At 35.5% G+C, this 65,982-nt stretch overlaps 8 protein-coding genes across 11 annotated transcripts; 4 read left to right on the forward strand and 4 right to left on the reverse strand.

Moving 5' to 3' along the window:
* The first annotated feature begins 1,309 nt into the window (after positions 1–1,309).
* On the forward strand, positions 1,310–2,752 carry LOC130945706 (protein MAIN-LIKE 2-like). Its single transcript, XM_057874414.1, has 5 exons — positions 1,310–1,524; positions 1,626–1,799; positions 1,890–2,009; positions 2,106–2,193; positions 2,618–2,752. Exons 1-5 carry the CDS (start codon positions 1,310–1,312, stop codon positions 2,750–2,752), a joined length of 732 nt encoding a protein of 243 aa, XP_057730397.1.
* A 2,059-nt stretch (positions 2,753–4,811) lies between these two features.
* Positions 4,812–6,256, reverse strand: LOC130945707 (uncharacterized). Its single transcript, XM_057874415.1, has 2 exons — positions 6,022–6,256; positions 4,812–5,899 (listed from the first exon to the last, which is right to left on the reverse strand). Exons 1-2 carry the CDS (start codon positions 6,254–6,256, stop codon positions 4,812–4,814), a joined length of 1,323 nt encoding a protein of 440 aa, XP_057730398.1.
* Positions 6,257–6,544: 288 nt separating this feature from the next.
* LOC130945709 (uncharacterized) lies at positions 6,545–7,372 on the reverse strand. Its single transcript, XM_057874416.1, has one exon. The coding sequence runs from the start codon at positions 7,370–7,372 to the stop codon at positions 6,545–6,547; it is 828 nt and encodes a 275-aa protein (XP_057730399.1).
* Positions 7,373–9,236: 1,864 nt separating this feature from the next.
* LOC130943931 (DNA repair protein RAD51 homolog 2) lies at positions 9,237–14,411 on the forward strand. Of its 3 annotated transcripts, none has more exons than XM_057872026.1 (14): positions 9,237–9,467; positions 9,910–10,057; positions 10,247–10,360; positions 10,462–10,614; positions 11,222–11,325; positions 11,419–11,482; positions 11,603–11,658; positions 12,184–12,264; positions 12,392–12,451; positions 12,564–12,655; positions 12,727–12,846; positions 13,483–13,626; positions 14,005–14,033; positions 14,122–14,411. In XM_057872026.1, exons 2-14 carry the CDS (start codon positions 9,974–9,976, stop codon positions 14,122–14,124), a joined length of 1,104 nt encoding a protein of 367 aa, XP_057728009.1. In that variant the 5' UTR covers positions 9,237–9,467; positions 9,910–9,973; the 3' UTR covers positions 14,125–14,411. The 3 variants fall into 3 exon arrangements, with proteins under 3 accessions (XP_057728009.1, XP_057728010.1, XP_057728008.1); XM_057872027.1 differs by having other exon boundaries at positions 9,243–9,467; positions 9,939–10,057; XM_057872025.1 differs by lacking the exon at positions 9,237–9,467 and adding an exon at positions 9,600–9,773.
* On the reverse strand, positions 9,250–9,644 carry LOC130943934 (uncharacterized). Its single transcript, XM_057872028.1, has one exon. The coding sequence runs from the start codon at positions 9,478–9,480 to the stop codon at positions 9,250–9,252; it is 231 nt and encodes a 76-aa protein (XP_057728011.1). The 5' UTR covers positions 9,481–9,644.
* Positions 14,412–34,234: 19,823 nt separating the features above from the next.
* LOC130945710 (peroxisomal and mitochondrial division factor 2-like) lies at positions 34,235–34,843 on the forward strand. Its single transcript, XM_057874417.1, has one exon. The coding sequence runs from the start codon at positions 34,235–34,237 to the stop codon at positions 34,841–34,843; it is 609 nt and encodes a 202-aa protein (XP_057730400.1).
* Positions 34,844–39,032: 4,189 nt separating this feature from the next.
* LOC130945711 (uncharacterized) lies at positions 39,033–39,581 on the reverse strand. The gene has a single exon (XM_057874418.1). It carries the CDS (start codon positions 39,579–39,581, stop codon positions 39,033–39,035), a length of 549 nt encoding a protein of 182 aa, XP_057730401.1.
* Positions 39,582–55,835: 16,254 nt separating this feature from the next.
* On the forward strand, positions 55,836–60,020 carry LOC130944573 (ethylene-responsive transcription factor RAP2-7). Of its 2 annotated transcripts, XM_057872940.1 has the most exons (11): positions 55,836–56,050; positions 56,199–56,961; positions 57,161–57,186; positions 57,293–57,323; positions 57,428–57,515; positions 57,611–57,756; positions 57,990–58,034; positions 58,148–58,251; positions 58,361–58,485; positions 58,819–58,932; positions 59,574–60,020. In XM_057872940.1, exons 2-11 carry the CDS (start codon positions 56,441–56,443, stop codon positions 59,850–59,852), a joined length of 1,479 nt encoding a protein of 492 aa, XP_057728923.1. In that variant the 5' UTR covers positions 55,836–56,050; positions 56,199–56,440; the 3' UTR covers positions 59,853–60,020. The 2 variants fall into 2 exon arrangements, with proteins under 2 accessions (XP_057728923.1, XP_057728924.1); XM_057872941.1 differs by lacking the exon at positions 57,990–58,034.
* The last annotated feature ends 5,962 nt before the right edge of the window (positions 60,021–65,982 follow it).

A 65,982-nucleotide genomic window follows, 5' to 3' on the forward strand; every position in this document is an offset into this window, starting at 1 on the left:
AGAGAAAAAGAGAAAAAAAGTATAAATTATATACGATACATGTATGACATCAAGATTCAAGTGTCAAGTTAATGGGTCTCTCATCTTATAAACTTCTCGTTCTTCTTTATTTTCTTTGATGTGAGACTAACTTTATGCACTCCTCACACTTGTAACATTGACAAAGAAAGCACTCAACATGTAGACCACATGTTGCATCACCAACGAATCAGAATGGACACATAGACATCCCGCCCCCACATGCTGAGTTAGCACACTCTCCCCGTGTTAGTAACACGCCCTCAACGTGACACGTGCTAAGTCAGCACTCAGCACACTTCCCATATGTTGAAGCTGCCCAACTAATACGTCCCCTAATATATAAATACACCAAGTACACTTATTTTCATTAAAAACACTAATAATATTTTCAAATTATAAAATAGCCTAATTTGGCAGGATTTTTTTTCATAATAAATTATAAAAAAATATTTATTTTCACCAAACCTAATTTTAAGATTTATTTACAGAAATGCACTTTTTTTTTTGTAATTAGGGCAAGTTCGTCGTATCCCCGATAGGCTATATATTCAGAGTGAGACCATTATCCTTTGTCATTTTCTTTTCAAATTTTTTTCCAAATTTTATTCTGTTACTCCTTTTTGTATTCCAGCATTCGAGAAGTTCGTTATTCACGACATCAGCAGTTTGAGTTTAGTAGTTAATATGTTAGTTTGAGTAATTTTTCTCAGGTTAATTAAAGTCACCTGTTACTTCTTAGTTAGTGGTTGCATGCTAATTATAATTAGAGTTACTCTTTACTGATTTCATGTTATTCAATAGTTGTTTATTATTTTTAACATGTAAATTAGTATAAGCTGTTAGTCTATTCTTAGTTAGTTTAGTTAGAAAAATTGGTTTAATTTGTTAGTCAAATCTTAATAAAATTAAGTTAGAATATAGGGTTAAGTGAGTTATTGGTTAGGGTTGCCTAGGGTTTTAGGAAAGTAAGGTAGATAACTAGTATTTTTAAATACGTTTGTTTACAAATCCTGTTAATCTGAAACAAATGCTGATAAGTATATGTTATTTTGTTTAAATTGAGTGTGGTTAGATGGAGTAGCAGTTATTGGGATATGAGGATACCCTCTACAGATTAGATCAGCCAAGCACATTACTGACAGACTTGATCGAGTGGTACGATAATGTCGTTGTCGTTTATCTCGCTTTAATTAATAAACAGTGAACTTGTGATATTTAGAGTTTACTTTTTTTATTTTATCTTTTCGTTTAGTAGGCGCCTCGAATCTTGCGCACCTGACAGAATTTGATGACGAGGCCACCGGAGGCGATTAGGCCATATCTCATACGAGTTGGGTTTGAGTATGTGGCTTATATGGTTGAGTTCAAGCATGACTGGCTACTTGCCTCAGCGTTGATAGAGAGGTGGAGGCCTGAGTCCCACACCTTTCATTTAGCATGCGGGGAGATGACCATCACGCTGCAAGACGTGGCGTATCAGCTGGGACTCAGGATGGTGACCTCGTGAGCGGGTGCATGGGTAGTTGGGAGCAGCACCATCAGGGACGGACCATCGAGGACTTTTGTTAGTAGTTACTAGGTGTTGTGCTCGGTGCGGATGACAGGCAGTCACAGACAAAGTGGATTGTCAAACTCACGTGGTTCCTTAACACTGTCTGTGGAGAGCTGGAGCAGGACGCCACTGAGGAGTGCCTCCTGAGGTACACGAGAGAGTACATCATGCAGCTGATAGGGGGTATTCTATTTTCAGATGCATCTAACTCTCGAGTGCACATCAGGTAGCTTCCCCTGCTGGAGGACCTCGATGCATGGGGTAGGTTCTCATGGGGATCGGCTGTATTGGCATGAATGTACCCCTAGATGTGCAGTGCCATAGAGCATGGTGCGCGCGACCTTGGTGGTTGCATCAGCCTGCTATTGTCTTGGGCCTACCATCGTATTTCCCTGCTACAGCCCGATGGATTTGATACACGTCCACTGGTTGAGAGGTATTTTTTATTTTTTGCAATAATCCTTTGTTAATTTGTTATATTAAGTGTTTAGTATAACTGAGCTGTGATGTAACTGTTACTGTGGTGTTGTAGGTGGGTTCTGTACCGGCCTGACAATGCTAGGGGCGAGGGCCGCCTTAGGTATTACAAGTGTGTCCTGAATGGAATTGGGATGCTCTACGTAAGCAAAAAATATTTAAGTGTAGCGAGTTTACTTTATATTATGTGTTTTGCATATGAAAATTGAATAATAACACCAACTTGCATCTTGGAAACAGGTTGATTGGACACCGTATGCCAACCCACAGCACATGGTCTAGTTCCGCATGCGGTTGCTGAGGCTGACCACTCGGCGGCGGTTGTCTGCCCGCTGCTATGCTTTGCTATTGTTGAGAGGCATCAGGTGGACTGAGTGATGCGGCAATTTGGTGGCCTGTAACACATTCCGACCAGGCCATTGGACATCGACAGCATGCACGGGATGGACGGTCGATTTGGACAGGGGATGGCACGAGTTATGGGATTAGCGGGCCGACCATCGTCTATACATCCATCATCATATAGACTTGTGTCCTTCACTACCGTATATGACTTGGTACCTACAGTGGGCACACATGGAGTTGTTTGGTCAGGGTGACCAGCACCTAGTGCCGACGGGGGTGGTGCCAGATGACCTGCCTATATACCATCCACCTGTGACCAAATCTACGACCCTCATCCGTATATTGCGCCCACTGTGAGCGTGGCATCTCTTCAAGCCACTTTGTGATTGCCTCATTCTCGCCCCTCGGAAGCCCAAAATAATGAGCGAATTTTCGCTGCGACTTCGAATACGCTGCATTAATCAGAACTTTCTTCAAGTCCTTGTTCTTGAAGTGAGTCATGAAGTTGGCAGCAATGTGTCTCAAACAAAATGCCTGGAAGGCATGAGGTGGTTTTCATAAACTATCATCGGCATTCAATGCACCATCAATTGATTTGTGCCTGTTTAAAATCACTAAGACACCAGGTTGTGAAGTCACATACTGACGCAAATATGATAGAAAGAACGACCATGCCTCATTTGTCTCACCCTCGACAACGGCAAACGCAATAGGCAAAATGTTTGTGTTGTCATCCTGAGCTATGGCCATGAGCAGCGTCCCACCGTATTTACCATATAAGTGTGTGCCATCAAGGAAAATTAGTGACTTGCAATGCTTGAAAGCCTCAATGCATGGTAGAAATGTCCAAAACACCCGATTAAACATGACAGAGTCTGCGAACCCAAGCCAAGGCTAAGTGATAAGTTGCACCCAAATACCTACAAACCAATTCTCAATAAGCATATCGAAAATCGTTCTTGTCTTAATAACATAGAACCACAACGAAGTAATTCTTACTAGGCAAGTACATTTACATAGCGAACAACCAATGAGGAAGCTCGTTGTATGACTCCTCCAAATTCCCATATATGCTAGCAATGACTCTCTATTTTGCCAAACCTTTCTGTAGGATGCCTTGTAATCGAAGTGATTCTCTATACCTCCTTGCAAAACTCTGATGCTTATAGTTGGATCCGCTTTTACCATTGTGAAAATGTGTTGAGAAATCACCTTCGAATCCAACCGATAATGGTCTTGCCCTATCAAAGTTTGCATGCATTTGTGAGGACCAGTGTATCTCCTCCAACAGATGAACATTTGTACAGCGGTTGTGCCAAGACCGTATAAGACGTATGTCCTCGTCGTCACACAGACAATACCTGATTTAAAAGATCATCAGATTTTTCTCACAAGCGTGTTCAAATAAATAAATATACCATTAACAGAGACAACACAACTGTGACATACCTTTTATAAATTAAAATGCCATCTATTTCGGTTGGATATCTGTAGTAGATTTTCTTCACCTTCTTTGTCTCTTGCATCCCCACGGAAAGTAATATCAAATTCTTTAACAACCCTAAGATGTTGATTTCCGCTGTCAGATGGGTAAATATCGGTTGGTTTGATTTAAAAACGATAGAACTTTTTTCATCATACACCATTTCTCCATTGTAATGAATGAATAACCGTGGATTTCTCACCATTGTAAAAAAAAAAAGAAATGAGCAACAACCAAATTGATTGTGGAGAACAAAGTCGGGTGCTCAACTTTGTTCTCTTACTAACATTTAATGTGGAAGCTTTGTCTAAAGTTTGTCGGGGTGTACGGCGAACTCTATAATTTATATAGAATTTGTCGGAGGTGTAGTGAACTTGTCATAATTACTAAAAAAATATTTCTATAAATAAAGCTCAAAAGTAAATTTGGTGAACATAAATATTTTTTATAATTTATTATTGAAAAAAAATCCTAATTTGACATCTTTAAACAAATAACCACAAAATAAATAGTGTATTTTTTTTAGGGGTAATGCTAGGTAAACAAAAAAAATAGCCAGAACTTGCCTTATTTAGCAAGAACTTGCCTTTTTTTTTATGGCTGATTTTGGCTGATTTTCTTTGGATATCAAACATTTCCCCTTTTTTAGTTAGTGTTGTTGTATAAATTGTCGGCTTGCACAGTGACACATGAAATTCAGAAGGAACGGGTCTAGGGTACATGAGAATTTGATAGAATAAATGCTACTTCATACAGTCATACTGTGGTCCTCATCCTCAATGACACTAAAACAAGGATAATTACAGAAAGTCAACCATCATTTAAATAAAGGTGAATTGATTTCAAGATTACTGGTGGTAATAATTCTCTCTTGCCCAACATTTTAGGTTATTCTCCTCCGAGCTGTGGGCAACTCCAACGTGTGTGGCCGGGCTACCGACAAAGCCCACATCTCTTTGGCCGGTTCGGATCTGCCTCGTCCATATTGGTCCGTATCCGAGTGGACCTCATACGACCCTCTCTCGCACGCCTCTTATTGGGGTCAGGGATGACAGTCGACCCGTCATATAGTGGCCAGAAACCCTCTGGAATGGGAGGTGTGAAACCCATCCAATACACACTGAAGACCGAACTAAGACGATACACCTGGTGGACGTAAGGCTCCCAAGTAAGCCCTGAGTAGGCACAGCATGCCAGTGCGTGGGGACACGGGAAATGAAGTGCCTGGAAGTATCCGCAGTCACATGTGTGAGATGCAAGTGAGACTCTGTAGCTACCCAGTGAAAAAGAACCAGTTGGAGTTGTCTCTGCGATGGTGAACTCGGAGTTATCCCTGTCGTACATAGTAACCGTGAAGCACCTAGCCGTCTTCAAGTTGGCCTCTATACACTTCACCAAGTGCGGACTAAATTGTTTTCCGGTTCCCATCTGCGCCTCAGCCTCTCTCCCTTTGCGAACAAATAATTCGGCCAACCTTCCGTATGTTGCCTTCACTAGCGAGCACACAGGAAGGTTTCTGACACCCTTAAGGATAGAGTTCACACACTCAGATATATTCGTCGTCATGTGTCCGAATCTACGCCCCTCATCACAATGCTGTGTCCACAACGAATACTCAATCCGGTTCGCCCAGTGACACATCGTCGGGTATTCGGACCTAAGAATATCAAACCAGTAATGGAACTCGACCTCGGTCTTAGCGTACGCTGCATTCACAAGTAGCCTCCTTGCGTCTTTGCCCTTGAAGGTGAGGGCGAAATTTGTCGCAACATGTCGAATGCAAAATGCCCGGTATGCAGTCGGAGGCAACCAGCCTCCATCAGGAGCCTCAAGCACAGCCTTGATGCCGTTATGCCTGTCCAAGATAACCAGCAGACCCGGCTGCGGTGTCACATGCTCACGCAGGTGGGAGAGAAAGAAGGACCACGACTCAGCATTCTCACCATCGACTAATGCGAATGCAACAGGGAGTATGTTGGAATTTCCGTCCTGTGCAATCGCGACTAGCAAGGTTCCCCATACTTGCCATACAGATGGGTGCCGTCAATACTAACTAGGGGCATGTAATGACGGAATGCCTCGATACACAGTGGAAACGTCCAGAATAGTTTGTGAAAATAAGCTCGAGAATCGTCCAACTGACCACCGACACGAACAGGGCTCGTCCTTAGGACTGCAACAGTACCAGGCATCGTCAACTGGACTCCTAACACCCACCTTGGGAGCTCATTGTACGACTCATCCCAGTCACCATAGATGAGGGCAACAACCTTCTGCTTCACCAACCAGGCCCTCCTGTAAGTCGGCCTAAACCCAAAGTGTGCGGCGGTGGCATTTAGGAGCACCTTGATGCTGACGGATGCATCAGCCCTAACCATTGGCATAATGAATGCCGATATCACATGGTAATCCAAACTCCTGTGGTCGCTGAAAATGGAGGTGGTGAGACAAGTATGCGATCCGTTGTAACGTTTGACCTCCCAAAGTCCCTTGCGTTGTCGGAGACTAAGCCGTATCAACCATGTGCATCCATTGCCGAACTCAGAACACTTGCCCACATACCGGCGATAGTCAGACTCCACGACCTTGTACTGTACTCCTCGATGGATGCTGTAAGTCTTGACACTTAACAGGGCCTCTTCTTTATCCGAAAATTGCTGACTAACCTAAAACTCTGTCAGACCTGCAGACCCTTCAGCATCTCTAGCGTCAAATCCAGCCAGCTGCCCAGGAACCCCCTCCTGCCTCATGGCATCTAGATCCAAAGAGGAAAAATGTGGAGAGTACTGTTGCGTGCCAAAGCTAGAACCACCACCCGCCCCAGCAGGCTCACTTGCTCCAACATCATCGCCACTGTCATCAGCAATCATATCCGGCTCGACATCATCGTCCTCTGGATCATCCAAGAATCCATCTCCAACCCCATCCAGTGCAGCACACTGTAAAGAGGTCCGCAGATATTCCCCTTCTCCGACCTCTTCGCCTACACTGCCGTTGAGATCTACAGCAAACGAATGGGAGGCGACAGGTTGGACGGGTGGCTCGTACGCAGGGACGGAGGAAGATGCAACGGCAGGTCTGGAGCTAGAACCGGCTACCGTGGCTAAAGTGGTGGTATTCCGGTTCGAACCGCCCGAGCTGGACACCGCGTCAACCAACTTTGCCAACAGTTCTGGTGTCCTCACCTCTGGAAACTGCCGGCAACAATGAAACATGACCTGCAAGTCCTCATCACTCCCGATCGGGAAACAATCGTACTTTACGGTTTCCTGGAGCACCGTGATTGGAATTCGATAAAAAAACTTCTTAACCTGTTTCACACCTTCTAGACCAAGTTTCAGCAGTACGGAGCTAACAAGGTCCTCATACCTCGTCGCAGGCCTGACGATAATACAAAGAGGATCCTTATCAGTGAACTTCACACCGGAACGAGTTTTTCTTTTAATGGATCCTCTGTGGTGAACCAACACTATAAAACTCTCCTCACTAGCCATTTTACCCCCCTCTAATGATAGCAACTCACGTTCACACCATATATACACAGGTCTGGTCCTCACTAATTTGAACCAGCCTAGTACAAAATATGGTCTGTGTAATTCGAACCAAACTGGTTCGAATTACTTGAGGAGTGTAATTTAAACCTAATTGGTTCGAATTATCAAGTTAGAATTCGAACCAGATTGGTTCGAATTATGTGACAACAGATTATAATGTGTAATTCGAACCTATTTGGTTCGAATTACATGAAAAGTGAGTTCGAACCATATTGGTTCGAATTCCATAGAAATGCACTTTGGTTGATTGAATCAGATTTTGCTTTGGACTTATTTGTGTCAAATTGTTCTCTCCTTAGTTTGTTTATGTTTTTTATCCTTAAAAAAAATCCTAATTTGGCATCTTTAAACAAATAACCACAAAATAATAGTGTATTTTTTTTTAGTTCGTGTTGTTGTATAAATTGTCGGCTTGCACAGTGACACATGAAATTCAGAAGGAACGGGTGTAGGTTACATGAGAATTTGATAGAATAAATGCTACTTCATACAGTCATACTGTGGTTCTCATCCTCAGTGACACTAAAACAAGGATAATTACAGAAAGTCAACCATCATTTAAATAAAGAAAAGTATGAAGAACCAATAAAATATGAAAAAGTATATGGAACCAACTAATAATTAGATAAGAATGGAACAACATAATTAATTATAATTAGTTTTATTAATTTATAATTTAATTTATTTTTTAAATTATTGTTGATTACGTTCAAAACATGAGGAAAGATACACTAGTAATAGGAGAGAATCACGGAACAGATGCTTTGATCATTCATTAGTTAGTTCCATATAATTAATTATGTTTTATTAATGCATAATACATAAAACATAAAAATCATATCCAAAACCATCTAATTTACAAGAAAAAGAAACATCCGTGTGCCTATCAGTAGTAACATCCGGTTAAAGTTACCGGTGTCTCTGGTTTACCAGTTCATTGATTCTTGACTTATATAAAATTGATTTTCTAGCATTATTGATAAAATATTTATATAATGTGTACAATAATAACGGTGAATTGATTTCAAGATTACTGGTGGTAATAATTCTCTCTTGCCCAACATTTTAGGTTATTCTCTTCTCTTGTCAACTATATATAATTACATGTTAAGTATTCAATATTTTCTTTGTCAAAATTAATCTACAATTATAGACAAAGAAAATATATTCTATATCACCTTCTACATGAAAAGCTTATTATTAGTTGATTAACGCAAGATATATAATGTCCATTCTTATTTTATATTTAATTAAATTTTTCCCCAATAATCAACCTAGTAATAATCAGCCTAGTAATCAATTTTTATTTTCAACCGATGGATTATTCTGTGTCCATATATATATACTAGGTACCGAATTAACTTGCAATTACCAATTGAAGACTAACATACAGAAAATCGAATCATAATAAGATATATCATACCTTCTTAAATTTTCCAAACAATTTTGAAGATTACACTACTGTTTATGTATATCCAAAATTAATCACAACAGCGAGATTATTAGAATAAAGAACCAACAAGAATAGTTTATCCTCTTCGATCATATAACACACAAACTGTAGTAGTACATCATATTTCATATATAAGGTAAAATACATATATGAAGACGTTAAATCTTAAAGGAAAAAAAAAAGGGGTTACAAGGGTAAACTAAACTAGCAGAGTTCCAGCAGGACCTGTTTATATAAAAACTTAACAAGACCATTAATTTATAAAATAAAAGAGAAAACAAAATAAAATTGTGGTTTGCTCAACCAGCAAAAACATTGGTCTAAGCCACAGGTATATGTAGAATGAGATGTTGTAGTAGTGGTCTTAGGAGACATCGTCGTTGTTGCCCTCAGAATTGTAGGCACTTGGTGGTGGGGTAGAAGTAGAGGAAGAAGATGGTGATGTGCCACGGTTTCCAATCATGTTTCGAAGCGATTCCCCCACCATGGACACCGTGGACACCACGGAGCTCGCTAAGCCGTTAAATATTTCGGCTTTGATTTGCCCTCTTTTTGGGGGGAAGCTTGATCTCTTCTTTTCAGGTGTACTTGCCATTTTAATTATTTCTTATAGATCTCACCAAACAATATCGGGTGTAAAATAATTTTTAAGAGGAATATGTGAAAAAAAAATTGAAGATGCAGAAAATAAGGAAGATGGAAGGGAAGAGGGTGGGAATAAGCGAGGGAGAGGATCGGAAGAGAAAGGGGAGGGGTATTTATCTGCATATATTATATTTTTTATTTATTGAATGGGAGAAAATTAGGGGGTGAAACTGTGAAAGTGACACACATACACTTGCATATTATTTTATATATTTTTTCTTATGAGTATGTGGTGAGGTTAAGGTAATTCCTTTCACTTTTCCATGTACACTTTAATTTCTCTTTTTCAATTAATTATAAAGATGTCAATATCAAGTTACATAAGGATATATCTAAACAACAACCATGGTTAAGCTTTTGACGATATATATTTATAAAGAGGCTTGTGGTTTTGGCGGGAAGGAGCAGAGAGAGGCAGAGAGTGAAGGAGTGAAAGATCAAAGATGGCGAACAAGCTCATCAAGCAGATGGGATTGCCAAATTCCATTGCTAACATCTTCACTGCTCGCAACATCATCACCGCCAAGGTTCTCTCTCTCTCTCTCTCTCTCTCTCTCTCTTCAGATTCTGTTTTCGTAGAACAACTAATTTACATCATTCTTTAGTTCTGTTAGCTTCACGCTTCGTTCCCCTTCACTAGAATCGAGGTCCTCCATTTCCTATTCTCCGTTATTATTATTAATTAAATAAGTAACTAATTAATTAATAAATTGCAGGATGCATTGTCTCTGACTGAATTTGAGTTGATGGAACAATTGGACGTTGGGATGGCAGAAGTAAAATCTGCAATGGCACATATCAGTGAAGTTGTTTGTCCGCCTTGTCAAACTGTACTCCTAGCTGCTCATTTTCCCTTTAGATTTCTTTTTTAGTAATTATTTTACACTAATTTTTCTTCAATTTGTTGAAAAACTGGTGGATATTGTGTCAGGCATTGCTTCTGATGGAGCAGCGAGTGCGCGATGAGAGATCGGCCGGTCATCTTCCAACTCGTTTGAGAGGATTGGATGAAGCCTTGTGTGGCGGCCTACCCTTTGGTGTTGTGACAGAGTTGGTTGGTCCTGCTGGAATTGGCAAAACGCAGGTACATTATTAGGGTTTCTAGGGCTTAATTATTTGTTTGTTTACCTGCTTTATCATTGTCAGGATATCCATATCCATAAGTGACTTCACTAGTGTGTATGAATTTATTTATTCTAAATTGTCATTGTTGGATCGGCCAAGACTTTTGTACCAAAAGAAAGAGCTTTCCAGAGTGAGACATGTTTGTTTGCCAAGCTAGGTTATAGCAAATCAGTTAGTTATGGACATATAACTTATATACTGTATAAAAACATAAATACAATCATACAACTCTCTGCATAGTTGTGATTTACCATTATACAGCTCAATTCAATCATTGCCTCAACTCCCACTATCTGTTTAGCTCCTTTCTGTAGCACTTGTACAAGTTGACTGAAGTTTTGTCCATTGGAATTGCTTTCATCATATGAAAGAGCACCTGCATTATATTATAATCTGGTGCCTATTCTAAGTTATAAGAAAAGATGTGTATCGCATGTCCTTTGTTATATTCTTGGGGTTATGCATATGGATATGGGCATCTACATGCTTTCAGCAATTCCTCCGGCTTGTAAAAGTATTGTTTTTCCAGTTATTGTTAATCGGATGGGTGAATTTTATATTTGCAGTTCTGCTTGAAGCTCTCACTGCTGGCATCTTTGCCGGCAAATTGTGGAGGCTTAGATGGGCGTGTCATATATATTGATGTTGAATCCAAATTTAGTTCAAGAAGGTATTTGAAGCACATGAGCTCTGTCTAGCTGCCCTGAATCATATGAATAAAATGCAGAATTCTTTATCTGTGAATTTCATTGTTTTTTTCCAGGTTGATACAGATTGGAATAGAGAATTTTCCTGAAATATTTCTCAAGAAAGGAATGGCACAGGAGGTATGCTGGTTATTTCTTTCTCTCTTTCTTATTTGGACTACGTTTTCATCCCAATTGAACTTGATAATCTCTATGAGCCTGATGAAAATTATCTTTGCTTGAGTTATTGGCTCATTGCAGATGGCTGGTAGAATCGTTATTCTGCGTCCCACATCACTTTCTGAGTTCACTGAGAGGTGTGAATTTCCTTAAGACTTTAGCAAGGATGTTCAATTTTAGGTGCTGGAGTAGTGGATTTAAAGAAAAGAAACATACTGATGATTGTTCATGTACAAAGAAACCTGTGTAGTCTTAAAGAGATTATGCAAGTTTGGAGAAGACTGAACAGTAGAGGAAGGTCACGATGACATAACAAATACAAAGCTCTCATTAAGGACAAAAAACAAAGAAATTTAGACAGGCTTTGTGCATCTAAGTAGTTTTACTATTAGCTTAGACCTCGTTCAGAAGGGTCTGGTGTTCATGATTAACCTTCACGGAAGACTGAAAATTCATCTGATCATTCTGATTGGTCCGTTCATGATTGCACAACAAGGCTTAGTGATCATGAACACACTAATCAAAAGGATCAAAGGTGAAAGCCTGATGCCGTGTGGGTTGATCCACAATATTATTTTTTAGTTATTTTGCAAATTGGTCTGCCATATATTATTGCTCCTGTTAAATTGTTTATGTACTGTGTGATGTGTTGATGCTACCAGTTTGCACCATGTCCAAGTATCACTCCTCCAGAAACAAGTGAAGTTGCTCATAATTGATAGCATGGCTGCCCTTGTTTTAGGGTGAGACTGACTTTTGGACAATAATGTGAACAATGGAATCAAATATTCTCATCAAAATTTTAAGTATATAGTGTTCTCCTCTTCATGGATGTCTCATGCATAGAAATTGGTTGGTTTTTCTATCCAGTGAGCATGATTGTGGAGCTTCTAGACAACAAGCATTGGGTTGGCATGTTTCTTTTATCAAGTAAGAACCATGAACCAAAACGATCTTTCTTGTTACATGTACGATATTATTCTGAAGAGAGATTGTAATGCAATAATTTCTCTGAGGCTGTACTGATTATGCATGTCTCTAGGTCACTTGCAGAATTTTCACGAATTCCAATAGTAGTGACAAATCAAGTAAGATCTCAAATTGGTGATGAACCTCTTACGTTTTCCTTTCAAGGTATGATGGACAAACTATCTTTTGGAGACTTTCAACTCCTATATTGACATATAACTATCCCTTCTAAGCAGCACGAAGCCACTCTATAAAAAAAGAAGATCGTGCTGCATATGATTCTCATCTTGTTGCTGCTCTGGGCATTAACTGGGCTCATGCTGTGACCATCCGTCTTGTACTTGAGGCCAGATCAGGTTAGCTGTGTTTTGTAGATGTGCTCACTTGATTTTCAAAAGCATTTTTCTGTAACAAATGCATGTAGATGGCTCCTCAGCATGAATCAAATTGTTGGGATATGAGTAGGGATAATAAGTTCAAGTTATGGTTATGACTTCCAGATCAATATTCCAACTTTCAAGCATCTATTGTATAATTTTTTGTTTGATGACTTACAATTTCCTATCATTTTAGCCAAAAGAGGAAGAAGTAAGAAATCAATACTGGTTTCTAATCTGGCCTTCTGTTTGTAAAAGAAGAATTTTGTGCATGAATGTTCATTGAATGCTCTATACTCGGTTAAAATTCTCATAAGTTTTCACTAGAAACTTCACACGTGATTTGAACTTGAAAATTACAAAGGTCTGATAAACTTTTAGCAATTAGATGAAAAGGGCAATGAGAGATAGGATTGGAGTACAAGATAACTATATCTTACTCAAAAGTCTGAATGACTGTGATGCATAGCACTAACCTTACTAACACAATATAACCTGGCTCAAGAAACACATGATCGATAATATTCTAACAAAATATGTCAGTCACCATTTGTTTAGTGCAATATGTGATTGTTGTCATACATATTTAAATTCTAGAAGCTCATTTTCTTGCAGGTCAAAGATTTATCAAGTTAGCAAAATCTCCCATTTCTCCTCCCTTGGCTTTCCCTTTTAACATAACTTCATCAGGGTTGGTTCTTCTGGATGATGATGGGATAGAGATGAAAGGATCAGAAATAAACACTATCCACTGCCAAGGTTTGTCATTGAGCTTCCTATTAATCTGTTAGGCCTGCTGAATTCATTTTAAGTGAGTAAAAAATATGAAGTGGAAGTGTGGAACTCAAAAATAAGCTTTATTCCCATGAAAAAAGTTTTCTCGTTCTGGAGGAAGTTTTACATGGATTGATGTGCTGAACATGAGGTCTAAATTGTCTCCCTGCATGTAAAAATAAGATATAGTCATAGGTCAAAGCATTGCTAAGTTAGTTTTCTCAAGATTTAATAATTATGCTGAGTATAGCAATTTTTAAGTTACACTTTTTCCCTAGGATTTAAGTCCTCCTTTATCTGCTTTAATTGATTAAATCTCAAATAATTACTTACCAAAATTCAAATTTTCATGCAAATATGCAGGCCAAAAAGCTTTGTTCAATTCTGAATGGGTAAGGTTCCAAATGATCAGTCGGTTGTATCTTATTGTATGTCATGTCACGTGATTTAGTTATACCTATATCCTTCTTCATTTTTCAGTGAATGTAGACTAGTTGCCTTAACCTGCTCAATTAATCCCTTTCTCCAAGACATTACAAGGTTAGTTTTATTTTTATTTGTTTTTTGTGTTAATTTACAAGGTTTAGTCGATATAAAATTCTTGCTTGTGGTGTATATATTATCGTCTACTCTTTCATACTTGAGGTTATTTTAGTTAATGTTTTTGGTTTGTTTAATTGGGGTGGATAAATGAAATTTATCTTATAGCATTTCGAAATATTTGGAGTTTGTTTTAATTGATAATTTCTAAGAAATGCAATGCAACAAGTTTAATGACTTCAGTTATCAATCTTGGCTCAGCTGAAATCGGATATTGCAGATTTTTATTCTTTACTTAGATTTAGACATGGTTAGTTTTATACTTTTCACAAAGGAATTTGTGATAAACTGACCATCAATGCAACCTTAGGGAATAGGTCTTATAAAATACTGAAAACGTGATTAGATGATTAGCCTGTCAAGTTAACTAGGACTAATGACTTAGGGATCATGTTTAAGTGTGGCTCGCCAAGAAAAAAGAATGGTTGACTTCTTAGATTGCTCGCAGAAACTCTGTTTTTATATAAAGCTGCAAGTAGCATATTCAATGCACCATAATATATAGTTGCTAATGAAGACATGTATATGAAGTTGGTCAAACGTTTCAGACTTATATCGCAATTCTTAAAAGTGATCATTCTAGATTTCTAATATTGTAGCACAGAATATCAAACTTTAAGTTTAACCGAACAAATTTTTATTAAAATATTAAGCTTATGAGTTTACTTTACTCATATTTGAGTTTTTACGCAAGTTAATTCGATCTGAAAAGCTAAGATGATGAACTCGTAAGAATTCAAACTAAGATTATAAACTTGCAAGAAGTTACCTGTCAAGAATTTGGTAATCATGTTAGAAACCAATTTCTTTCTCAATGGAATCAAATTATTTTTAAACAGAAAATATGGACTTTCAACAAGTCTAGTTCTAAAGTATTTACCATAAATATATTTCTTGTAAAAAAAAAAAAAGGAATCCTTTTTATAACATAGTCCATATATTATTTAGCATAGTCTATATGTCGAGTAAATTGAAAATATCCAAACCCAACATTTAGTTAGGGGATATTAAAATGGGATGAAATTGAACAGAAGAAATATTTGTATTGGAAGAAATGTATAAAGTAGAAAATGGTTATAGATATTCAGCTGTAGCAGATGATAAAGGGATTTTAAATGAAACAACCCGCAAGATTATAAAAATTGATAAAACAGCTTTACTTTTTCTGAATACCATGGCATTTAGCACATGGATTGTTATTATTGCGGTTGTTTCCCTATAGCTTAGCTAATAGCTATATGGCGTAATGTGTATGCTTTTTGATGTGTAGGAGTCACTAATCGTTAAGAAAGTAGGGTTCTGTTTTTTACTTCATTACTCAGGTTTCAATATTGAATTGTTAAAAAATTGTTAACATTATCTTTCTTGATATATATTATGAATTTTAATCAAAATTCATTTCCTTTATTTTTAATTACCCCATACTCATATACTAAATTATAAATTCAATAGACCTCAACTTAAGCTTTTAACTTACAATTCTTTTTCGGTATTACTGGAAATTCAATATAAAAGTTTTTCCTTTTTTTATTGGATTAAACATGCTAAATTTAAAATATTAAAAAATGCAATGTTCTGATGTTTCAGTTTATTCTCAATATCTTCATTGCACAAATTCAAATAGTTACTGTTGTAGTTACTTCTTAGGCAGAACATATAATGTATTAGATACGGTCATACAGATACCCTCAAACATGTTAGTGCTACTATCTATCCATCTTAATGTTACCATTTCAGCTAGTATTTAAGTTTTTCGATTCAGAACTGGATATATGCATGATCCAGGATAATATAGTCAGATACTGCCATATGCTTGTTTACCAACTTTCAGTCACCCATTAGTGCTAGCATTTTGCCATTTGGGCAATAGATTATTATTTATTAAGATCAATTGCCATCTGATTTAAGACTGCTAGGTATCAAGTTCCCAAATACACAATCCTAGGGGAAATACCAATATAGTAGTAGTAAACTAGAAGGTGCAGCACGTGATTCTCGATTAGATCAAAGGTCCATATCTACCCTGTACATTGATCTTTGATATCTTAGGAATCGCATATGAATCACGATGCAACTTTTTAAGACTATCTAGTTTGATTCAGAAATTTTAACAAGAATATCTTGGCATGCACTCCATCCAGATTCAGCTTACAAGTAGCTTTTCTTTTCCTAAAGAACCGAGGAAAGGAACGTTTTCAATCTTAATAACACTAAAATATTTGGTACATAGTTTCTTGTCCACATATAAAGAGGACATATAGAATACTACCTAGTAGCTTTGGTTTCTTAATCGAGAGAAAGTGTTTGTGACAACAAGCCAAAGATTCCACTCAATTTTTATTTTTTGCTTCTTGTTATCCGTATAATATAATCACATGATTTCATTTAGACAAATTGGGTGTCCCTTAATAATTTATATGCTCCTATGTCGGTTGCAAAATGTGAATCATCTACCACGCAAAACGACCTGACTTGGTCAGAATTAAAAAAATAGTACAATGATCTCCGAAATAAACATCAGTATAATTAATCTATAGTACTGATGACTCTGCGCTGATGGTTGGGCTGCTTTTGTTTATTTATAAACGTGGCATCTTAATCTCCTCGAAATATTATGTTCTTCAATAGTTTAAAGGGAATACAACCTTGTTCAAATCTCATTATAATATTACTAGTGGCATCACATCTAGTGCCCATGATCAACATTTTAATACTTCTTTATTTCCTCGCCTGATGACGCTTTCTTTAGTTAATTTCGTACTTTGTTAGTTGCCAACGTTTGGTGCATTTCACTTGGCCAGGTTCGTAGAAATACCCCTGCTGCTGAACTTTTTCTGTTTCCCACTTAGCACTTCCCACATCCTTAAATAACAGAAATCGATGTTTTACTTCCGGTCATTTCTGTTTTATTTAGTTCAACATAAAGTTTTACTACCCATTAAGTAGTTTATAGGTCTACCTAGGAACTAAGGATAGAGGAAAAAGAAAAAGAAACACTTTTCTAAATTATTTTACCTGTTACTTTAGATTTATTCCAACAGAGTTACAGAGGATAGACATTTCGTTGAGGTGTGTATTGTGTGTTTGGCTTGGCCAAATTTTAGACACAACACGCATCCGATATTTCTTCGATGTGTATATCTTGTGTCTAATTTATGTTTTTAATAAAATATAAAAATCCTTTTTTGAACTGGGTTGATCAAATCCATATATAATATTGTGTCATTGTGTTTAACTTTATTTTTGTTATATACTTTTTAAATAAGTTTAAAAATAGTATGTATATAATAAAAAGATATTAAAAATATTTTTTAAAAATAAGTTTATATTCTAATATCAATAAAATTTTAAGATATTATATATATCTATAATTATGTTAGATGTATATCAAAATTTAGTTATTAAATCAACTTCTTGTATATAATATATATTGAAATAGAAAAATACAGAATAAAAATAAATTAAATAATACATATACTGATAGTGACTGATTTTTCATGTATGTATAGCATTTTTATATTATCCATTTGTTCAGTGTCTGTGTTTTATAGTCTAAGAGGCTTAAAATCAGAACTTAATTGTGAATGATGTTTACTAAACGATCTTCGTTTAGTTTGTCATTTAATCATATCAAATTTTTTTTTTTAAGATAATGTCGATTGATTGAGTGATGGACAAACTCATTTTCTTATTTAGATTGAGATTAAACATCGAAAATAAGAAAAAGAAATTTATTCTAAAAAAGACAGTCGCAAATTTTAGACTGGTAGGCATAAGTTTTCGTGTCAAAATTTGTTTCTTCTTAGGTTTTATATAACCCAACACCGCCTGATAGCTACATGAATGGCCTGAGTCATGCTAGATTGACAATTTAATATAGCTCCAAATGAGGAACGACCCAAGCTTTGTCAACTTTTGAAGTCTCTTTTGTGCCTTCGTTTGCTTAGTAACATTTCATGAGGCAACAGAATTATAATGGCCATGCCTCCTGTAGTCCTGTGGGCTGTAGTACCACCAGGTTCATTTTAACAGCTCTGGTGAAAGAAAAAAACACGTATTCAATCTGATCGACGAAGCATTCAGAACATAACTGCTATTCAATTCAAAGTATAGTGTCATGTCATAATTTGATAAATATCTTTAGTAGTTTTCAATTGCATTAATAAGGACTCAACGATTAACAACACAACTACTTTTTGGGTTTTGCTCTCCATGATGCTAGTTAAGCAATAAGCAGGCTAGAGGAAAGGATTTTGTCTTAATCTTTCACTGTATTTAATGGATTAAAAACTTATGGTTTTTTTTTTCCCTGAACCAGAAGTGAGAGCTGGAGATTTGCTGTATTCAGTCACTAAGTTTTTAATTTCGTCTCGTGTCGTGTCGAGTTTAGCATTTTAACTTTGAACATCTTTGCTCAATTAAAAGATCTCAATAATTATCTGTTTTTTTTTTACATTAATTTAACATTCTAATTTGTGCCTACATAAATTTATACTCGCGTATTGCAGTACTGATCAAACAAAAGAAGTCATTAGTCTGTTGACAAGTGATTGAAGAATTTTATTTTATCAGTTTTAAATTCAGGTTCACGGAAAAAATCATGTGCTGAAGCCTTGTTTGTCTCACGAAAACATTAAAAAGCCTCCTATCTTCTTCGGTAATGTAACAATATTTTTTTAGAATAAAAAACTCTTTATAATTGAACTGATTTTTTGAATTAATTGATTAAAATTTGACGTAATAGAAAAATAAAAATATAAAAATGAAGATTTTTTTTAATGATCATGTTCCGAGTCTCCTCCAATATTTTTTATACTCCCCCCCCCCCCCCCCTTCTCTCTCCTATCAACTGCACCTGTTCTAGTTTGTAGTTGGATAGAATAATTTAAACAATCTTATGAGTTGGCAGCTTGTGTATGGTGTTAGGTTCACCCAAATAATGATATTCATGAGAAAAAAAAATCTCAGAATCAATTACAATATAAGTCAACTTTTTTTATTTCTAATTTTAAAATTCAAAAAATTAGAATAACGGGAGTTTTTTTTCTCTTAAAACAAACATGTTTTTTAACTAATTGGCTTGAGTTGGGTTCATCCTTAATTAGTTTTTTGGTAAAACCGTATTTATGAAGGTCAGCACTCAGCAGCCTAGTTGTCACGTGCATTGAAAAGCATTAATACAATTCTATTAGAATACTGTTTCAAATTTGTTGGCAAATCTTAAAAATAAACATTGTTAGCTTTGTTAATTTTTGGTTTTAAGGAATCATAAGTGAGAGTCAAATAGTTTATTTATTCTTTTCTAATCTAGTTTAGGAAGATCATCATTGCCTAATAAAGGATTTATTCTTGACCAACAGTAAAAGGGCAGATCTCAATTCATACAATAACTTTCATTGTAGTAGTTTGGCCATCTTAATCATCCATGAGTATTTGGTTTCCTTTCTTTTTTTCACCAAAATAAAATTATGAGGTATCTTTCGAGTTTTGTGATTTGTCCCCCATAAAAGAGAAATTGGGGGTCACTTATCAGTAGTGTAAATTTGATAAAATTGACAATCCCATGATAATAACAATAACAAAAGGTGGGTTAACGTTGTGAGAGTCGAGATCCTCAAAATCCTTGAAATTGTATTGTGTGTCCAAATCCAAAGAAAATAATGCCAGGTGTCCTTTCCTTTTATTGGTATGTTGACACTGACTCCGCCTTATCTTCACCTCTCTAACTTTGCACGGCACAACTGGAATCAATCAATCAATTATTATTATAATACAAGGCACATAAACAACATGATTCTTAGACCAATAATTGGGGTTAAGGAGAGGGGCCAAAAAAATAAAATATTCAAATAATACGGAAGTACTACCCTACTTCCTATGAGAGAGAGAATAAAATAATAGTAATGATTATAACTAAAATAATGGCAGAAATGGAAAAGTTTGACAAAACGACGAGATAAGATGTTGAAGTAAGCTTTTCCATGAATGGAGAAGAAGCATCCACGTCTCCCCTATAGCTCAAACCTCGTACATCTTGCCGACAAGGTACACATCCAAAAGCAAGCCCAAACCTAATACACATGTCTAGGATTACTCAATTCATAAACTTAATCCTTATTTCTTAAAAAAATGAAAATTATTCATTTTTCCAAACCACAATAGTAGTTGTATTCTTGCACGTTTTGCCGAGTCCATTATTTTATATTCGTCGAGAATTCGAGATGGTAACGCCTTCTTGCCATAATAAAATATTCAAATTTACTTTTTGATAACCACAAAATTAGTAAATATCTTTCATACTGTACATTTAAATAATCAATGCTTATTAACTAAAATTTGATTTAGACGGTATGTTAATATTATTACTAAATTTTTTAATAAGATTTAAAGTTTAATATATTTTTTGTATATTTATTAAAATAAAATATTTAATTTTTTTTACTAATAATTTTGAAAGGATAGGATATATATTAGTTAAATTCTATTAATTATTACGACTCTTTGAAACATAGTAATGTTAATTTTTTTAGAAATGGACAAACATAATCTGTTATTTACTGTTTTAAATAGACTGAATTTTTTTTAGCGTAGAGATAAGAAATCTGAGGGTTAAATTTTATAATAAAATTTTATGAGTATACAACTTTTAGATTTGTGATTTTAAAATAATAAAAAATTATAAACACAAATCTGACAAACTAACTTATTAGGAGGGTACCCTGCAACAAAGGGATGTTGTTTTAATTTGGTGGACTAATCCAGCTCCGAATACCTAAATTTATCTTCTTGTCTTGGAGTTACATGATGATATAGATGCCTTTGGTTGGTAGCTTATCTTTTATTATTTCTATAAGATTTAAAAAAGATTATTTTTATAGTTTAAATTAAATTACCAGTATGCAAAATTTATTCCATTTCAACTAATCTTATTTGAATTGGATTCCTCTCTAGTCATACATAACAAAGTTTTTAATAAATTAAAACATTTCCATTTATAATTGCACATGCTTGCCACTTGATTTTTGTTCAATTATTACCTTTTTTTCAATTAAATCAAAAAGCTTTTCTTGCGTGGGGATATTGCTAACAAACTTGTATAAGATCATTGCAAAAAGTTAAACAAGAATGAACTACACTTGCTTGTGAGTGATGATGTATTTGGAGGGTATTGTCTGATTGTGTCCACACACAAAAATACACAAAGGTCCACAAATAAAACGGTATAATGGACTATTAGATATCTTAGACATGTGCGAATTATTTCTCCAAAAACATTGGTGAGCTTTCAAAACAAGTAAACATAAATATACTTTGCATAATACTCTGTTTTTGTGTAAAATAGTTAAACTACGAATAAAACATTTTGGAAATTAGACCAATACATACAATACACACATTCAATTGAAGTAAAGAACATTTTAATGCAACTGTATGTGAATTGATCTATCAAAAGTACTAATTAATAACTACCATAACACAAAATGAGAGAGGTTTTATTATATTTTACCACCAATCAAGCAAGAAATGTCACTTTTCTAAAAAAAAAAAATGAAGACAATCAATTGAAGACAATAATTTTTACCTTGAGTTCCGGAAAGGACACACACAAATGTACAAATTGATACTTCTATATTTAACCAATAAAAGGTATTCTATATATCTTTTACTTTCTAGAAGAGGGGATTGGAGCATTTGAAAGAGGGTGTAACTTGCAAAGCAGTTTCAGTTTAGGTTCATGCAAAACATGTTTTTTTTTTACCTGTTATTTTTAACTATCAAATTGGCACAGCCACAAGTTCATGAAGAGGGACACTAAGGTTTAGTTTTCTAGTTTTGAAAAGAAGGTCCACACTATTCCAATGACATGCATCCATAGCTATGTTGTGTGTACTATTGTTGTACTCTCTGCTAGCTCCTTTTTTATTAATTCTTTCGTCAATAGAAATTCCATAAGAAAACAAAACTTTCTATATTATGATATATTGATATATATTGATAGTGCAAAATAATTAAAGTTTAAAAAATATATAAAAAGAATCACTTTATTCTATAATGTCATCCATCCTTAATTGTATATATATATAGTGGTGTTTGGCTGGCTTTATAAGATATATAAATTGAATGATTGAATCTATCACAAAATATAGTCAAGATTTTACTAATTAACCAAGCACTCTCACCAGTTCATGTATGTTCAACTCCACTAACTGACTAACACCATTATAATTAATTAACACACAATAATATTTGTGGCTATATAATAGTATATGGCAAGGTGGAGCGTGCAATACTACTAACTTAGGGTCCTACGCACACCCGAAAATATTCCATCAACCACCTTTCTATATCACCAAATTCTGAAAATTATTTCAACAAAATATATAGAAGCTAAGAAAGAACTCAAGATATAATTATGCTTTTAGCCTTCTACATATGATTTGGTCATTACAGTTCCTATCCGAATATTAACTCAGATAAATGGTTGTAATAAATATCATAATTCGTTAACAGATAAACGATATATTCTCTTTATTATCATCATTCAGGATTTAATCGGTAACCGATAATTTTAAATTAACAAGTTAGAGCAACTCCAATAAAATAGTATTTTTAGTGTTTTAAATTTAACATGTACAACAAGTGAATTATTTTCAAATTTCACTTTACATGATTGATGAAATAATGAGATCAATTTTAGTATAGAGAAATATTTTTATTTTGGTGAAAAACTAATTAATTTTACTATCTTATATAAAATTTAAATTGAATTAAAACTAATTATTGAAGTGATAAATCTCACATTTAATTTTAAATTATTATTTATATCAATCATATTAAGTGTAAACTAAAATCAACCATCAGTTTAGAACATACATAAAAATATAAAATACATACTAAAAATAAATTAAATTATATATATATTTATATATAAATATATGATGACTGATTTTAGTTATTAATTTTAATTTACAAATAATATTTTTGCATATAATTCCATAAATATTAATGTGTTATTTGATTCAAAACCAAAATAAAATTAAATCAAAACTAAGTATTGAAAATACTATAAACACGTATGGAAGAAAAGAAAATAGGCATGTTCCAAACTTCTTTCTGAAAAAATTATAAGAAATATTATCCGCATTAATTTGAGTATTAAAATGTCTTTTATATATGAATATCCACTTAGTGTTTTCTAAAAAATTAAAATATACGCCTTCCTTGAAATGAAAGAACCAAACTCAATTCCTCCCAAAATCGAAATATACGTGAATCAAGGTTTACATACATGAATAAACAAAGCAACTTAATTTTGGTGTTTTTTTTGGGTTTTTGGAGGGGGGGGGGGGGGGGGGGTTGGTTTGGTTTGGGGGAAGGTACAATCCATGGGCAGATATGTACACGCCTTATAAACTTGATCCTATATTCATTTCCAACATTAGATATTGATATTTTGTAGAGTATATATCCATTTTAGTTTTTAAAGAATTTTAGATTAGATATTTTAGTTTTCAATTAAAATTAATTACTCGATTGGTCTCTAACAATTAACTCTGTCAGTTACTTAGGTCTTTTACTCCGTTAATTTTAACGAAAGACAAAATAGTCCATGACAACTCTAACATGGGACAAAATGGTCCCTGATATCCTCTGTTCGGAAACGACACTGTTCTTTCTTAATTTCCATCATATCTCGCATAACACTAACAGTCTAACACTGTAACTTCAAACTACACAATGCACACTCTATAAATTTAATGTTTACAAGAAAAAAAAATCATCAACTTGTTCTCAACCAATTTATATTTAGGAAACTAATGCCCATGTCTCTCAACTAGTTGTCGTCTTCGATGGATCCCATGAATCTAGACAGCAAGTCTGATTTGTTAAGACTCGTTGTCGTCGTTGCCATCTCCCTCCTCCTCTGCCCTAACATCTCCATGTCTACATTGTCCACCACTCCGATTGCTTCTTTCAGCTTCTTCTCTGAACCAATATTCAGTAATCGCTTCAGTTTTCATATGAGTGGCAACGGCGATATTGCTCGTTGTAATAGCTTGGATACGAGGTTGAAACTGTCTGCCAATTTGGACTTCGGGAAAGAAAGAATAAAGCATTCAGTGTCAATTTCAAATGAGAATTTGCATATGATGTCGAAGGAGAATCTTCTCATGATGTCCTAATGTCCAACAATCTATATTGCTTTCCGGAGAGTGGAGAAAGGCGTGCTTTTGGAGTAGTTGTGGAACTTGGTCTTGAAGATGTCGTGGACGTTGTCAGGGTTGGAGGTGATGTTATCAAAGACGTGGAAGTGGATGCTTTTGGTGGGTGAAGTGCAGAGGAGGTGGATGTACTAGTCACAAAGATTTAGAAAATGTATGGTCCATGACATGTTAAGATAGGTGCGACACGTGTGACAATTACACCATGGGTTAATTTTGGAGTTAAAGAGTAGGAAGGAAAAGATAGAAAAGAAGACTGTGAAGGTGAAGAATGAGAGTATGAATGTTAGGGTTATGCGAGATATGATAAAAATTGGAGAAGAACAGTGTCGTTTTCGAATAAAGGGGTCATGGATCATTTTGTCCCTTGTTAGAGTTGTCAGGGATCATTTTGTCCCATGTTAAAATTTTCAGGGACTATTTTGTCTTTCGTTAGAGTTGACGGAGTCAAGGACCTAAGTGACTGACGAAATTAATTGTTAGGGATCAATCGAGTAATTAATTTTAGTTAGGGACTAAAATGTCTGGTTTAAATTTCTTTGAGAACCATAATGGGTATATACTCTATTTTGTATATCGAAGAATAAAAATATTTAGTAACAAAAAAATTAATCAAAAATAGACAATATATTTTATTTAATATTTATTAATTATTATTAAAATTAATAAATATTAAATAAATGAGACTATTAGAAAAAAAAGTAACACTAATGATTATATCTCTAATATTCCCTAAACTTCCATGATACACATTATACAAATATTCTATTGCTTCTTATACTTTCTCTAAATAAAATAAATTTGAGTTGTATTTTTTGTTTTTTTATCATTATCAGAACAATAAAAATATTTGGTAACAATAAAACAATTAAATATTGGAGATTTTTTCCTTCTATAAAATAAATTAAATAACAATAGCGTAAGAATTATAAAATATTGGAGATTTTTTTCTTCTTTGTGTGGTGAGTGAAGCAAGTAGAAATGAAGGATTTATGATGCATTTAATTATTGTATCGCTAGTGGGGAAAGAGAACAAGGAACAAATCTTCTATCGTTACTTAACGGCGTTTGTTTTCTACTTTTGGCAACCTTGTTTTATTTAACCAACATATCCAACGAATTGCATAGCCCATAGGGAAAGGCAAATCAAATAAGAACCGTTGGATGGCCCAATTTTGACCAGCAAAGTGGGGGTATGATGTAAGGAATGTGTGTAGGAAAGGAAGACACGTGTCCCCCAATGATTGGTTCGGAGGCAGACACCAAAAGGGCACATTTTTTGTCTCCCACATAAACCGGCTATAACCGGTTGGAATATGTCAAATCAGATAGGTGGGGTTGGGCCTCATGGTCAAGTTACCCAAATTGGAAAACATTGTTTACCAAAAGGTTTTAAGGTTGGAAGATTACCCTAAGAAGAAGTACTACTAATTATGCGACTAACAAAAAGAGAGAGTATTATTATTATTTGCAATTATATAATATTCTCTTTCTATATTCTTCTTCCCATATATTTTATTGCTATTACGAAAGGGCAAGTTGCCATTTCGTTAGGGGTCCCTTTTGTGTGTTTGGCCATATTAGAACCTTACTGGTGAGGAAAGTTCATGAAACAAGGTGGGGACCTGCATGTAGCTTTCAACCATTATTTTGTTCCATGATTAGACAAGACACCTTATTTATGGATTACTTTATTTGAAAAAATTTTAAGTGTATTAGATATATTAATATTTTAATAATTTTAATAGTTAATTTTAATTATAAAAAATATATATAATATATATTAATTAAAATTAGTAATTAAGATTACTGAAATACTAGTGTTTTCAATATATTTACAATTTTTTCTATTTTTAATTATAATATCACATGATAGGTCATGCTTGACCTAGCACTTAACAACAAAATTTTCAATTTAATGCTAATTAATGTTTGTTTTTGTCAAAACACTGTTCCTAACTGTGCCTGATAACTTCAGGTTAACTACACCCAACCTTGGACCATAATAGCTTAATTTTTCTGGTCATGATAATACGTGGATCTAATTAGAATATGAGGTTGGGTGTGTAACGAATGCTTTTAAGGCATTTACTAAAAATATTAAATAAAAATATTTTTTTTTGGTTATTTTTTTATTTTTTTAATTTTTGATATGTTTATCACAGTTTTTTTTCTATTCCCTTAATTAATATACAATCCTTTGATTCCTTTCAAAATATATACAGAAATGTGTTAGCTACTAAGTCTTAAAAATAAAATAATAAGACAATATTTAAACAAAATTGAGCTCAATATATTGTATTATTATTCCGAAGCTTTAATTTCATTGGTTACAAAATTAATACTTTATTATAGTGATGAATTCTGAATTCTGATCATGAAAATAGTGTTATGCTTTTAATTTGTACCTTTATTCCACATACAATTATATTTGTACAGTTATTTTAATATTCTATATGATGTAATATTAATGTGAAACAGTTCTAGAATGCTATTACATAGCCTCAAGATAGAATAATCGTCACAAATTAATTGCTCATATAATATCTCTCCTATAAATAAACAAAAATAAAAATAAAATAATTTTATAGTACTATTGATACGTATTTTAAATATTTGTAATATAAAGATATTAAATATTATTTAAAAATTATTAATTTATATTTTTAAAATATTAAATTTAATTTGATTTATTTTGATTTTGTTTATTTAGTTATTAAATTAAATTTTATGTTATGAACTTAGGGTTTTTTTATTTTAAATTAATAAGATGTTATAAATATGTCATAAATTATTGTAATTGTCATTAAGTGATTTAAAAGTTTAAAAATCTCTTTTTTTATTTTGTGATGAAACAATAGTGTAGATAAGTGAGGTTGAGTGAGTTCATTTCTTGTGGATATTGGATAAAAGGTTAAATGAGTCCCTTTTTGTTACATCAAAAAATTGGATAAAAAGTTGAATGAATTCTTTCGATACCCAAATTATAACATTGACAAATTAAATTAATGAGTTATTTTTTTATTGGGTCAAAAAATTAAGTAAAAAATATAACAGTTTTCTTTTTATTTAATTTCAATCTATTTTTTTATTTTCTATTTCAATTTCAGTATCTCTTTTTATTCAATTTTATTTATTATCTTTTTGTTTACTCTTTATTTTCTTATCAACTATAAATAAGGTATACACAAATCCCACTTTAAATCAACTTTAATATATGCTTTATGCAATAACAGCAGTGAGTAATTAAGTGGGACAAGGAGGGTTGGCCCTCAAGAGTCAAGAAAACGAAATGATTTCTGTCAATTTGCAGAGAATTGAAGTGTGAATAGAAAGCAAATTCATAAATAAAGATGAAGCAAGCATTCACGCAGATTTTATACTGCACAAAATGCAACAAAGTAAAAAACCACAAATCAATTGATTGATTGCTCTAATTATTTTCGTCCATGAATCTGAACCAACCCCATGATAGCTATAGATTCCTCGAGTAAAAGATTAAGACAGGTTAACATCTTATATTTTCTTTCACAAAAGAGTCCATGCACGTGCTAAAAATGTCTAGCCATATGTTAAGTTTTAATTTTTTTTTTTAAATTAAACCCTTCATGTATTTGTTCGTTAGAATTAATAATGAATTTTAATTAATAAAGTTTTAATCAATGCGATCCCTTGAATAATAAATTTAATGTAGTCCATAGATGATATGTAAAGATAGATTTATTTTATTTAAAAATAAGGCTGAATAATTTTGACCTCTATAAGAAAATTTAATTTTTGATAAAATAATTCAAACAAAATGAAATTATATTTTAACTCCAGAAGTTATCTTCTCAGTATGATAAAAATACATTAAATATGAAGAGACATATTTCAAAAACTCTAAAAAACAAAATTTGACCAAGTGTTTTGCAAGTCTATTTTAAAAAAAAAAAATATTTTTGTTCTCAAAATTTGATGATTTTAGCATATATAAATATACGAAATCAAATAAACTCTGTTGATGGGAAAAAAAAATTCTCACTATAATAATACCATTTTGATCACATGTGAATATGTGATGATATATAAATGATCATATATCTATTTGGAGCCCACTTACATTACACAGATCTGCCTCGTTTATATGGTACAACATGCGACACGTTGTTAAGAACAGTAGTTGACAATTTTGCAACATTTCCAATTACAGGTAGTATCGGACAGGAAAAATATACACAACATTTTCTTCAAATCATTTTAGGATTGTACTCCAAGAAGACTATATTTAACACTGCATTTGAAAAGAAAAAAAAAACTGATGCTGATAAATAGGAATTAAATTAAATTTTTATATATATTTAATTTAATATTTTATTTAATTTAAAATAAATATAAAAATTAAAATAAATAAATTTATTAAAATATTTTTATTAACTAAAAAATAAAATTTAAAATAAAATTTCATTTCAAACGCACCATAATTGATTTTACTTACAAAGCTATGATATATTCCAATGCTAAATTAATTCATACATTAATTATAAAACATAATATAAATCAGTATCTCTAATTATGTAAAAAAAAAAAAACTTATAAATATATTGATAAAAAAACAAATCTCACCAATTTTTTTTATAATATCATAGTAGAAAACACAGAAAGAAAAAAAGAAAAAAGAAAAGAAGAAAAGAGAAAAATAGTATTAGCGGGAGTCACTACTATTACCGTCGTTATTGAAAAAGATAAAAAAAGGAAAAAGACTCGACCAAAATTGAAGACGTATGTGTGCGTGTGTGTAAGAGAGAGAAAGCGAGTAAAAAAGATAGAGAAGAGAAAGATGCTCGTCAAAAAAAGAGAAAGATAAGAACGACGTCGAAAATAGAGACTGTCATCGCTATTGTTGTCTTTTTCTTCTTCTTCCTTCTTCTTTTTTCTTTTTTTCTCTGTATATTCTGTCCATGTATGTTTTTTTCTTTTGTTCTGATGAAAGAAATAGAAAGGAAGAACATGTTAAAGATGATTATGGCAGAAGTGTGGTGGTGGATGGCTTAGAATAAAAGATTGGCTGAGGCTAGAGGTGAGAAGTGGGGGCTATAAATAAGGAGTGGGGTTGGAATACAAAATTTTGAATGAGAATATTTTAAGAAAAAATATTAATAAAATATTTGTCTTTATCTCCAAAATTTTTAATCTCTTGTGTTTTTTATTTTCTGAAAGTATTAAAAAAAATTAAAATTTTATATTTTGAAATTGAAATTTTAATTTTAAACTTTGACTGCTAAATATATAATACTGAATCTTAATTCTATCATTTTATTCTTAGAATTTCAAAATAAACACCGTCTAATTATTCAACAAGTTTAGGACAATTTAAATTATACAAATTTTTTATCCGCTACTTAAAAGTTATTGTACAAATGATTAGTAATAAATAGTTATATACTCGACTTGACAAGACAATTTAAATTAGACAAATTTGTAATTTACTACTAATTCATTAAGAATTCAGCTAGAAAGACAATGAAAAATCTAAATAATATGAATAATGGGCTGTAGATTTAGCCTAAATATATATAAAAAATAAAAAAATACTCCACAAATTATCTAAATAAAAAAACACTCTAATACCCTCTTCTCTCCCAACCGGTTGCCATTTCCACCTTCATCAATAATCATCCCACTTCACCATCGCTGCTTGACTTGCCACACACCGCCATCAGCGTCGCTCAACCATAGTGAAAATAACCATCCACTTAAAGATAAAAATAATCATCTGCATATCTAATAAATTGAACATTCAACATATTTTAATTATATATAACTAAACCCAATCCAATCGAAATAATCATCCACATAACAATTAAAATAACCATCCGCATACCTACTAAAATGACCATCCTATAATATGCTCAATTGTGACAGTGGCCATTTAAGTATCCCAAAGTCCAAATATCCTCCATGCAATGATAATGAAGGAAACATACAAATTCAATCTCTTCTATAAATATACATGAAAGAGTGTAGGTAAAGGGTCCTACATTTCTTAGAAAATTTTTCACGCCCTTGTCAACGATGATGGATGGGGGGCGTGGCGTAGCAGCGCTGGGGCCGACGAGTTTAGTTGTGAGGAGTACGATCGTATGGAAAGAGAGAGATGACGGTAGTTGAAAACGATCTCGAGGTTGACTTCCGGCGCGGGAGAAAGAGTCAAGCTTGGCACAATGAACGCGCGATGGGGAGGACTTGCCGTTTGCAATTATGGTTATCGGGAGAGTGGCGTGAAAACAGCGGCAACAGCATTGGCCTGAACGCCAGAAGGCAAGGCGCGTCGGGCTGACCAGCAGAGGTGAAGGCGGTGTCAGTGGGAGGCTGCGGGCGGCGTCGATGTGGCCGGCGGGGAGTGCAGCGGCATGATGTGAGGACCGGAAAAGATGATGACGAGTTTTAGACGTGTATTAAAAGTTATGGTGAGATTAGGAATAACTGTATATAATGTGAATGAGTTTAAATACTAACCTAATTTTTTTATTTTAAAATTTAAATTTAAATAATTAATTATTGATCTGATTTTTAATTTTAATTTTACATTTTTTTAATTCATTCTTCATTTTCTATACTTTCTCGTTAAATAAATAGTATATACTAAACATATTCCTCGCGCATATATTTAGTACTAAATTATAACGAGTTAATAGTCAATTTTGTCCCTGAAAGATATCTCGATCTCCATTTTCGTTATCGAAAGTCAAAATTAATCAAAATCGTCCTCCAAAGATACCTTACCTGATCACGTTCGTCCTTCCGTCATCTCCGTAGCTGAGTTGGTAAACGTTCGCTGACGTGGGCCGTTAACTGCCAAGGTGGGAAACGCCAGGCTATAGCATGTTGTTGATGACAAGATAAGTCTTGTTTAAGACGTCAAATCAGTCCTTGGAGTGGATAAATCCTAATCCCAATTTGAACGATAAATACATCGCCCTGAACACTTTCGATGGCAGTAGAGGTAAGTAGAAGCCGTAATCCCTGGCTGGATGACTGGATGGAGATAGGAAATGGTGGTTGTGGTGGCGGTTTGTCACATGCATCGCACGACAGTCATGGATCTAGTGCTTCGATGCGAAGGAGGGGGGTGAATTCTCATGACGGATCATTTGATCGAAGGTTACCTCTGCCAATTTCAGTATTCCAAACTCGCCATACATGTCGAGCAGAGCTGTTTCTAATACCGGATGAGGTAGAAAGCCTTTCCTTATGGCAAGTCCATGGATAGTCTTACCCTGTAAAACAGCTCCTAGTTGTGCACAGGAAGGAAGCAGGTTTATGAGTGTGACATTATCAACAGCCATTTTATCATCCTTGAGTATATTCTCTAAAGAATTAAAAGCCTGAATTGGTTGACCGTTCAGAGCATAAGCACCAATCATTGCATTCCAAGCAACAATGTTCCTCGAAGATATACTATCGAAAATCCTCTCTGCATAACTTAACGACCTACACTTGCTGTACATGTCAAGAGGTGATGTCTGAACCATAACATCTGATTCAAAACCCATCTTGAGCGCATAGCAATGCACTTCTCTTCCTCATAAATTATAAAAACAGTGAGAACATGCCTTCAGCGCATTAATTAAGCTGAACTTATTGGGGCGAATCCCAGCATGGAGCATCGTCCTAAACCACTTCAAAGAGGTGAAATATTGTTGGACCATCAAATTACGCGCCAACCATTGAATTCCAAGAAATCAAGTCTTGAAGAGGCATTTCCTCAAACAACTTGACTGTAGAATCAATGTGACCAAACTTGCCATACGTCCCAATGAGTGAATTGCAAACATAAAGATCCTCAGCCAAACCCATTTTAAACAAGCTCCCATGAACCTTTTCGCCTTCTCGAAAATCCAACAAGCCACCACAAGCTTTGAGGACAAAAGGGTATGTAAAATGATCGGCGGGAACCCCTTGAAAGCGCATTGTGAGATACATGTTGAGAGCATGTAGAAAGAAGCTGTTATCCGTATAGCCTCTTATCATGAGGTTCCAATGAAAGGTGTTTGAGTGAGACATTTTGTCGAACAGGGAGAGTGCATGTTGCATAGACCCAGATGACAAAGTATCAACTAGAGCCCTTGAAAGCCGAGACAAAGAAGAAGATGATGAAGCTCTGGAATTGTTGTGGGAGTGAGCAAAGGCGATGGTGGGTTTCTTGGAGCGTTTATGGTGAATAGGGGGAGTGGTGTTGGTGGAACTGAGGAAAATGGGTTTCTACCAAAACGACGTCGTTTTTGTTCTCTGCCACCTTGGCAGTTAACGGCCCACGTCAGCGGATGTTTGCCAACTTAGCTACGGAGATGACGTAAGGACGAACGTGATCTGGTAAGGTATCTTTAGAGGACGATTTCGATTAATTTTGATTTTTGGGGACGAAAATGGAGATCGAAGTATCTTTCAGGGACGAAATTGACTATTAACTCAAATTATAACCTTTCATGTTGCGAGCATTTCAACTATTTACCAAACTATCTAGTCTATCTGAAGTATTTTCTGATCATAATATTAACAAAATTTTCAGTTTTGTTTAAAATATATAAAAAAACTAAATTATTTGTTTGAAAGTTAAGAAAAAATATTATAAAAACCCTTTAGAAAGATATATTATTGTTAAATTTTGATACGAGGCGTAGATTTTAGCAAATATAATTTGGTGTTTATCATAATTAATAGTGTAATACCAGTCTTATTATTATTATTGTTGTTGTTGTTGTTGTTGTTGTTTCTTTCCTTTGTAGCCGAGGTATGAAGACTCCTTCCACGAATTGTTCAGTTTTGATGGAGAGATATACGTCGTCTTGATTGAAGGATGAAACACCTCGGCGCAATGAAACACGGCGGTGGGAGCACCTGCAAAAAATACTTCGACGCTCAAGTTAGAATAAGATGTTAAGAAAGCAATGTAAAGAAGAAATAAAGTGTGTTGTGTGACCTGTCCTTCACCGAGGTTATTGACTTGTTTATATAGATGAGTAAAGTGTTAGCTTCTTTTGTTTGTTCCGATCTTTTAGTAATATTGTGGGTGCCGTTATTTAGTGGGTAACGGACTGCAGATAATGTTTGACTAATTTAAAACTGCAACCGAGTTGCGTAGTTGAGTTCTCTTGCTGTTATCTCCGAATTGTCTGGTCGGTTTCGATTTGATTTTGTTTTCGAGTTTATAGGTACACGTCAATTATTATTAGGGTTAAGTACTTTTTTCGTCCCTAAGGTCTGTGGTGAAAATCAAATTCGTCTCTGACATTTTTTGTTATTAAAATCATCCTCAACGTTACAAAACGTTATAAAATCGTCCTTTTTTATTTTTTTTTACCAAATTACCCTTAACAATTAATAAAAATAACATTAAAAATAAAAACAAAACCCCACCCACCCCACCCTGGTGTCTCTTCACTGTCTTCCCTCCCCATTCCCTTCTGTCTACCATTCTCTTCGAAACCACCTCCTCTCCGATCCCCCAATTCTTCTTCTCTCCCTTTCCATCACCTTACCATCTTCTCCCTTTCCGTCACCCTACCATCTTTATCCTACCGTCGTCGAGTTTCTGGTAGTGAGAAGATCTGCTCTTTCCTCTTTCTCGATATGTTCCTATCCTTAGCCACAGTTACGACAGAGTTGACGCGATGGAGAAGGAGTTGGAGTAATCGCGCGATGCAACTAAGGCCGCAAGTGCGATCGCCGCGAGTGCGGCAGAGCTGGAGATAGAGTTGGCGAGGCTCCAACATGACTTCACATCGGATATGAGAGCTGCCGAGGAGATGATGACTGAGGCTACTGAGCTCAGGAAGCTGCTATCGAAGATGGAATCCAATGTGAAATTGCTGGAGCGAGAAGTTAAATTTTTGAAGAAGGACAAATCTGAGAGTGAAAAGAAAATTAGGGATTTGGAGAAAAAAATTGGGGCTTTAGAGAAAAAAGATGTTGATGAGAGGAACAAGCGGACTAGGGTTGAGGAGGAGTTGAGGAAAAAGATTCAAGAAAAGGAAAATGAGGTTTTGGAATTAGGGCAGAAGACTAATGAAGTGGAGAGCTTTGCAAATTCGAAGAGCTCGAATATGGAGGAGTGGGTTAAGGAGAAACTGAGCTTGCAAGAGGCACTGAAAAAGTCTGAGGAGAGAGAAAAGAGTTTGGAATTGTTTGTTGCTCGGTTGAAGGAAGAAGCAAGGGTGGCTGAGAATGTGATCAGAGGACTTAACCAGAAGGTTGATACTGTGAATGGTGGAGTGAATGGAAATTGGGTAATTGCTAGGGATGGGAAAGGGGTGAAGGGTTTGAATGTTTATTGGCCTGTGGTGGCAATTGATTCTACTTTTGTTGCAGCTGCTGTTGTGATCTGGTTCTACTTTTGATTGATCCATGAAAATAATGGCGATGATGATTTTTTATATGGCTTAATATTTATCAAGCCTATGAATGTTGATTTCTTGTTGAAAAGTTAGAATACTTGTTGGTTGTTAGCACTTTCTTCTAAGGAATTAAAACAGAATTTAGTGTGTTGAGTTTGTTCATTGCTTGACCTTGATGATAAATTTAATTTGATAATTTTATTACTGATTTATTGTTAAAAAATTTTCTTGATGCTAAATTTTGTATTTTGATTTTTTTTTCTGTTGTAAATCATTTTGATAAGGGTGAAGGTGAGAGTGAGGGGTATTTTTTTAAATTTTTGTTTAAAGATAAAATTATCTAAAAAATATTATTTATAAACAAAAAAATTTTATAACGTTTTATAATATTGAAGATAATTTTAATAATAAAAAAGATAAAAAACAAATTTAATTTTTATCCCAAATTTTAAAGACGAAAAAGCACTTAACCTTATTATTATTATTTTGGGTGGTTGATGAGAACATATACATATTTGATCCTAGGTAGAAAACGGATAACTTTTGGAGCTGCAAGGAATAAATATACGTAGGAAACAACAAGAATGGTAAAAAGTGGAAGAGCATAATGGTTAATAGTTAAGGAAGCAAACAAGTTGGGGGTGCCCCACAAGGACAAATCTTGCAGTTTTCTATATTTGATGTTTCCTATGAAAGAGAAGAGCACATTATTTTTTTCCCCACTTTACCATATGCCATATGCCCCTATGGCTAGATATTGGTTGGATCCTGGAACAACTACAAACACAGTCAAAAATTGCGACCATTAATAACTCTCTACTTTTCTTTATGAGTCAAGGATTAATTAGCAGTGTTATTTGGTTAACACTTGGTTAGTATACTAGAGATACACTATGTGGGATCCAACTTTTTCCTTCAAAATATATTTATTTAATCATTATGTTATATTTTTAATATAAATTTAGATTTTTTAAATTTAAAATTTTATTTCAAAGAATAAAATATAATTTATTATCATTTATTTTATAAATTAAATAAAAAATATTCAATAATAAAAAATTTTATTTTATTCTCTAAAGTAAAAATTTAAAATTTAAAAAATCTAAAATTTTTTAATATTTACTTTATCATATAAAAATAATTAATAAAAATATATTTTTGACAAATACGAGATATACAATAAAACATTAGTATGTATTTTTTTGCTATTAATAAGACCGATCGATAAATAGTTCATTTTAAACGAAGCTAAGTAAGAATTTTGCTATTTTATTGGATGAAGAATATCAATAATATTTAAAAGATAATAAAAAATTAATTTAAATAATTTAAAATTATTTTATTTAATATTTATTAATTATTATTAAAATAATTATATAATTTTAAATATAATAAATATATAATTATAAATATTATAGATATAAAATTATAAATATTATATTATATAAAAATTTTAAATATTGCCTTTAGTGTTATCAAAAAAATATATACTTAGATAAATAAAAATATAATAACATAAATATTTATGAAAGATATTCAAATACTCAAGCCAATATAAAAAAATGTATTAAAATAGTAACATAATTCTAAATTTTGGAACTTTTTTTTTGGTGTCTTTTTTAAAACTTATTCTTTTTTTTTTTTTTTGGTGACTTTTTAAAACTTATTCTTTAAGTAGACATAAGACATGACTTATATAGCGATTTCATTATAAATGTCGTTTATATTATAACCGTTCAATTATTAAGTTAACGATTATTGTTAAGGTCGTCAATTACAAACTAATAGTGAACACATAATGAAGGTCGAGTTATATTAAGGATGTATGATAGTATTAATTACGAAAATATTGTAATAATTAATGAATATTAAATAAAATAAGTTTTGACTTTTTAAAAGTTTTTAAAACGTAAATTGGAATAAAAAAATTTAATTATTATATCAGATGACCATTAGAAAGTTCAGAGTTATTATTTCAACACGTCATGAATGATTTTATAACAAAACTAAATTCAACAATTAACGTAAGTTATAAATATCAAATTAAAGAGTCAAATTGGATAAATTAAAAATTTAAAAATCATATAAGATACCAGTGTAATTTCAAAAACAAATGGGAATATTAATTCTAACTAAAATACACTATTTGAATTTATCTTAGAAAGAATCATATTAGTTTCTCTATTCTTTCAGATGTAATGGATTCATTTTCTTCGTATGCTTAACTACAAACTCTTAACAAGCCTACTACCCTAATATTTTAAGGGTTTTTATTCCGATATTATAAAGATGAATTTGGAAAATCTTCACTAAGGTGAGAAAATTTTATAAAAAAGATATAAACGATTATTAATTTAAAGATAATTAAAGAAAAAAACTGGTACGGCTCTTTATGGTTATTTTATGGTAACTGTCGGTCACCAACCACTTGAGTAAACATTGTATGTAGGCATTTACATAAGATTTTTAAGTAATCATTTCCGATATTAGTAATCATAATAGTTCGAGTAATGATACGTTTTCCAAACTATCAATCTGTCATCCTAAATTCGAAGCGTTGAATAAATTGTAAAGATACTCTTAATATCTGCATGAGGTGAGAACATTGAGGTAACATGTTTTTTAAGTTTGATTTGATATATATAGAGAACTTTAAAATTCTTTTATGCCCATAAAAAAATTTAATTTTAATATTCGATCAATATAAAATAATTTTATATATATTTAATTATATAACATTATATCAATAAAAATAATTAATAATTATTTTTTATATTAATCACATGTGTTAAATTTTAAATTTTTTTTAAAAGAAAGGAGTTCAAGTTCAACACTTAAGGTGGAGCATAGAAAGACAACAAAAACATAAAAATAAACAACTCTTATGTCATTTCTGTCATAGCCATCGATCACATGAGTTATTTATTATACCACTCTGTAGTACGTGAAAACGATTGATCCACAACACACTCTACAACTTTTGTTGTCTTGCTCTAAAATATGATATCATTCCGTCGTATCCAAATAATCCATATTACTGAGAAGAATCCAACTAGCCAAAACTTGCGCTGCTCGTTTTTCATCGGCAAAGATCTCCAACTCTCAAAGTGGTCTTTCAAGGAACCGAGAGCAGTCCACTCCTGTCCAAATGCCAATATCCAGGCACATCACACTTGTCAAGAGAACTCACACGTAACAAATAAGTGTTGTATAGTTTCAACGCCTTTCTTACACAACATGCACACGTTATCATCTTGTTGTAGGATTTCCAGTCTACTTAGACGATCATTTATGTTCACTCTGCCTACCAATACAAACCAAGCGAACAACTCGACCCGAGGTGGGACTAGACCTTTCCAAATTTCCTTTGTGAATGTATAGCTCAGAAGCTCCTCATTCATGGTCTCTTCCTGCAAAACCTGCACAAATGAGTTAGTAGAATAAACTCCTTCCTTGCCAAATTTTCATACCACTCTATATTGTACATCTGCTACTAATTTAACAGATTGCAAGACGTGTAGCAGCTGGTCCAATGTATCAGTCTCCCATTGGCGGAGTTCCCTCCTCCATTGGAAGTGCCAAACTCACTCTATCTCATCCCAAAATCCATACTCCCCAATTACTGATCCTTTTTTGTTTGAAATAAAGAAGAGTCTCAAAAAGGAATCTTTTAACTTTTCCACTTGGAGCCATGTATCCTCCTAGAACCTGGTTGATCTACCATTTCCTACTTCCATAGCAAGGCCATCAATCATCTTCTGCCTGACATGTTGCTCCTTTACTTGTATTTGACATATGTCTCTCCACGGACCCCCTCTCCTTGGTAACTCCTGAGTTGACAACAAGTGATTTGGGTTCAAGCTATTACAGGAGCACACAATCTTCTTCCACAGAGGACAGTCCTCCTTTGAGAATTGCCACCACCATTTAAATAGTAAGGCAGTATTGCGAACCACCGCATCACCCACTCCAAGCCTCCAAGCTTCTTTGGTGCCTGGACCATCTCCCGCTTCACGAGAGCCATACCAAGTCATCCATCATCCTTCCCCCAAAAAAACCTCATCTGCAAGGAAATGATTCTTCGTGCAACTGCATTTGGCATCTTATACAAGCTCAGGTAATAGATAGGTAGGTTGTTGATCACCGACTTAATGAGCACCAGCTTTCCAGCCTTACTAAGGACATTCACTTTTCACAAGCTTAGTTTTTCCTCCACCTTATCTAGAACCGGCTTCCAAGTTTTTACTAACCGTGGGTTTGCTCCTAGGTTAATGCCAAGATACCTCACCGGTAGTGCTGCCTCCTGACACCCTAGTAGTTGACACATTCGGCTAACCCACTCCTGACTGCAGTTCACTGGTATCAAGTTGGACTTCTCAAAATTAATGCTCAGTCCAGACATCAATTCAAAGCACCTCAGAAGTCTCTTATAGTTTCTCACTGTCTCCTCTTCCGGCAGGCAGAATAATATAGTGTAATCAGCAAATTGTAAGTGTGACAACTCTATATTATCCCTCCCGACTAAGAGTGGAGATATCCAACCATTCCTTACTGCCTCCCTTATCATCCGGTTAAGCACATCCACCACCAGAACAAACAGAAACAGCGATAACGGGTCCCCTTGCCGTAGGCCCTTCTCCATTTTGAATGGTTTTGATGGTGACCCATTGACCAGAATAGAGATGGATGCCGACCTAACACACTCTCTAACCCATGATCTCCATGTTTTACCGAAGCCCATCTTTTCTAAAATAGTATCAACAAAGCACCATTTAACTCTATCATAGATTTTATAGAAATCCAGTTTGATAATCGCTGATGCCTTCTTTTTCTATTTCAACCATTGCACCGTTTCACATGCAATTAAAGCTCCGTCATGTATCTTCCTTCCCTTCACAAAGGCACTCTGTGATTTCCCAACTAATCCTAGCATTACACTCCTCATTCTCCGTGTCAACAACTTAGAGATCACTTTATATACACATCAAACCATGCTGATAGGTCTGAGGTCTTTAATTTCCTTAGCCCCAACAAATTTTGGCGCCAGTGCTACCCACGTGATATTAGAGTCTGCTGGTAATCTTGCCGTCTCAAAAAAAGTCATCACAGCTGTAGTGAATTTCGTTCCTATCTCGCTCCAACAATTTTTTATAAAATTCATGTTATATCCATCACTCCTTGGAGCCTTAGAAGATTCATAATCCCACACTGCCTCTTTCACCTCCTCTACTGATGGTAACACCTCTAAAGCCTCCGCTTCCTCCCTCTCTAATCCGTTAACTAATCCATCTCTAAAGCTTACACTTGGAGAACCTTATTGGTGGTACAGTCTTCTATAGAAGTCTCGAACTGCAACTTTGATTCTTGCTTGATTCCTGACTATTCTTCGATTAATCACTAAAGACTCAATCCGGTTATTTCTTCTTCTTGCGGAAGCAATATTGTGGAAATAGCTTGTGTTCCTATCCATCTCATTAGCATGCCGAAACCTAGACATTTGCTTTCAGTGAATCTCCTGTCTCACATACCACTTTTCACAGCACTTCACTAGTGCCCTTCTCCTTGCCTCCATTGTACCATCATAGTGTCCACTACTAACCATATCATCCACCTTCTGTATTTCTTCCTCAAACCTCTTTATTCGCTCACTCATATTTCCAAAATGCTGTTTATGCCATCTGCGGAGTGGATCTGACAGTGCTTTCATCTTCTCTAAGAATTGTATGTTACCTAATTCCCTCCATTCTTCCTTTACCATTCTCAAGAACCCTTTATGCGTGAGCCACGAATCCAAGTTTCGGAACGGTCTTGGGCCATCAAATTTCCTGATACCTTCCATGATCAAAGGGTAGTGATATGATAAACCTCTTGGGCCTCCCCTCAAACGCGTCTCTAGATATTCTTCCAGCCACCCTAAAGTAACTAGACTCCTGTCAATACGACTGCATGACTGTCCTCTAAACTATGTATACTTACGATTGTTTAGCGCTAGGTCGATCAACTCTATGTCATTTATCCATTTTCTGAAATCTTTCACAGACGTTGATAGACTAGTCGCTCCTTTTCTTTCTTCCAAGTGCAAAATTTCATTAAAACCTCATAAGCATTGAATCTTCAATTATATTCTTATTAATCATCAAATCTATTTTTTCTATCAGACCTTTTTTTTTTTGAATTTTTTTTATATCCACTTCGAAAGTCATCTCTAAAGCTATAATTTAAACTCTGAACTAGATTAACTTGTACGCTTGAACTTGATTTCCTAAATCTCTTTAATTCATGTGTGAGCAGTAATGCCTTCAATTCTCCCACTGAAATGCTTGTGGATTCGATAACAACTAGAGTGATTAGTGGCGCATAATCTTCCGTCAATCCATGAGGAATTGTGTTGACATAATCACTCTCTCTCATCAGTTTACCTATTGAAGCAAGTGCATCGATTGTTTCTTCTAGTTTCAGCACATATTCATTTATTGATCTTTCAATTTTGATACAACTGAAGTTATTCTTGAACTGCAAAATTTTGCTCTGATTTGTGGCGCAAAATGATCTCCCTGTCTCTTCCAGATTTGGTGATTGTATATGCATCTAACCATTCTCGTTGTGAACGGATTCATCATAAAAGATTAGCAACTATAATTTTAATAGAACATCTTACTTTTTCCATCTCACAAATTATGGATTCACTTCTCTAGAGATGTTGAACCGATTTGAAATTCTTGTACTTGTTATGTAAAATTTGGAGTCATTAAGGACTGAGTTTTAAAAGATACTAGACGTAGTGAGGATGAAAAAGAAAAAGTGATAAGGTCAGTGAAAGAGAAGAGAATGTAGAATATTTTTTCTCTTGTGATAAAAATATCTCACATTCTCTTCTCTCTTACCTAGTTATCACTTTTTTTTAACGTAAATGATCATTCAAATTAATAAATGTAATTGTATAATTATGTAAAATATTTTATATAGTTACTATATAAAAATTAATCTCTTTAAAAAATACTTTCAAAAAATTTAATAGTGCCATTAATTTAATAAAATAAAACAAAAAGTTGCTTCTAATAAGCAAAAATTATAAAAATGGCATTTGATAAAGTTTTGTCTAATAAATATTGAAAATTAAAACATTAGCAGGGTTACTTGCTCAAAAATGTTACTGTATCAGAGCCTAGAGGCCTACTTAGTAACTATACTTTTAGATTAAGCTAAAATCCTTCTTTTAAATTGTTTTAAAAACCAATCTTAAGTCAACACACAATTTCTAAACAAAAATTAAAATATGACGAGAAAAATTAGAATATAATACAAAAGTGTTTCGGGTGCCAAACATTTATAAAGTTTAATAACTAAGAAGAGTATTTAGTAATTTTCGGAATAAGTATAGGTGATAGGTGTTGTTAATACAGGGTGCAAGTTTCGTGTGTTATCACGTTTGATATACGCTATGTGCATACCAAAATTAGTCATTGGTATAAAATATATATTAAAATATAAATATACATTAAAAATAAATTAAACTATACATGTATTTATTTATAAATATATTAATAATTAATTTTAATAACTGATTTTAATATATAAATAATATTTTTTTTTTTTTAATATTGTAGTTTGTTTTTATTTCTTTTTTTTAATTATACTCCATTTTTTATGTGTTGATTTATTTTTTTAAAATAAAAAATTATTTTTAATTAATTAATATTAGTAACATTTTATTATATTATTTTTAGTTTTTAAAAGATTTAAGATTAGACTTTAAAATTTAGAATCAGATTACAAATTTTGAATTTACAATAAAAATAGAATTTTAAAAAAATTAACTGACATTAATTACAAAATTATCTTTTAACTAAATTTTAATTTTTATAATTAAAATAATTTTTTATATATTTGTTGTACAAAAGTTTTTTTTTTCCCCAAAGCATGTGATCTTTTAATCTTGGATTTTGGGGACCACGAGAAAGATAAGGATACAAAATAACAAAATTGGGCATTGGGTGTGAATGTGCGAATAGGCCCTTTTAGTATACTGTTCTTTGAAAACGGGTAATGCGTGATTTGACCCAGAGACAGAGTATTGTCAGTTCCAATGCCATATTACCAAACTACCCAGACTGCTTTACCCTTTATTTCAAATGATTATAAGAAAAAAAAAGTCAATCGTATAAAAATATTTTTATATAAAAAATAAAATTAATAAGTAATTTAAAATATTTAATTAAATTATTTAATATAATATATATTTACATTTCAATTAGCAACTTGGCTAAAAAATAGTTAAAGAAAATGAAATTTTATTTCTTTAATTTCGTTTTTGGGTGAAGATCAGACAGGAAAAATCCCATATGAAACTCATGAAAATTTCTTCTAGTCACCCACCAGAAAATGATACAAAAGGTAGATTTTAATATTATTCTTGATTTTTAATGAATGAGAATAATGCAAATTCATAAGCATGTTTTCTTCTTTATATTGTGTTTTTTAATAAAAAATATATTATAAAAGAAATTAATTTTATCAAAGACATGTAAGGGCTAATTATTTGACAAACTATTTAATTTAGGGTCTGTCACGGTTAAGTTTATTATTATTTTCATACATACTAATTATTATACTATATCTATAATAGTATATCTATTTTGAAATGCTCGTTGTTGATGATTAAAAAAAAATTAAGAGACTATTAATTTATAATGAAATTAGTATGTAGTAAGTTAGTAACATTATAATTACTTGTAAGAGTTATTTATCCAAAAAAGGTATGAATATAATAAAAATATACTATTATTAAATAAATTAATAATTTTTTTATAACTATATATTGCATTTTTTACACTATATATCACTGTAAATTATATATGATTTGTAGGACAGTTTCTAATATTTGTGTTACAGTAACAATATAAATATGTTATGCAAGAACCTTTAACTTTATACGAGAGCAAAATCCGGTTAATTCAGGTGAGAAATGAGAATGGAGAGAAGGAAAGTTTAATTTGTTTTGTGGGTTGACTTGACTGGTTGTTGCAAAAACTGAAAACATAAAAAAGTAGAAAGCAGAAAAGCCGAAAAAGAGAGAAAATGAGTCTGCTCCAGTTACCTCTGCGTTTGGCTAAAAGGGGATGTACTTAGTACTGCTCCAGTTACCTACTACGTCGCCCAGTTGAGTTTATACATGCTTTCCAATATTCATCAGAATTTTTTTTATCATCCTTTAAATCTTAATTATCCCATACCATACCATACTATACCCCCATTCACCACTAAATAGGAGTAATAATAATAATAGTGCGCTCAACAAGGCATACATGGTTGAAGTACTGCACATTGGTAAAGTTCAGCTCCATTTTTTGATTGGATTATCTTTTAAATTTTGAAATGAATTTCATAGTAATTGTTCATGGGAAGGGTAATTTGTTAAATTTTTTAAAAATATTTTTTAATTTTATTTTATTTTTATTTTGTCTCTAAAATTTTTTATTTAAAAAAATATACCACGAAAAGTTAAATTTTTTAAAATTTAAAATTAATCTAGTAATAATGCATGACAATTATGTGTAATTTACTTATATTAAAGATTGTTTTTTTAAAATAGTTGCTGAATTAGTTCTTTTTTTTTTTAAATCAGTTATCAAGAACATATTTGATGCAACTCAAAAAATAGGCTTCGCTCTTGATCTTTAAGGACCATGTATATATTTAGCTAGGTTTAAAGAAAATTCTGTAAATATCTATAAAAATTAAAAAAAATATTATACATTTAAGTTTTTTTATTAATTAAGTTTAATTAAATTAATTTAATATTAATAAAAATTAACTATGAGTAACATTATTTTAAGTCTTATTATTTAACTTAGTTAAATTTGGTTTATAAAAAAATTTGATTGTGTAGTATTATTCATCTATAAAATATGTTTCAACATTTAAGTTAGCTCCAAAAATATTTTCTAGTGAATTCTAAAAAAAGGAATTCAATATATATCTCATGTATATTTTTTTAGTGTCTTTTTTATAGTCGGTAAATTTATCGTTTTCTTACTGATGTAGAAATTAATGATTGTAACGAAGACTATGAACTATTTTATTTGTTTCGACTTATAACATTAAAGTAATTATTTCATTCGAGATGTATCTTACATTTAACTGAATTATAATATCCAAATTAGTAATAATTCACAAAGAAAAATATTGAGTCAATTTGATATTTAGATAATAAATGAGTTTAAATATTATATATAAAGACGTACATAATGTACTACACTAATTGCTTTAAAACAAATTTACTTTATAGATTTTGTTGGAGTTCTTATATAGGAAGATTTTATTGGAAAATTAGAAGTTTGAACATTTTAATATTGAAATCACTGGGATAAAGACGTTGAAAACATTATTCTATAAAAATATTTTTTAATAATTAAAATTTAACATATATAATTGATTAAATTATGTTATTTTTGTCAAAATTAAGCTAGACAAATTAATTTGACCGAAAAATGATGAATTAAATTTTGAATTGGTTAAATTAATATTATTTTTTATAGAAAATGACTACAATACCTTATTATAGAAAATGACTAAAATACTTTTATTATATATATTAATTTATTTTTCTATCGTTTAAAGTTTTTAAAATTAATATATATATATATATATATATATATATATATATATATATATATATATATATATATATATATATATGTTCATACCCTGGCCCAATACTAAGGCCCAGATCCAACTAAAAGGCCTAATCTAAAGGATTAAGCCTAGCTAAGCGCCGCCTTTTACATAAGAAGTCGGTTTCATTCACGACTTGATTTGAAGAGGTCGGATGTGAGATTGGCTGGCAGATAAACACTCATTCAAATGAGTAACCGCCCCTAAAATCTCTCTAACCGCCTCATAAAGCCATATCTTAACCTCCCCAAAGATAATAGGGACGGTTACTACCCTAAAGATACGGCACTACACCAACGGTGGTTATTGGCTCACCACTATAAATACACTGACATCCCTCAGGTATCTCTAAGTCCAATACTCTCTAAGACCTGCTTACACCCTTGCTAACTTAGGCATCGGAGTGTCTTTGCAGGTACCACCCCCCATTCACACGCGAGCACAAGTCGGACGGAGCCTCCCGAGTTGCGGACCTACCTGGAGTCCTCCTCTATTATACACTTGGGCCGCCGAACGTCATCCATTGGACTAATCTCCGGTTACCTACCGTAACATTGGCGCCGTTGCCGGGGACCCGCGAGATCATCCCTCGATGGCAGAAAGATCCCATGAAGAAGGCCATGTCGAAACGGATTCTGAGCAAGAGAATCTGGACATGGGCAATGACAATGAAGACACAGCCCAACATCAAGACAATGATCAACACAGAGAGGGTACCTCCGGAGTAAAAAATCCGAAGGTAAATTCCTCAGATGGGCGTGAATCAGAAAAGGACGGACCATCCCACGTAGCTGAACTAATAGGATTGGTCCATAGCCGCCTGGAGCAATTGGAACAAGAGCGGGAGAAACAAAAGGAAACCGAAAGGTACCTTAAAGAGGAGATGGAACGGCGAAAAGAGTTAGAAAGAAAACTCTTACAGCTAGAATCCTCCCTCAAGAACTCCCGCAATGAAGGCGAAGATCAACTCCTGGGCGGAGAAGATCCCTTCAGCGAGGACATAATGAGGGCAAAAGTTCCAACGAACTTCAAAAGCCCTGATATGGACCTCTATGACGGAACCACGGATCCAAAGCATCATCTTAGCAACTTCAAAAGTCGGATGTATCTAGCTGATGCCTCCGACGCTACCAGATGCAAGGCTTTCCCGACCACTTTATCGAAAGCAGCGATGAAGTGGTTCGATAGCCTTCCCCCAAGATCCGTCACTAGTTTTGAAGACCTCTCAAGGAAATTCTTGATGAGGTTCTCAATCCAAAAAGATAAGGTAAAACATGCACCGAGCCTCCTGGGAATAAAACAGGAGGTCGGAGAGTCTTTACGAGCCTATATGGAAAGGTTCAACAAGGCATGTTTAGAGATCCAAGACCTGCCCACAGAAGCAGTAATAATGGGGTTAGTCAACGGACTTAGAGAAGGCCCCTTCTCACAGTCCATATCTAAAAGACACCCCGTTTCTCTAAGTGATGTACAAGAAAGGGCCGAGAAGTACATCAACATGGAAGAGAATGCAAAGCTAAGAGACCTGAGTTCACGACCTGGACCCACTTCCTCCTCTAGAGAGAGAGAAAGGGAAGTCAAGAAGAAGGAAGAGCTCGGTCTCGAGAGGCCCAGGAAGTACCACTCCTATACTCCTCTAAAGACCTCTATAGTGGACGTTTACAGAGAGATATGCAACACTGAAAGGCTGCCACCCCCAAGACCTATTAAAAATAAAAAAGGGGGAAGTCGCAGCGAGTATTGTGAGTGCCATAAAATATATGGTCACTCCACCAACGACTGTTACGACCTCAAAAATGTGATAGAAAAGCTGGCTAGAGAAGGCCGGCTTGACAGATATCTCATGGAGAGGTCGGACACCCATGGAAAGAGAAAGCGGGATGATATGGACAGGAGAGATCCGCCACAACAGACCCCAGAGAGACATATCCATATGATCTCGGGAGGATTTGCGGGAGGCGGGATCACCAAATCTTCTCGCAAAAGACATCTCAAAAGAGTCTACCAAGCCGAGGAAGAGACACCCGACTTCCCCACCATCTCATTCACGAAAGAAGATGGGCAAGGGATAATCCCCGGGCATGATGATCCCGTGGTGATAACTATGATCCTAGCCAACGCCCATCTCCACAGAACCCTAGTAGACCAAGGAAGCTCGGCGGACATCCTTTTCAAGTCGGCCTTCGACAAGCTAGGGTTAGATGAAAAAGAGTTAAGAGCTTACCCCGACACCCTATACGGGTTAGGGGATACGCCAATAAAGCCACTGGGATTTTTACCCCTTCACACCACCTTTGGAAAAGGGGAAAAATCAAGGACTTTGAGCATAGACTTTATAGTCATCGAGGAAGGGTCAGCCTACAATGCCTTAATCGGCAGAACTACCCTTAATCGCCTTGGAGCAGTGGTATCAACTCCTCACCTCTGCATGAAATTCCCAACTCCCGGAGGAATAGCAACGGTGAGGGGAGATCAGAAATTGGCAAGGAAGTGCTATAACGAAAGCCTAAACCTGAGAAGAAAGGGCAAAGAAGTCCACACCATAGAGTTGGGCGGAGCAAGAACCAGAGAAGAACTACGGCCTCAACCGGGAGAAAAAACCGAGGAGATACAAGTCGGTGAAGAGGAAGGAAAAAACACTTACATAGGAGCCAACCTAGGGGAGACCCTAAAACAAAGGTTGGGAGAACTCCTAAGAACTAATTCCGACCTCTTCGCATGGAAGGCTTCCGACATGCCCGGGATTGATCCCGAGCTCATGTCCCACAAGCTCTCGGTTTTCCCAGGGTCCCGACCTGTACAGCAAAGAAGACGCAAGCTCGGCCCAGAACGAGCCTCAATAGTAGAAGAACAAGTACAGGCGCTCCTGGAAGCCGGCTTTATTAGAGAGGTCAAATACCCAACATGGCTAGCCAATGTAGTGCTAGTCAAAAAACAAAATGGTGAATGGAGAATGTGCGTCGACTATACCGACCTGAATAAGGCATGTCCTAAGGACCCTTATCCTCTACCGAGTATTGATACCCTAGTGGACTCCAGCTCGGGGTACCAATACCTGTCATTCATGGATGCCTACTCGGGATATAACCAAATCCCGATGCATGAACCCGATCAGGAGAAAACATCGTTCATCACACCAAAAGCCAACTATTGCTACGTGGTCATGCCATTCGGACTAAAGAATGCAGGAGCCACGTATCAAAGGCTGATGAACAAAGTGTTTTCCCCCCATTTAGGGAGCTTAATGGAGGTATACGTCGACGACATGTTGGTAAAAACCAAGCAAGAAGTCGACCTCTTAACCGACCTCTCACAAGTCTTCAACACTATAAGGTTGCATGGGATGAGACTAAATCCCGCGAAATGCGCCTTCGCAGTAGAAGCAGGGAAATTTCTAGGCTTCATGCTAACACAAAGAGGGATTGAGGCCAATCCCGACAAATGCAGAGCCATCCTAGAAATGAAGAGCCCGACTTGTTTGAGAGAGGTTCAACAACTTAATGGCCGACTTGCAGCCCTCTCCAGGTTTTTGGCAGGATCGGCACTAAAATCCCTTCCATTATTTTCCTTATTAAGGAAGGGATGCCAGTTTGAATGGACTCCGGAATGCGAGGAGGCGTTCCAAGAGTTCAAAAAATTCTTAAGCCAGCCTCCTATCTTAACCCGACCAGTACCGGGAAAAGACCTTGTCCTATACCTATCCGTGGCAAACAGGGCTGTCTCATCGGCCCTGATCAGAGAAGACGAGGTCGGTCAACACCCGGTCTACTTTACCAGTAAAGTTCTACAAGGCCCTGAGCTAAGGTACCACAAACTAGAGAAGTTTGCCTACTCCTTAGTGATAGCCTCACGAAGGCTACGACCTTACTTTCAGGCTCATACAATAAGAGTCCGTACAAACCAACCCATGAAGCAAATCCTCCAAAAGACGGATGTTGCAGGGAGAATGGTTCAATGGGCGATAGAGCTCTCCGAGTTCGATTTGAGATATGAAACTCGGATAGCAATCAAAGCCCAATGCCTCGCCGACTTCATTGCAGAGTATGCAGGAGAACAAGAGGAAAAACCGACTACATGGGAGCTCTATGTAGACGGATCCTCCAACAAAACAGGGAGCGGCGCAGGTATAATATTGGTAGATGGAAAAGGAACCCAGATAGAGGTCTCCTTAAAATTTGAATTTTCGGCTTCAAATAATCAGGCAGAATATGAAGCCTTGATTGCCGGATTAAAGTTAGCAGAAGAAGTTGGCGCTACAAAGGTGATGATCTACAGCGACTCACAAGTGGTGACTTCCCAAATAAGTGGAGAATATCAGGCGAAGGACCCCAATATGAAGAAATACTTGGAAAAAACCTTGGAACACCTGGGGCACTTTGCGGAAACCGAGGTTAAGCACATAACTCGGGATCTAAATAGCAGAGCTGACGCCCTATCCAAGTTAGCAAGTACCAAACCCGGAGGGAACAATAGAAGCCTGATCCAAGAAACCCTCCAAGAGCCCTCGGTATCAAAAACAGAGGATCAACAAGAGGTACTTGAGGTAATCGGCCTAAACCTCGGATGGATGAATCCCTTAGTCGAATACCTGAAATTCGACATCCTCCCCAAAGAGAAAAAAGAAGCTAAAAAGATCCGAAGGGAAGCACAACATTATACTTTGGTGAGAAATGTCCTTTACAGAAGAGGGATATCAACACCATTGCTGAAGTGCGTGCCGACCTCAAGAACCGCCGAGGTATTGGAAGAGGTACATAGTGGAATCTGCGGAAATCATCTCGGAGCAAGGTCATTAGCCAGAAAAGTAATCCGAGCCGGGTTCTACTGGCCAACCTTGCAGAAAGATGCCACAGAATTTGTGAAGAAATGCCAACCATGCCAGATGCATGCAAAATTCCACGTGGCTCCACCAGAAGAGCTCATCAGTATAACTTCCCCCTGGCCTTTCGCAAAATGGGGAATGGACTTGTTAGGTCCTTTTCCCCAAGCACCAGGGCAAGTCAAATACTTGATCGTGGGAATAGATTACTTCACAAAGTGGATAGAAGCGGAACCACTAGCCACTATCACCGCCCAAAGAAGTCGCAGGTTCCTCTACAAAAACATTATCACAAGGTATGGAATACCTTATTCCATTACCACAGACAATGGAACCCAATTCACCGACGCCACCTTCAGGAATCTAGTAGCCAGTCTGAAAATCAAGCATCAATTCACCTCGGTAGAACACCCACAAGCCAATGGGCAAGCCGAGGCAGCTAACAAAGTCATACTGGCAGGATTAAAGAAAAGACTACAGGAAGCAAAGGGAGCTTGGGCTGAAGAGCTCCCTCAAGTATTATGGGCTTATAGGACAACTCCCCAATCCGCCACAGGAGAAACGCCCTTCAGATTAGTCTATGGCGTAGAAGCCATGATTCCAATAGAAATCAGTGAGCAAAGCCCAAGGGTAATTCTCCACGATGAGGTCGGAAATATACAGGGGCACAAAGAGGAGGTCGACTTGCTCCCCGAAGTCCGAGAGGGGGCCCAGATAAGAGAAGCTGCACTAAAGCAAAGAATGACTGCGAGGTACAACAAAAAAGTCATTCGAAGAACATTTGCTACAGATGACTTGGTCCTAATCAGAAATGACATCGGAGTCAACAAATCGGGAGAGGGAAAACTCGCCGCGAATTGGAAGGGACCGTACAAAGTCAAAGAAGTCTTAGGAAAAGGTTATTATAAAGTAACCGACCTAAATGGCAATGAGCTACCGAGGTCGTGGCATGCTTGTAATATGAAAAGGTACTACAGTTAGAAGCGAACTCTACTCCCTGATGTACTCTTTTCCCAACTTCACGATTTTTTCCCAAAGAAAAGGGTTTTTTCTGGAGAAGGGTTTTTAACGAGGCATCATAGTAGAGGCTAAGGGAAAATAGGCTATCAAGACCCTTAGTAGCAAAAAGGTACCTTCCCAGTTAATAAAGATCTTTTTCGTTTATTATATCTCTCTTAAATATCCTTCTTTATTTTTATAAGTCTTTCTACGAAACGCGCCGACTTAAGCTCGACAAAACGTGAAAATCCCATGAACCGACCTAACATGGTCGTCAGGATGAAACGACGAGGTACAAGTCGGCGTAAAGAGGTTATATGAGTTGATCGTACTAAACTCGGGAACAGTCCGACTCATAAGTCAAAGACAAGAACCCGAGTAGAAAAACTCGGATATATTCCGAGTTAATGAAAAACGCATCGCAAAAAATAACCTAAGTCATAAAAACTCACTAAAACAAAAGTTGAGTATAAAGGATAACAAAAGAGATATCAAAACCTGGAAAAAGCTCAAAGGTTGCATACAAACCTTTGAACAGGCTTGAGAAAACAATACAAGCCAACAAAAGGTTTCTTCAGAAAAGATCAAACATATCCAAAACAGAAAAGCATGTGCACGCTCAAGGTAACTTAAACCCTTATCCAAAAAAGGGTACGGATTGGAATATTTTGTTTACGGCCTTAAAAGGCCAGAAAAAGCAATTGTTCACAACCACCAAACAAAGAAATAAAGTTTAAAAAAGAAGGGACCCACAGGCCGGGCCCCCATATAGCCATAACAATAAAAGAGTCATTTTTTCATCGGAATAGAGGAATCACCACCACCAGGAGAAGCGCCACCAGAACCGGGAGGAGGAACGGAGGAAGAACCCGAGGCATCCGTAGGACGAGGAGGAGACTCGATAATTCTCTGTCCCCGAGTCTTCAGGTCTGACTCAGAAATGACCTCGGGGACAGGAGGATCAACGATGGCGCCATCAATAACTACTTTGTCAGGATGTAGTGGAGAAAGGTCCAAGTCGGGAGCGATAACTCTGACTTGTTCCAAGAAAATTCTCCAAGACTCCTCGGCACCATCGGCAATAGAGTCCTCCAACTCGGCGTATGCGTTCTGAGAATTCAGCAAGTCCTTCCTCACGGCCACAATATCTTGAAATAAGCTGTGGTAGCTGTCTTGCGCCGTTTTCCTCAGATTCGCCTCCAAAGTGCATTGGGCCCGCAGCTTACCCTCCTCCTCCTTCAGGTGATCCCTCTCCTTCCTCAACTTATCCCTCTCCTCCTTCAACTCCTTCTCATGCTTTTCATAAATAAGAATCCTCCCCTCTAACTCCTCAACCCTCGAGGATGCCCCCAAAGAGCTGAGGGGAGCCTTCTCAAAAATGTCCAAAAGTTTGCCACAAACACCCGCCGCCCTAAAACTCTCCTCAGCCATGGTGGTGAGGTGGTTTCGAACAGAAACATCATCCATACTGATAAAAGGATAGATGTTCTTTCGGACGAATGCCATAGCATCCGCCTTAACCCCACCATCGAAGGAAGAAGAGCCAGACTCTAAAGTCTTGCGCTTCTTCTTCTCGGGCTCGGAGAGAATTTGGGCTGAAGGGGGTGGTCGGGGAAAACTCGAGGAAGAAATTACAATGGGTTGAGAAGGAGTGCCAGTGTTCTTAGGAGGAGGAGGTGGAGGAGGAGGAGAGGTGATCGCCCCGGACCTAGCCCAGGACTTCGCCTTGGCCTCGGACCCTTTGGTAGGCCTCCTGAGCGTTCTTTTTTGCCATATCTACAAAAGAAACAACCAAGTTACAAGTCGGTAAAATACAAGTCGGCGGAAACTACTCGGAAATAAAGAATGCATGCACTACCTAGTTGAGATTGAACGAAAGTCGGTGCTCCCTGAAGAATTTTTCTGGTATCCAAGTATGGGGACCTCCCCCACGCTTCTCGGAAAAACCCTACAATGGCCGCCTCCACCTCATCCAGGTCATCGGGACCATATTTTTCACAAGAGGAAGGCGGCGACCAATAAAGGGGGAAGCGGGGGGAGGAATGCTCATCCAGAAAAAAGGGATGGTGACCCTCTACGGCTTGAACTTTGAAAAAGAAGTTCTTAAAGTCGTGGAAGGATTCGTCAAAAAGGGTGAAAATCCTCCGACCTTGAATGGCTCGGAAGGATACCCATTGTTGTTTGTTGTTTAGCCCACTAAAGGGCTTAGTCATATGAAAGAGAAAGAAAAAAATCTTCAAGGAGGTCGGAAAGTCCAGAGCATGGCTTATAAACTGATAAATCTTCAAAAAATCCCAAGAATTGGGGTGAAGTTGAGTAGGGGCAACATTACAATGATGCAAAACAGATATCTCAAAATCTGAGAAAGGAAGAAAAACACCCAAACGGGTGATCATGCACTCATACATAAAGAAAAAATGAGGGGCCTCCTCATTTTCTCTCCCAAAACAGACCCGGTCTTCAGGACCCGGAATTAACAGTTCGTATTTGGGCTCGTCCTCCTCTGAAGTACAGAGCCTGTGATGAGTGCGAAGATGAGTGATGAACTCAGCGTCGACCAACGGTTCCTCCCCAAGGACCGTAACATCTACCCACTGAGAAAGAACGTCTACGGAAGCCATTTTTTATATAAAGAAAAGTGGCAGAAACCTACAAAAAGGGAAAAGAAAAGGAAAAATAAAAAAACACGGCCTCTAAGGAGAAAGATTCGAAACTAGAATCTACAGGTCAACCTATCTACTTGCAAAACAAAACATGCAAACAAAAAGCATGACATGAAAAAGGAAAAGCTAACCTTTATCCGAAAATGAAGGTTGGGGAAGAACAGAAATCTTTGAACGCAAGGATGCAACACGAACAGGATAAGGAGAAGTTTGAAAGATTGCAGAAACGGAAAATGGAAAGAGAGGGAAAGTATTTATAAAAAAAGGCTAAGGGGCATAATGGTAAAAAACGAGGCAGTCATTAATGAGACTGCACCGTTACCAAAGCCCTCAATCCCTAAATGATCCCTCAACGGACACGACGCTTGAATTGACGTAACTGTCAGAAACTAAAAGTCGCGAAAATCACGTCGGTTTCCAAGATCCGTGTTCTTTCAAACAAGTCGACTACGCACCCGAGTTGAATACTTGAACCCAAACTTTAAAGAAAATTTGGGCTTAAGTAGGGGCACTGTTCATACCCTGGCCCAATACTAAGGCCCAGATCCAACTAAAAGGCCTAATCTAAAGGATTAAGCCTAGCTAAGCGCCGCCTTTTACATAAGAAGTCGGTGTCATTCACGACTTGATTTGAAGAGGTCGGATGTGAGATTGGCTGGCAGATAAACACTCATTCAAATGAGTAACCGCCCCTAAAATCTCTCTAACCGCCTCATAAAGCCATATCTTAACCTCCCCAAAGATAATAGGGACGGTTACTACCCTAAAGATACGGCACTACACCAACGGTGGTTATTGGCTCACCACTATAAATACACTGACATCCCTCAGGTATCTCTAAGTCCAATACTCTCTAAGACCTGCTTACACCCTTGCTAACTTAGGCATCGGAGTGTCTTTGCAGGTACCACCCCCCATTCACACGCGAGCACAAGTCGGACGGAGCCTCCCGAGTTGCGGACCTACCTGGAGTCCTCCTCTATTATACACTTGGGCCGCCGAACGTCATCCATTGGACTAATCTCCGGTTACCTACCGTAACAATATATATATATATAATAAGATTATTTTAATCATTTTCTATAATAAGGATATTATAGTAATTTTTTATGAAAAATAATATTAATTTAGACCAATTCAATATTTAATTTACCATTCTTTCGGTTAAATCAATTTGTCTAACTTAATTTTGATAAAAATAATATATTTTAATTAATTATATTAAATTTTAATTATCAAAAAACATCTTTAAAAATAAGATATTTTAGACGTCTTTATTCGAATAACTCCCTTCTAATATATCTATTGACTATAATGTATATTTATGTAAAAAAGAAACTTATAATTATGACATATATATTCTGTAACAAAGTCAAAATATTAAAACTCATCTTCTTCCCAATTTGGCACAAACCTAACTACCTGACTTTTTATCGTCAATTAACTAATACTGCTTTCGGTTAATTAATACTAACATTTAAACTTTAAGTACCAGTCACCAAAAAAAACTTAAGTACTAATGGTAATAATACATACTCTGATTACTCAATAAAAACGGAGGAAAATCGTATAGGTGAGCTCGTAATGAAGAAACTTCATTAAAAAAAGTCATGAGATGAGATTCATCCTCATTCATAATCTGTATTGAAGAAAACATGCTCTTCTTTCACATAAAGCTCAGCCGTTAGCCAGTGCCTAGTGGTGGACGCTTGTTTCCGTCCACGAGACCACAACCCCACTGTCACACAGTAATAACAAATAACAAATTAAAATACATGGAAAAATCTCCGATGACTGGTCACCGAACTCACCGGTTTCAACCATGAGAGAGAAAATGTTTATATATTCCATCTTCTCTTATATTGGGTCCGAACTCTGAAAGTGTTCCTTCACCATTCTCATCTCTCTCTTTCTCTTTCTATTCTCTCTCTCTAACGTTCCATGGAATCCGATAGTCGCCGCTGTTTTCACTCTCTCCGACTCTGAACTAATCGCTGACTATACAAAAAATGCAACAACCGCAGATCGCGAACCTTCTTTCTCACGCTTTGTTCTGTGAGTTTCCATCTTCTCTTAGTGTTTCCACACTTCCAGTGGCCGGGAAATTTTCCGGCAAAGTCATAGTGACTGGACGAGCTTCTAATTCTGTTTATTTCTACTTCGTTTTGTTTCTTTTTTAATTTTTATTTTTATCTCGATGCAGAAGAATCGTTGTTCGGCGAAGAAGCTCTTTGAATTTCTCTCTCTAGAACTCCGCTGTTTTTGCTTACATTACCTGTATTTTATGTTTGCTGTGTTCGATCGTGTCGGTTATCGCCGCCGGAATCGTTGCTTGCCGGCGATGTTGAAGTTCAATTAGTTTTTTACTGCTTTAGCTCGAAATTGATAAAGTGTTGTGAAGAAATCGAAAGAGTTCTATATAACTTGAAGATTGAAGAAGGAACGATGTTCGATCTTAACCTGAATGCCGATTCCACTCAGCACGATGACTCGCCCGTGCTGCTCGGGGAGAAGATTCCGGAAGCGTCCTCCGGGACCTCGAATTCCTCCGTGGTGAATGCGGAGGGTTCGAGCAACGGAGGTGGTGCCGGAGACGACGACTCGTGTTCCACACGCGCCACTGGCAGCGGCGATGTGTACACCTTCAATTTCGATATTCTGAAGGTGGAAGGCGGGAGCGACAACTCCGTCGCGACGAAGGAACTGTTTCCGGTGAGCGCCGGGAACTGGCAGGGGCAGGCTTCGACATCGTCGATTCCGGCGAGGAAGAGCTGGATGGATCTGTCGCTGGATCAGCATCGAGGTGAAAGCGCGGAGATGAAGAAGATTGTTCAGGTTCAGCAGCAGCAACAGCAACAACAGCCTCCGCAAGCGAAGAAGAGTAGGAGGGGCCCACGCTCAAGGAGCTCGCAGTACAGAGGTGTCACCTTCTACAGGAGGACCGGAAGATGGGAATCGCATATCTGGTTCGCACCCTTCGTTCATATTTACTCACTTTGATAATTTCCCCCAAATTTAGGTGGTCTAGTTCTGTATTATCTATTGTATGGCAATTATTTGATTGGTGAAATGCGAATTTATTTTTTACCGCGTTTGAATGTGTGAAATACATCTGACTTGCGGTTTTTGTTCTTTCCTTTTGTGTTTTCTTTTTTTTGTGTGTAGGGATTGCGGGAAACAAGTTTATTTGGGTATGGATTTGTACTTTGGGTTACTTTAATCTGTGTTTTTATTTTAGTCTATTTTTGTTTGCTAATTTTTAGTGTGTTCCAATGAAATTTGTATTGGGCCTTGTAGGTGGATTTGACACCGCTCATGCCGCTGCTAGGTACAACTTTTGATCTTTATATAAATTTCCTTTGGTGGTTATGATTTAGATAATTAATTGTTGTCCTTCTCCTCACTGATTGACTTGGAATTTTTCAAATTCAGAGCTTATGATCGAGCTGCTATCAAGTTTAGGGGACTTGATGCTGACATCAATTTTAATCTCGTTGACTATGAGGACGATCTCAAACAGGTTGGAATAAACGCATAAGCTCTTGATGAGTATTAATCTAGATGGACCCTTTGAGTTGTTGTTTACTATTTTCTTAAATGATTAATGATGAACAGATGAAAAATCTCTCCAAGGAGGAATTTGTTCACATACTCCGTCGCCAAAGCACTGGTTTCTCAAGAGGAAGTTCAAAATACCGAGGAGTGACACTTCACAAATGTGGCCGGTGGGAAGCTCGAATGGGACAATTCCTTGGCAAAAAGTGAGGACCTACTTTTATGTAAACTAAAACTGAAATAGTGGTCTGCTATGATTATAGGATTAGATATTAGTGCGGATTCATGTGCCTATTGGCTTCCAGGCGAATTTCGGCTTAGTTCTCAATGGGTCTGTAGGCTTTTTCCGTGTTTGGAGAATCATGTCTAAGATGCCTGTTTCAAAGAAACAATTGGCAAAGGTTGTTTTTGTCATAGAGATTGCACTGCTTTCGTGCAGGTATATATATCTTGGGCTATTCGACAGCGAAGTAGAAGCTGCAAGGTCTTAATGATACATGAATTGCATTGTACCTGCACTGAATTTATTACCCTGAATTATCAACTCATTAGGGTTGCAACCAACATATGTCTCCCTTTTGATTTTCTGCAAATTAGGGCTTATGACAAAGCAGCTATCAAATGCAATGGAAGAGAGGCAGTCACTAACTTCGAGCCAAGTACGTATGAAAGCGAGGTCAAAACTGAAGCCATTGGTGAAGGTAGTTTTCCACAGCTATATCCTCTCTGATGTATTTGTCCATTTGCTTTTCAAGCTATTGCCGCAGCAAAAAATGTGTGAAACATCGTTTATGTTTATCTTTAAACTAGGTGGCAGTCACAACCTTGACCTCAATTTAGGCATGGCTACCCCAGGACATGATCCCAAAGAAAACAGGGGGAATCTTCAGTTCCAGTCTGTCCCTTACGATGTGCATCCCGGAAGAAGTTCGAGGGTATATAGCTGAACTTTACTTCTTGAATTCTTGATTAATTAATATTTGTTGCACATTACGAGGATCAAAGTTTTGTAGTATCAGTTTGACATCCTTTATGCACTCAAGCAGTTCCGTAACCAAACAATCTTTATAGACATTTAATTGTCGAGCAGAATTTTTAATGGAAGAAGAGTGCTTTTTGGCCTTTGTGGGGTTCTCCTGTAACTAATTACCACCTTCTTTCCTTTGACATTCATGATCTTTGTGAAACATTGTTTCTGGTATTGATCTGTAATTTCCTACATTTTTGTCTTTACTACTAGTCATGATTAGGTTCCTCTTAATTTGCAGATGGAAACCCATGTTAATTCAGTTATTGGTGATCCGTCTTTGAAAAGGCTGGTTGTAAATGAAGAGCGTTCTTCTGTCTGGAATGCCTCGTATTCGAGTTTCTTTCCCAGTGAGGTGAGTTCACTGTCAATCCTTATTACTAGGTTTACAGCTGAAGACAGTAATGTAATGTTCTTATTCATTTATTGAGTGCTTAATATAAAAAAGTAGAATGTAAACTACTCGTATGTCCTAGCAATCAAAGTTGAGTTTGATCTTCAGGGAATCCTATTTATATAATACGATTAATTTTTATCCATTTTTGGCATAATCTATGATGTCAAAAATGTCAAAGGGAATTTGACTCTATGTTTTATATATTGGAAAATACTTACTAATGACATCTTCACATGAAGATGACATTATAAACTGTTAGATGGTTCGGTCAAACATTTTCCTTCCAATATATCAAATCATCTAATGATTCACAATGTCATTTAATATAAAGATGTCATCATGAGAGTATCCACCACAATGAATTGCTCCGAAATATGTGCTCAAAAATCCTAAGAGGAAAAAGAAAATGGTCATTATCATTGTTGTGTTAATAAAATAAGATGACTTTGGAATAAGGGTAATAAACTGATAATTGAATGATAGGATGGAATAGTATTTCCACTGAACATTCCATAATGCATTACTTTTCAACTTTGTATCCTATACTAATGGAGATCTTTATAAACCAGTTTGTTAACAATAGTTGAAATATTTGTCAGGAAAGAGCAGAGAGAATCGGCATAGATCCCTCACATGGAGTCCCAGGCTGGGCGTGGCAAACTCACGGTCCGGGCAGTGCTACCCCAGTACCACCGTTCTCTACTGCAGCATCATCAGGATTCTCAATTTCTGCTACCTATCCATCGCCTGCCATCTTTCCAACAAAACCTATGAACTCAATTCCTCAGAGTATCTCATTTACTTCATCCGTTGCACCTGGTAGCAATGCAGCTCATCAATACTATTACCAGGTGAAGTCCCCGCACGCACCATCCTAACCCATCCTTGTAATGCAGACATGAAAACAAATGGCAGCATGTCTGCTGAAAATTCTTTGTATAATTCAGTCACTGATTGGCGTATACTGAGATTTCTGATTGGCACCTCTTGGGGTGAAACCATTATGCACATAATGTGTGAAGGAAATGCTCTATATCTTCAATTTAGTTGTTGGTTGTCAAAATCCATGGTATTCCTTGCCAATTTCCAGTTAATATTCAACCCTGAAAATAGAAGGAAGAGAATGCCTGTTGCTGTATTTTCTCGTTGTGAATTTATCAACGTGCGTGGTTGACATTCTCGACAGATTAGGCAAAAATAGATTTGTTTGATTTTCTCTTTCGTTACATTTTTCAAAATGACAAAAAAAGAAAAAGAAACATCTATATTTTTTTGGGAAAGAAAAACTTAACTTTTTAAGGAACTTTATGACTGCGCTCCAATGTTGCAGCTTTTAATCCGATAGACCAAAACAGTTCCTTGAATAACTAACTGTTCATGCAAGAATGTCTCCGTTTTCCTTCGTGATTTTTTTTTTCTGGAAATTAATGTCCTTACTAGGTCTGACCTATCGGATGAAAGTGGGAAAAAAAAAGGGGGAGAGAAAACAGTGAACTGTGATATCTCACGACTCACGAGTCAAACCTGCAACTTCATCGGAATGAGAATTTACCATATCCAGATTTAACGCGCAAGGGTGACAGAAGTACATGCTATTGCATTGGTCGCATAATAGCACTGTTCAGATATTGGAGCTGCCAGTAAATCTCTAAATCAATGGAGCAAGCTCCAAAGCCATGAAATCTGATGCGTCTGTTCTTTTGTTTTTTATTTTACCTCGAGAAAGAAAAGAATCGTTCAAACTAGGATCTCTATTATGGCATGTGAGGAAGGGTAAGTCAATAGTCATTAATACTTTTTTCTAGATATTTTTATTAGGGATTTAGATTCTTTAAATTTTGAATTTAACTTTAGAGAGTAAAATATGATCTATCACCATTTATTTTATAGGTGAGACCAAAAGAATACATGAGAGAAAAAACATTCAATGGTGAGAGATCTCACTTTATTTTCTAAAGTGAAAATCTAAAATTTAGAGGATCCAAATTCTTTTACTAGACTTAATATTCAAATTGTTTGAACATCTAATACTTGTTTACCTCAATTAGTGAATTAATTACTATACAATCTAAATTAATTATTTGAGATCATTATTATTGGCCATAAACAATGTGCGCAAAGAAGGCCTAGTCCAAGGCCTTATTGGACTTGTTAATATGGGTTTACAAAAAAGTTGTATTTTATATTATGGAAATTCAAGTTGTTAATTTATAATTTAGATTCAATAATTCTAGTTGTTTTGACGGAATATTTCTCTTATTTTCGTTCTCTCTTGATGATTTAAATTACATGGTATCTATTGTTGAAGGTGTCGCAAGAGTAGTTTGAGATCGTGTGAAATTGGGAGATCAGAGAAGGAAAATTTGAGAGATAGAAGCTAAATCAGTAAATGGCAAAACTCATTATTCATTGTAGGTTTATTTGCCTTATATACACATGTGTATATCTAGTTATTATGCAGCCACCTGATAACCTTTTCTAATAAATATCTTAATTAGCTCTAACTAACTCTACCACTTGCTGAATTATGCTAAATACTAACAAACTGCAACTAAACGATTCTGTTAAGTAACACATTCCCTTAAGTTAGGAGTGCAAATGTTTTGCAATCCTAACTTGCCAAACAAATTGAAAAATATATTGGGAGCAAGTGCTTTAGTCAGCAAGTCAGCAACTTGTTCGTGAGTTGAGATAGGTAGAAGGTGGATTAATTTCTCCAGCATCTTGTCCCTGACAACATGGTAGTCAATCTCTATATGCTTAGTTCTTTCATGAAACACCGAGTTGGATGCAATGTGGATGGCTGCCTGACTATCACAGTACAGGCTTATTGGTTTCTACAACTCCATTACCAAGTCTCTGAGTATTTTCTTCATCCAAATTGCCTCTCGAGTTGCTGATGCTAGAGCTCGATACTCAGCCTCGACTAAGGAAGAGGCAACATTAGTCTGCTTTTTGCTTTTCCAAAAGACAATGGAGCTTCTAATGTAAAAATAGTAAGCAGAGGTTGACCTTCTTGAGTCTGGACACGCTGCCTAATCTGAGTCACTGAATCCTGTTACCAGTAAGTCTGATTATGCAGGGAAGAAGAGACCTGTTGCTAGTGCCATCTTGATATACTTCAATACTTTATGTGCTTCCTTAAGGTGTAGTGTGGTTGGTTTCTCTAAAAATTGAATCAATTTTCCAATTGCGTAGCTAATATCAGGCCGCTAAATACAGCAGCTTGCCAATAAATTTCCTATAATCAGTGTTGTCATTGAGAAATTCCCCCTTATCTTTGGTCAATTTGGCACTATAGTCCATAGGTATGGTGCAAGGTTTGCAGTCTTCAAGTCCAGAATCTCGTAGTAAGTCTAGTGCATACTTTCTTTGATAGAGCGCAACACCATTTTTGCTTCTCGCCACCTCCATTCCAAGGAAGAATTTCAGATCCCCAATGTCCTTGATTCAGAATCGTGCATCGAGCAGGGCTTTAATTGATTCAATTTCACTTAAATCATTGCCAGCAAGTACAACATCATCCACATAGACAAGTAGAGCAGTGAACCCAGTCTTTTGTGATTTGGTGAATAGGCTATGATCAGATTTTGACTGCAAGTAACCATGCTCAAGGAGAACAGACTTGAGCATGTTGTTCCATTGTCGGCTGGCTTGTTTGAGTCCATATAGGGACTTGTTTAACTTGTAAACAGACTTTGGGGGTGCATTCAGGCCTTGGGGAGTGTATATAAACTTCTTCCTCCAAATCACCATGTAAGAAGGCTGTATTAACATCAATTTGCTTCAAAAACCAACCTTTTGCAACAGCTAAAGCAAGGACACCTCGTAGAGTACTGAGCTTCAAGATTGGACTGAAAGTGTTCAGATAATCAATGCCCGAGACTTGTGTGAATCCCTTTGCCACTAACCTGGCTTTGTACCTGTCAATGGTGCCATCTGGATTATGTTTAAGTTTGAAGATCCACTTACAGCCAATAGCTTTCTTGTGTGGTGGAAGAGTTATAAATTGCCAAGTTTGGAGATGCTTCAGCGCGTTTAATTCTTCTTCAATAGCTTTTCTCCAATTCGCATCAAATACAGCTTCCTCATAGTGTTTGGGTTCTTTGTCGGTGGAGATGGCCAAAGAGAATGCCTTATGTGATGGTGAAAGTGCATGGTAGGACAAAAACTGTGAGATGAAATATTGTTTGAGTGAAGTTGTAGAGATGTTCATACACTAAAAATCTGATAGGTATGATGGTTGTTTTCTTTCTCTGGTCTTGCTAGGCTACCATCTAGAAACTTCAATTTGTTCTTTGCACTTAACGCTAACAACATAGATCTACTCCAAGAATTGTAGTTCTTTCCGTCTAGAATTTCTGAAGTGAGAGGAATACCAGTGCTTTCTGATGGATGCAGGTAATAGGGACTTAACAAATCTTGATTCAAACTGAGACTATTCCGTGTGATTTGTGCTTGGATCGAAGCAATTTGATTCAAGACGTTACTCAATGCATGTAAATCAATACCAGAAGATGTGTTATTGAACAATTCCGCCATTGCTGTCTAATCTTGTTGATTTGCAAGATCAAAGCTCTGTGATCTTTGAATTGTGAATAGGTGCAGAGATTCAGCCTCTCATCTTCCTCAATCCTCTGTTAGTCACACACGCTACCCTCTTAGGGTCCATGCTCACCGCACCATGTTAAAGGTGCCGCAAGAGTAGCTTGAGAGCGTGTGAAATTGGGAGATCAGAGAAGGAAAATTTGAGAAATAGAAGCTAAATCAGTAAATGGCAAAACTCATCATTCATTGGAGATTCATTTGCCTTATATACACATGTGTATATCTAGCTATTATGCAACTACTGTACCTGATAACATTCTCTAATAAATATCTCAATTAGCTCTAACTAACTCTACCACTTGCTGAATTATGCTAAATACTAACAAACTGCAGCTAAACAATTTTGTTAAGTAATATCTATTAATGTTTGTTGTTAAGTTGATAACATATTGAAAACATTGACATTAACTCTCAAAGTTAACATTCAATTTTACTTTTGAAATTTGATTCTTAAATTTTAATTGATTTAAATTGGACGTTAAAATTTATAATCGTATTTTTACGTTAGTTTTTGAACTCATTTTTATTAATGGTATACTGATTTAGCACGTTAATCTACCGCATTAAATAAAATAGAACAATAAATTATATATTGGCATTCAATATTCAATAGAATAACATTGTTTCACTTAATAGAAATTAAAATATATCTCATTTTATAATTAACACTAATAAAAAAAAATATGTTTTAACCACTATTCATGTGAAATAACGTCATTTCATCAAAGATTAGATATTATTATATCAATATAAAACGATATCGTCTTATTTTATTAAGTATAACAACTCAATATATCAAATTAGTAAACCGTAGAAATAATACTAAAGATTAATAAAAATTATAATAATTATTTTTTGAATCTAATTTGAATCTATTAAAATTTTAGGATTACTTTTAAGTTGGATGTCAATTTTGAAGGATAAGATGGAATATTATCTCTCTACCCTCTTGGATCTAATTTGGACTTCACGAAATCAAATCAAATGCTATTATTGAAAAGGTTGGATATAGATATAAAGCATTGAAGCCTAGTCTTGATCTAACCCCTCAATATTGGATAAGAGTTTTGCAGTGGAGTGTCCACCACTTCTCTTCATTAAAATAACATTAAAAACATGTGGCTCCAAAGAAAACACCCCATTGGTTAGGATTGTAGGACCACGAGTCGTGTGTGTGAAGAATTATTTGAAACTTTTTTTTCATCTCTCTCTCTCTCTCTCTCTCTCTCTCTCTCAGGGTGGGTCATTGTTTCCCCACATTGGTCTCTTTCTTTGTTGTGCAACTCTGTCATATAGTAGTTGCTATGTATTATGAAATCATGCACGATTACTGTGCACTGTGTTCAACGTTTTCTTTTAAGGAGACCATACCTTCCCCACAGGTAACTCATCAATTATTGCTCACACAAATTATATTTACTCTTCGCAAAAAACAAGTTTCATTATAAGTTATTACTTATTATAAACCAAATGATGTAATATTTGCAAATAAATAAATAAATTGAATAATTGATTTTAATATTTTTTTGGTCGGAGGATAATATATAATTAACTTACATATTATGGTTTTCTGTTCACTAGCGAAGTGGCACAGTCCCTTATCATTTGCCAGTTGCCATGAGCTTGCTCGCATCCAACTATTTCTAACGTTGTTGCTATGACAACCATACAAGATACAACACATGAACATGTCAATAGCCAAATAAATCCACCACACAAAAATGAGCGCATGCAACATGGTGGGTGAAGAATTGAATGCCCAATAAAACATGTACATCTATTTATATGCATTATTGAATTAAACAAATTAAACATAGACAGATGTGAATTTTATTTTATTTTTTAAGTACTGCTAAAGAAATTGAAGAGTATCATTCTTATACAAACTCATTATTAACTGATACTCTTCCTCTCTTCCATAGCGTCATTCTAAGCAATTTCCATTGCTGCCACGAAAAAAAATCATTTTCATTGGTATATGATAGCAACTCAATGTGCCAACTCAATTTACTATTGTCAGAGATGAATTTAGGTCTAACATGAGTTACAAATTAAAATTTGAGTAGTTAACTTTTGGCATAATGCAATTTAAAGAGCCATTTTGGTATTTATCTTTAGATTGAAAGAAAGAATAAAAAAATTCTTACATAATAACATTAATAAGGATACTAAGTTGTTTTACTTTTACAACATCAAGGAGTTACGTGTATGCTACAGACTTTGTAGGAACTAGGAAGACGGTAGACAAGTTTCTTCTTCCAAATAATCAGGTAATTCAAAATATGTTTTTTTTTTGGAGCTGGAGGTAATTCAAGAGATTCTGAACTTCTTCTTTCTTTTTTTTTTTCAATTTGGGCTGCTCAACTTTTTCTTTGGTATATAGTTTTTCTTGGTGGGCTA

The sequence above is a fragment of the Arachis stenosperma genome, chromosome 8 (assembly GCF_014773155.1).
Source record: "Arachis stenosperma cultivar V10309 chromosome 8, arast.V10309.gnm1.PFL2, whole genome shotgun sequence".
NCBI lineage: Eukaryota > Viridiplantae > Streptophyta > Magnoliopsida > Fabales > Fabaceae > Arachis > Arachis stenosperma.

Coding starts and splice junctions, on each gene's coding strand:
- LOC130945706 (XM_057874414.1), top strand. CDS start 1,310: ATGACGAGGCCACCGGAGGCGATTAGGCCATATCTCATACGAGTTGGG. Junction 1,800..1,889: donor AACTCTCGAGTGCACATCAG/GTAGCTTCCCCT, acceptor CTAGATGTGCAG/TGCCATAGAGCATGGTGCGC. Junction 2,194..2,617: donor ATGGAATTGGGATGCTCTAC/GTAAGCAAAAAA, acceptor TGGTACCTACAG/TGGGCACACATGGAGTTGTT.
- LOC130943931 (XM_057872026.1), top strand. CDS start 9,974: ATGGCGAACAAGCTCATCAAGCAGATGGGATTGCCAAATTCCATTGCT. Junction 11,326..11,418: donor TCCAAATTTAGTTCAAGAAG/GTATTTGAAGCA, acceptor GTTTTTTTCCAG/GTTGATACAGATTGGAATAG. Junction 13,627..14,004: donor AAACACTATCCACTGCCAAG/GTTTGTCATTGA, acceptor GCAAATATGCAG/GCCAAAAAGCTTTGTTCAAT.
- LOC130945709 (XM_057874416.1), bottom strand. CDS start 7,372: ATGGCTAGTGAGGAGAGTTTTATAGTGTTGGTTCACCACAGAGGATCC.
- LOC130943934 (XM_057872028.1), bottom strand. CDS start 9,480: ATGGCAAGTACACCTGAAAAGAAGAGATCAAGCTTCCCCCCAAAAAGA.
- LOC130945710 (XM_057874417.1), top strand. CDS start 34,235: ATGAGAGCTGCCGAGGAGATGATGACTGAGGCTACTGAGCTCAGGAAG.
- LOC130944573 (XM_057872940.1), top strand. CDS start 56,441: ATGTTCGATCTTAACCTGAATGCCGATTCCACTCAGCACGATGACTCG. Junction 58,252..58,360: donor AACTGAAGCCATTGGTGAAG/GTAGTTTTCCAC, acceptor TCTTTAAACTAG/GTGGCAGTCACAACCTTGAC. Junction 58,486..58,818: donor ATCCCGGAAGAAGTTCGAGG/GTATATAGCTGA, acceptor CTTAATTTGCAG/ATGGAAACCCATGTTAATTC.
- LOC130945711 (XM_057874418.1), bottom strand. CDS start 39,581: ATGGGCTTCGGTAAAACATGGAGATCATGGGTTAGAGAGTGTGTTAGG.
- LOC130945707 (XM_057874415.1), bottom strand. CDS start 6,256: ATGGTTAGGGCTGATGCATCCGTCAGCATCAAGGTGCTCCTAAATGCC. Junction 5,900..6,021: donor GAGCCCTGTTCGTGTCGGTG/GTCAGTTGGACG, acceptor CTGTATGGCAAG/TATGGGGAACCTTGCTAGTC.